This window comes from Podarcis tiliguerta (genome assembly GCF_965153285.1).
Source record: "Podarcis tiliguerta genome assembly, chromosome: 7".
NCBI lineage: Eukaryota > Metazoa > Chordata > Lepidosauria > Squamata > Lacertidae > Podarcis > Podarcis tiliguerta.
The window spans coordinates 24,359,948-24,430,960 of record NC_139540.1 but is presented as its reverse complement, the minus strand read 5'-3'; the positions used below and the strand labels follow the sequence as shown (position 1 = coordinate 24,430,960).

General features: G+C 42.6%; 3 protein-coding genes and 1 long non-coding RNA gene across 7 annotated transcripts; 1 reads left to right on the top strand and 3 right to left on the bottom strand.

Moving 5' to 3' along the window:
* Positions 1–6,148: 6,148 nt before the first annotated feature.
* On the bottom strand, positions 6,149–13,987 carry UQCRB (ubiquinol-cytochrome c reductase binding protein). The gene is made up of 4 exons (XM_083451473.1): positions 13,901–13,987; positions 11,729–11,800; positions 10,215–10,381; positions 6,149–6,808 (listed from the first exon to the last, which is right to left on the bottom strand). Exons 1-4 carry the CDS (start codon positions 13,917–13,919, stop codon positions 6,731–6,733), a joined length of 336 nt encoding a protein of 111 aa, XP_083307599.1. The 5' UTR covers positions 13,920–13,987; the 3' UTR covers positions 6,149–6,730.
* A 3,186-nt stretch (positions 13,988–17,173) lies between these two features.
* MTERF3 (mitochondrial transcription termination factor 3) lies at positions 17,174–32,917 on the bottom strand. 4 transcript variants are annotated; one of them, XM_083451230.1, is made up of 8 exons: positions 32,813–32,917; positions 27,856–28,196; positions 26,110–26,262; positions 24,960–25,149; positions 20,736–20,883; positions 18,779–18,850; positions 17,731–17,892; positions 17,174–17,421 (listed from the first exon to the last, which is right to left on the bottom strand). In XM_083451230.1, the coding sequence occupies exons 1-8, from the start codon at positions 32,872–32,874 to the stop codon at positions 17,227–17,229; spliced, it is 1,323 nt and encodes a 440-aa protein (XP_083307356.1). In that variant the 5' UTR covers positions 32,875–32,917; the 3' UTR covers positions 17,174–17,226. The 4 variants fall into 4 exon arrangements, with proteins under 4 accessions (XP_083307356.1, XP_083307358.1, XP_083307355.1 ...); XM_083451232.1 differs by lacking the exon at positions 32,813–32,917 and adding an exon at positions 30,759–30,924; XM_083451229.1 differs by lacking the exon at positions 32,813–32,917 and adding an exon at positions 30,360–30,692.
* Positions 31,092–69,280, top strand: PTDSS1 (phosphatidylserine synthase 1). The gene is made up of 13 exons (XM_083451137.1): positions 31,092–31,351; positions 38,877–38,968; positions 44,053–44,097; positions 45,648–45,772; positions 47,277–47,435; positions 48,108–48,259; positions 51,391–51,532; positions 53,085–53,197; positions 55,792–55,857; positions 60,153–60,252; positions 61,203–61,271; positions 62,251–62,320; positions 65,876–69,280. The coding sequence occupies exons 1-13, from the start codon at positions 31,173–31,175 to the stop codon at positions 65,983–65,985; spliced, it is 1,422 nt and encodes a 473-aa protein (XP_083307263.1). The 5' UTR covers positions 31,092–31,172; the 3' UTR covers positions 65,986–69,280.
* LOC310682566 lies at positions 45,647–51,001 on the bottom strand. The gene is made up of 2 exons (XR_014514002.1): positions 48,778–51,001; positions 45,647–48,425 (listed from the first exon to the last, which is right to left on the bottom strand). It is a non-coding gene; the product is annotated as an uncharacterized lncRNA (long non-coding RNA).
* Positions 69,281–71,013: the final 1,733 nt, after the last annotated feature.

The following is a 71,013-nucleotide window of genomic DNA, read 5'->3' as shown; positions in this document are numbered from 1 at the left end:
CCAGAAGCAAAGCACACTTTAAAAGCAAAAATAGGTATTTGGCAGTTGGGGTTATACACATGCTGGTATTGTTCAACATTGTGCTTGTCTGCAGCATACTCTGGCAGATTACAAAGTCATTATTGATAGAATTTCACTCATATAGTGCTAGATCATCATCTCAAGACTTCAGGATGGAGCAAGATGAAATCAAAATTAGAGTTACCATTCATTTAAGAGGCATAAATCACTATGAATAAAGAGGAGCACAACAAGTAATGAGAAATGCCATTAAACCATAACAGAGATGCTAATGTGATATCCCAAAGTTTCCCTTCCCTGTAAGTATGAGAAATTAACTCTAGCCAACAATGACTAGAACAAGCGCCAAGCAGCAACACTTGAATTTGCGGCATTGCCCTGATCTCTGCAAGCTCTGTTTGCTTTCAGGGTGGGCAAACCATTTCCATTGTAATGATAATCGAGAGGGCCAAATTCTGTTCTGAGAGAGGAACCTAATCCAGTATCTATAAAACAACATGAGCAAAGAATACGTTCCAAGAAAGCGAATATCAGATTAAATTCCACTTTACCTCTGTAGGTCTTGGCTCTAGAAAAAGTGTTTCAAGTTACTGCTTCCTTTAGGCAGGTCCATTGGCAAAATTCAGTGATAAAAATACAACACCCTGCAGTCATTATTCCCTGTGTCGGATTCTAACTGATGAGAAAGCTCAGTAGTGTTTGGCTGGGACACTGTCCAAAACCCAATCACCTACTCTACTGCAGCAAAAGTTTGGAAAGGGCCAGCCTTTGAAACACAATACCATCATTTTGCTTGTATTGATGTTAAACAGATAAAATTGACTGAGAAATAACACACAAGGAAATACAGCTACAAGCGAGCAAAGTAATAAAACCCAGGTCTGTGCAAGGATAAAGCTGCCCAATAGTTAATTTAATTATTTTTTTTACCCTCACTGTTTTTCAGAAAAACAGAAAAATGCTCCCAGAGCAGCTCAAAAATACCAGTTCCTAGTAGCTCCAGCTACCATGGGCCAATGGTTTGGGATGGAGTTATAATTTCGCTCCAGGAAGACCACAGGTTCCCCATCCTAGTTTCTTTATGACATTGGTTCTCCACCATCTCAGGAAAGTTATCCCTAGCCCCAATACCTGATATCTAGTTTGGCTGGCAGTTCCAGGTCCTCTAAATCGGTATGCAGAGCATATAGAGTAACATGGAGCCGTTGGTCCTTCCCCTAAAAATTCTATTACTAGTACAGTGGTACCTCGGGTTACATACGCTTCAGGTTACAGACTCTGCTAGCCCAGAAATAGTGCTTCAGGTTAAGAACTTTGCTTCAGGATAAGAACAGAAATTGTGCTTCGGCAGTGTGGTGGCAGCAGGAGGCCCCATTAGCTAAAGTGGTGCTTCAGGTTGAGAACAGTTTCAGGTTAAGAACGGACCTCCAGAACGAATTAAGTACTTAACCCGAGGTACCACTGTACCATCAGGCACAGTGCAAACCAATTCTCACAAGCCCAAACCACTTCTTGTTAGCCTGGCAGCAAAGGAGCACTTCAGGAACATAGAAAGCTGCCTTACTATACTGAGTAATATCACTAGTCCATCTAGCCCAATATTGTCTACACTGACTGGCAGCAACCCATGATTTCTATCTACATAGAGCTTTTTCCCTTATATTTCCCAAATATTCAACACTGTGATGGGAAAACTAGCATTTAAAAAAAAAAAAATACAGCAAGCATGTTAGAACATTTAACATTTGTGTTTTAACATCTCCAGATTTTATTAGGTGTTCTTTATACAGTCATCTGGTCTGTTTAAAGATTGAGCAATAATATAAAAGGAAATACAGCTACAAATGATTGAAGTAATAAAATCCTGAAACTAAATAGTATCTCATAATTCATTTTACACAGCATATATTAGGTTTCATTACATCAGTACATGACTTAGTAGTAAATTCTCCTGGGGGCTATAAACCTTTAAGAAGCTGTCATCTTGAAATTATATATATTTTAAAAAGAATAATTGAAGAAGTGCTTTATTGATCTATGGCACAACTCCATCTAGTGCCAGGGTGAAGAATTCTTCTAAGCTATTTTATTGTTTCCATTCCAAAACATGGCATTTCTTGTTCTTACTAAACCTTAGAATGGTGGATTAGTCACAAGGCTAGTAAGCCAACACAGTCAGTATTTTGTCTTTCTGCTTATCTGAACTGATGCACATTTTGGTGCCTGCTCAAAACAACTAGAAAAAACAGCAAAATTCTCACACTTACTTTCCTGACATGGGAATCTAACTGAACATACAGATCTGTGGCTACATATTGAGTATTCAGCTAAACAGCTTCGATGCCGTTTTAGATGTGTTTTAGTTAACAGTATTTCTGGAAACCTGGGAAGCTGCTTCAGTGTCAAACCATTAATCCATCTAGCTTAGCATTTTTTACATTGGCAGGTAGAGGCTGTCCAGGGTTTCAGGCAGAGAATTCCCCAGCCCTAACTGGACATGCCAGGGATTGAGCCTGGACCTTGCTATATTCAAAGAACTGGCTCTACTGCTGGTCTACAGCCCATCCCCTATTATTAATCGTTGCTAGGACACTTTTGTTATTATTCATTTCTGTACTGCAAACTCATGAAATCTATCTCAAAAAGACACAATGCTTGAGCTCTGCACAGATTTAGGTGCTTGAATTCAGATCTACTCTCATTAGTCAGTTTTAGGGAAAGAGGCACCAACTCAAGTCTCCTTTCTCCCACAACTTCCCGTACTTCCTAGCAATTTGTCAAAAAGGAGTTTGGGTAGGAGGGCAAGGGAGAGAACATTCCTTACCTTTACAGACCCTGTTTTTATGCAGTTGGCACTGATATGGGTTCAAGCACACAGATGTACTGACGTCAAATCTACTTTGCCATCAAAGATCAATCACCACCAGTCAAGAGTTCAATATTTCAATTAGACAAGGGATATGGGTGGCGCTGTGGTCTAAACCACTGAGCCTCTTGGGCTTGCCGATCAGAAGGTTGGCAGTTCAAATCTGCACAATGGAGTGAGCTCCTGTTGCTCTGTCCCAGCTCCTGCCTACCTAGCAGTTCGAAAGCACACCTGTGCAAGTAGATAAATGGGTACCGCTGTGGCGGGAAGGTAAACAGCATTCCCGCGCGCTCTGGCATTCGTCACGGTCCTCCCTGCGCCAGTAGCGTTTTATTCATGCTGGACACATGACTGGAAAGCTGTCTGTGGACAAACGCCAGCTCCCTCAGCCTGAAAGTGAGACAAGCACCGCAACTCCATAGTCGCCTTTGACTGGACTTAACTGTCCAGGGGTCCTTTACCTTTACCATTTCAATTAGGTATGTATGTATTTATGTATGTATGTAGTTATGCATGAGCAGTGGTTCTGGGGAACACTTAAAAAGGAGAGGCAAATTACAGACAACCAAGGCAAACTCTTTCCATTCAGTCTATGGAAAGAGTTTCTTAGTTTTATTAGGGTAGAAAGGACTAGCATTTGGTAGGACTAAAACTGCAAGTGATAATGGCGTATCAGGGTGTAAAAACTATGCCATCAACGAGTTTTAGAGAACACTACATGTGCACACAGGATTATAAGACATTTATTTGGTGGGAGGGGGGAAGGAAACTAATCCTTTTAATTTCTTGACCACACCTATTTTTCTCCTCCAGTTGTTGTTGGGATTCCTATCAGCCCAAGTCAGTATAGTCACTAGTCAGGGATTATGGGAATTTGATTTAAACAATATCTGGATGGCACCAGGCTGGCTACACCTGTGCTAAAATAACCCCTGCCAAGAGAGAAAACTGGTGGCAAAGCAGAGGGAAGGGAGCTCAGGTCCTGCTTTCAGACTTCCCATAGGAATCTGGTCGGGCATTGAGAGACTAAGATGCTGGACTAGATGAGTCATTGAGCTAACCCAGGAGACTCTTCTTACATTCTGAAAGGGTTGAGACCCCTTTTTCTTCCCAACCATTCTTTGCTCTAGATCTCTTTATACACTTTGTCTGAATTTGCCTCACCCAAAGTAAAGTGCTGCTACCTTTGAATTCAGTTTCGGCCACAGTCTTTCAAGAAAGAATTAAATAAACCCACAAATTATCTTCTGCAAGTTTTATTCAATTGCTCCCATTATGCCTCACCAGATTAAGACAATGGGGTATATGGTGCTGCACTTAGTAAGATTTCCCTTAAGGGGCCTTTCTGGGGGGTAAATCTTCCACTTTACAGCAATTTTGTAATTCAACAGAATTCTGTCCTCTTCATTTAGAAGTTTTTTCTTTCTGTGCTGAGGACAGAAAAGCAGTTCACTACAGAAAGGAATTGGAATTGGGGAAGCCCTTGAACTGCCCGCTGCTGGTAGGGGACAAACTTTACCTAGGAATTGCAAATGCAGCATCTTCAGATGCTCCTGTTTTTAAGGCATAAAATTGGACCATTAGGTGAATTAGAATTAGTTTCTTCTAACTCTTGAAACATTTTGCTACAGTTACTCTGTAACTGCTATGTTGATGAGTTACTCTGTATTCTTAAATACTTTCAAAACATAGCCAGATTATGTGTACTTCTAGTCTTGGAAAACGGTATGCCTTTTAAAAGAGAATCTGGGTAGATTAATTTTGTATTCAGCACACGGAGGCATGTAGATCTTATGAAAGTAATCAACAGATGGGGAACTGGAGACGTCGACAACAGCCAGCTTGCACCACAGAGCACATTTGTGCATAATCAAGAAGCAAGGAGAGCCTCATTAGTCGCTTGTACCTCTGCTTTGCCAGCTTTTGCTGTAGCATCTGAAGGGAGGACTCAGTTCACTTGCTCTTTGACAGATCTATGAGCCCCAGGGGCCACCTGCAGCTCAGCGATCACAAACCTCATACTTCTTTATTTCACACTAGCAATCTGATTCTCCAAAGGATAAAAGTGCTTTCCTGTAGTTTATAGAAAAAGCAGTTATATAATACAAAATAGTTTATGAACTATTGCACGTGTGTGTGCGTGTGTACAGTGCTTTTTTTTCTTTAAAAAAATGTTTAGGGGTACTCTCATTTTCCTACTCATATTGAAATACTGCTCCTCAATGAGGCCAAACTTAAATTCACAAAATGTTTAGGGGTATGCATACCCCTGCGTCCCCCCAGAAAAAAAGCACTGTGTGTGCATATATATAATATGAGAGAACAAATAAATATTATTTATTTTCTGCCCATCACCGGAAGGTCCACGGGCAGGTTACAGCAATATAAAACACAGCATTAAAACAGTTTAAAACACATTACAATCACAACTAAAGTTTGATATACATATCAAGTATCAAAGGCCGTGGTAAAGAAGCCACAACACAAGGGCTACATCCAGTGCCGGATTTACGTATAAGCTAAATAAGCTATAGCTTAGGGCCCCACTCTTTTGGGGGCCCCCAAAAAAATTTAAAGGAAAAAACACTGGATGTACATTTCCAAAATATAAGATAAAAAATAAAATAAAATAAAGCCTACATACAGCAACAGTGTTTTGTGTTGGCTCCTATGATGCAAGTAATGGGCCCCACCTGCTAGTTTGCACCCTAAAATATCACTGGTTTGTTCATATAAATTAGGTAAAGGTAAAGGTACCCCCCGACCATTAGGTCCAGTCATGGACGACTCTGGGGTTGCGGCACTCATCTCATTCTACAGGCCGACGGAGCCGGTGTTTGTCTGCAGACAGCTTCTGGGTCATGTGGCCAGCATGACTAAGCCGCTTCTGGCGAACCAGAGCAGCGCACGGAAACACCGTTTACCTTCCCACCGGAGCGGTACCTATTTATCTACTTGCAATTACCATATAGCATATATTCAACACAAAAAACAGCGACAATTTGTTGTTGACAAAGAACAGCTGGACATATAAAGGGCCCCATTACCTTCGGTAGCCTAGGGCCTCATCAAACGTAAATCCGGCCCTGGCTACATTTAGCAGGTGGTAAGGTGGTATACGTGTCTCCATATGTAGAGTATTGAAGGAACTTTTACTCCAGAAGTGTGCTCAGGACTGTATACTTTAGTAATTCAGCGTGGCTAAAGTATACTAGGTATGCCTTAGTAATTCAGCAAATAAATCCAAGTGACTAATTCAGGTTAAATGAGGCAATTGCTTTTATTTAAAGATTGGCAAGAAACACAAATTCCAAAAGCATCTATTAATGCAGCGTTTCATTTGTTTGGGTAGACACGATAGGGATTACGTAATCCCTATCTAGTGTTGCTGCTGCTGAATACTTAAGTGTGTCTGCATTCCCACCTCCAGAGACAAGAGGCGATGATGGCTATATAGTCATTCTGCAGATGGGCATCCCTTTTAAGAAATGAATCAGAAGAACAGAAACAAACAGCAAAGGTTGTTGCTTATCTACCCATCCAGCTGCAGGAAACATCTGTATTATGACAAAAAGAATTACTCAAACAGCTGGAATGAAGATCACAGATCACCATGTTCGTATGCAATGAAGCTGAAAAGACTTGAACCAATTCCTTGCAATTTAGGAGAAAGGATTCCAAGTAGATTTGGTAATGTTTATTTTAGGTGGATGAATATTAAGTGAGGAAAGATTTACATGAGATTTCTCCACACCCAGATTTTCTCAGTAGACCCCTACCTGAACAAAATAATTTAAAACTTAAAAGAAAACATTTTTCTGAAGTGCATTGCAGCAGCAGCAGCTATTTCTTTTCCCACTCTTCTCTTTCAAGTCTTTCACGGATGACTTCTTTCAGATATGGCTCAAGATAATGTTTGTCCTAAAAAAAAAGAAAAGAGAGATAGTTAAGGATACTGGACATTTCATACTGGCATCTTTTTGTAAGAGCAGCATCAACAGTAACATGGATTATCTGATACTTCACCACCATTTTAGGAACAGAGCAGGCAGACCTAAATTTAAAATGCTTAATCCATAATTCATCAACTGGCCTTTCCTGCTACAATTATTACTTGTAGAGTTATTTCCCTAAATTTGTGTGATTAGTATATGCATCTGCCCTATGAAACATCTTATTGGTTACTGAAACTGTCATACAGAATCAGTCTAACTTTTGAGTCTTGCATTTAAACATGTTTACAGTTAAGCCCTGAAATAAGTCAAGCGCCTGTTAAGAAATTTTTCACCACCAAAAATCAAGAGCTTTGAGGGTGCTACTGACTCTAACAAATTTATCATAGCACAAATTTCCATTGACTAGAAGACTAGTTCATGAAGGCTTATGCCATAATACTTATTAGTTTTTAAGTTGCTACTGGATTTGTGTTTGCTGCAGCTAAATTTGCAAGTAACACTGATACACCTCTAGACATCTTTCACTCAGTACAGTGGTACCTCTGGTTACGTACTTAATTCGTTCCAGAGGTCCATTCTTAACCTGAAACTGTTCTTAACCTGAAGCACCACTTTAGCTAATGGGGGCTCCCGCTGCTGTGCGATTTCTGTTCTCATCCTGAAGCAAAGTTCTTAACCCGAGGTATTATTTCTGGGTTAGCGGAGTGTGTAACCTGAAGCGTATGTAACCTGAAGCGTATGTAACCTGAGGTATTGTATTGTACAGCGGTACCTCGGGTTACAGACGCTTCAGGTTACACACTCCGCTAACCCAGAAATAATACCTCGGGTTAAGAACTTTGCTTCAGGATGAGAACAGAAAATGGCAGCGGCGTGGCAGGGACGCGGGTGGCGCTGTGGGTAAAACCTCAGCGCCTAGGACTTGCCGATCACATGTTCGGCGGTTCGAATCCCCACGGTGGGGTGCGCTCCCGTCGTTCGGTCCCAGCGCCTGCCAACCTAGCAGTTCGAAAGCACCCCCGGGTGCAAGTAGATAAATAGGGACCGCTTACCAGCGGGAAGGTAAACGGCGTTCCGTGTGCTGCGCTGGCTAGCCAGATGCAGCTTGTCACGCTGGCCACGTGAGCCGGAAGTGTCTGCGGACAGTGCTGGCTCCGGGCCTATAGAGTGAGATGAGCGCACAACCCTAGAGCCAGGCAAGACTGGCCCGTACGGGCAGGGGTACCTTTACCTTTACCACTGTACTAGTTGTTAGCCAGCAATGATCTCCATTTCACTGTCTTCTCCTCTGTAAAAGCATGCCCAAGCTGCAGGTCAAGCTGTTGGTGGATAGGCTATGTGACATTAAAGGTTTTGGTTACACTGCAACTTTGCCCCATATGTGATTTTTTTTAAAAAACTTTTTCTTATATAAATAATGGGTGGCATCACTGGTATGGGATGAAAGACTGTCTGAGGCAAGCATTGCCCTTTAACCCTGGTGATCCCAGTGCCTGGTGTGAAAAGATTTTGTCCGTTAACAACTCTGATCTATATTACAACTATCTTACTTTGTTTTACATATTCTTATGGAGCAGATTATGACAAAGCTTGACCTTCTCTACACAACACTGCCCTTGGATTCTATATTTTGATCATGCTCAACTATGGCAGAACAGAGAACCATTTTTAAAAAAATATATGGAGATAGAATTATAACCCCTCCTACAAGACTCAAGGTAGATAATACTACAAGTCATGTATAAAGTACCTGAAGGTTTATGCACTATTAAGTTTCATAAAATTAGGTTTTACTGCACCAAACCTGACAAACAGCAGATTAATAATGAGGCAAATATATCCTCCCAAAGCAAGACGTGATCAGGAGGGAAGACTTGATTTCTATAGATAAGTTGCCCCAACCACATTATGTTCGAAGATGCATTCAGTTATCACGATCACATGCAAGTTTCTGGCTGTGATCTAGATCTGTTGGGTCTTTTGGCAAACTGCTCACAGAGCCCATTTCCACTCATGTGCTGTGAGTGAAATAAGGGACATGGGTGGCACTGTGGGTTAAACCACAGAGCCTAGGACTTGCCGATCAGAAGGTTGGCGGTTCGAATCCCCGCGATGGGGTGAGCTCCCGTTGTTCGGTCTCAGCTTCTGCCAACCTAGCAGTTCGAAAGGACGTCAAAGTGCAAGCAGATAAATAGGTACCGCTCCGGCAGGAAGGTAAACAGTGTTTCCGTGTGCTGCTCTGGTTCACCAGAAGTGGCTTAGTCATGCTGGCCACATGACCCAGAAGCTGTCTGCAGACAAACGCCAGCTCCCTTGGCCAATAAAGCGAGATGAGCGCCGCAACCCCAGAGTCGGTCATGACTGGACCTAATGGTCAGGGGTCCCTTCACCTTTACTGTGAGTGAAAAGTGTGAGTGTTCCCTTATCTCCTCCTCCCAGCCATGTTTTTGCTGAAGAATCACAGAGTAGGTTTTCTGCAAGTTCTATTCCCCTCAAGTTTTGAATTGAGCCATGAACATTCCAGACACCTTTCAGTGGTTTAAAGTCATACTTAAGTCAGTCATGTTTTAATACAACGGAAATCAATGGGACGTAATTCATGATAAATAACTTATTTGATTTCAATGGGACTAAATCATGACTTAGTTTGGATAAATCCAGTATCTTATGTTGTCTGACAAGGAAACAATGATGCGGGATGGAAAATTTCCTACTACTACACTTTTTCTGTGGAAAGGTTTCCATTTCTAAAAAATGCATCATTTCATAGTTAGTTACAATGAATGGCTATACCAGCAAAATTGGGCAGTTTCAAATTATAATTAACTCTTTTCATGTATTTATTCTCAGGAAGTATGCATGTATAATTCTCTCTCTCACACACACCTACTTATAAACCAAAGTGTTAATTACGTTGCTTGGTCCCTGCTCCTGCCAACCTAGCAGTTCAAAAGCACGTCAAAGTGCAAGTAGATAAATAGATGCTGCTCCTGCGGGAAGGTAAACGGCGTTTCCGTGTGCTGCTCTGGTTCGCCAGAAGCGGCTTAGTCATGCTGGCCACATGACCCGGAAACTGTACGCCGGCTCCCTCCACCAATAAAGCAAGATGAGCACCACAACCCCAGAGTCGGTCACGACTGGACCTAGAGGTCAGGGATCCCTTTACCTTTACCTTATACTTAATTGAATATGCTAAGCTACATCCTAATTGAGTCTTTAGGGCACTGGAAGATTTGATACAAAGATTTCCAGGAAACTCCTATTAATGTGAGAACATAATATTTATGCTGAACATAATATTTATGTTGGCTTACAACCAGCCTTCCCTAGAAAACTGGGTTGACTCTTATTATATGGGTATGCAACCATACCTCTTCATATTTTATCCACTGTTCTTTCGGAAGTATTTGTTGCCTCATGGACAAGTCCAACGCTCTCTTGATGCGAAATAATCTCTCATTACGTACATCTTCAGGAAGTCTCTTTATCGCTTCTTTCACATCTTCATTTTCATACACTGTATCATCTCGCATAAGTCCTGTAGCAGAAAGATGTTTCTCATGTTAACACAAATGACAGCTGAACATCAGTAGAGTTTTTTTTAAAAAAAAACCCGAACAAAACTTTTTTTTGGGTAGGAGTACCAAGACCAATGGCATCTCTCTTCACTAGCTCTAGAAATTATTTTTTAGCAGCTTATTATCTCCAGGTGCCTGGAAACATGTATTTTAGATGAATGTCCATAACTCACAGAACATCCCACTGATAAAGCTGCAGACTCCAAAGCAGTAAATATACACCCAAGTCAGGCCGCTAACCAAGAAATGATAGCTCGACCTGCTCCAGACCATTCTGAAGCCATACATAGGCTATTGCAGGCAAGAATATAGCTGGCAGCAGCATGTGCCCTTGCTGCACTTTCAGCAGCACCCCCACCCCCTAACACCTGTCAGAAGTGCTTTGCCAGTCATCAGTAGTTTTTATTACTCATGCTAGTTACAAATTAGGTAGCTGATACTTGAAACCCAATGAAATTAACTTTCATAGATTTTTAGGCAACCATGTATCGGGTATAAATAATATTTTTTTTTATCATCATCATGTGTTGTAAGTTGCCCAGAGTGGCTGGGGAAACCCAGCCAGATGGGCAGGGTATAAATAATAAAATTATTATTATTATTATTATTATTATTATTATTATTATTATTATTTCAAAATCCAGTTTACAGAGAAGGCAATCAGTTCACAGGGAGGGGATAACCAAAGATGCTAAGGTCTTGGGTAGTACTAAGCAATGACTTTTGCTACTGTTTACTTGTGTTCCTCTTCTTCTTTGGGGATACTGACAATTATAGTAGGTAGCAAGCAGGACAAACTTTGCTACCAAGTTAGGTTTAGGCCAGGCTATTGTAGGGCTTGGAAGCAAGCAGCCTTGTTCCTGTAACAGCTAACAAATTTTACCATAAGGAAATAAGAAGCTAAAGTTCCACCAACATAAACTGGAATATTTGGCACTTTTTATCATGATTATACGACAACATCTGGTTGGTCAACTGACAAACCTAAACCACCCACACCTGTGTTAGATTTTGATATATATTTTACTATTGTTTGTGATCGAAAACAGGGACAGCCAACTTTTGTATTCTCAAAGGCCACTGGTTTACCCAGATTTATTTAAAACTGTCCCATTTCTTTTCTGCAAAAAACCAGATGTGGATAATAAAAATTAACACACTCAGTCACAACACCAAGAAGAAGAATCCAAAGAAAGATACTAGCAGAAAGTGGACAAAATGCAAGATAATTCTCCCCCCACAACAAACAGACTCTTCTTAGGTTCCAAACCAAACAACTTCAACAGTAAAGGGCTTCCAACACCTACCAATTTTGTTGAATCCAGCTGCACTGTAATACCATTTGCGAATACTATCAAGGAGACGACCGCTGGCTGCAGCTGGAAGTATTAATGACCACTGTTATTTCAAGAGTATAACTGGTAGAGGCATTTATTCAGACACAAAGAATCTACAGTATTTCAGTTTGCTTTTATAAACATGCAACATTTGTAATAAACAGAAAGTAGGAACAACAGTTTGGATGCTGTGCACTTGTCAACAGGATGTAAAAACACAATGCTACTCAAAATATCCATGAAACAGCTATGTAACAGAAGATGAGATGAACGTTTGCTTAGTTATCAGCCCCACCACCTGCACCCACCATCTATTGTGCATTAGCAGCTATGCAACAATAAACAAACCATGAAGTAAAACCTGCCCTCAACTGCAAGCAGTGTCACTTCATAGCTTTTCTCAAAACAATAAGCATTTTAACATGTTTAGTGCCTTCAAGAATTACTACCCCTATGATCAGGGGTCAGCAACCTTTTTCAGCCATGGGCTGGTCCACCGTCCCTCAGACCATGTGGTGGGCCAGACAATATTTTGAAAAAAAATAAAAATGAATGAATTCCTATGCCCCACAAATAACCAAGAGATGCATTTTAAATAAAGGACACATTCTACTCATGCAAAAACATACTGATTCCCAGACCGTCCGCAGGCCGGATTGAGAAGATGATTGGGCCGCATCCGGCCCACGGGCCTTAGGTTGCCTAACCCTGCCTTTGATAGTTGACAGTATATGGCTAGATTCATAATTAACATTGTACTACGTGCACTGGAAGCAGTGTTAGAAACTCCCATTGTTCTAGGTGCATTTTGCGACATGGAATTTCATTAGTGCGAGCAGTTTCTGAGCTCTGGGCAAAGTACTGCACCTAAGATTTCAGATTAAAACTGCAGAGTGGAAGGAAAGGAGAACCTTTTTCTGCCTCCCCACTTCCATCTACTCTCTGAAGACTGGAGAAGAGATGCTATTAAGAATATTAGGGGGGTGGGCAGGGGAAGGACTAGACTATGTGAAAAATGAACATAATATTTTAGCTGCAGTTCATTCATTTTCAGTTTTGTATTATAGTTATTTTAAAAAGTGTGCCTAGACACTTCATTGTGGCGCCCATAACCTAGGTTTATGGTGCTATTTAGCTCCTAGCTTTCTAACACTGACTGCAAGCTGGGGAGGAGACACATTCAGAAGGATGCATTGTGTTGCAACTCACAAGCTAAAGGAGTGACAGGTTTGCTACTTGCTGCTGTTCTAGAGGGCCGTTTGCCACCTGTTTGTTTCAAGAGATAAGGGTGGCCAAAATGAAACTCCCAAATGAGCTTTTCATTCATCTATTCTTTGCTTCCCGCATACCCTTAGATTACTTAGAATGAGAGTCCTCGTGGGATAATTACAAATTGCTACTGGTGCACAGCATGAAGCGTGACTATCAACAACTAAATCAAGCTTTTCGGGCAGCGAGAAGATTCGCCTACTAACCTTTTGCTGGTTATGTGGATAGAAAGAAGGGGGGAGGGCGATGAGGCGGACCTCAAAGCAGTACGTGAATAAGGGTCCCACAAGAGTAACACCCTTCGCTACGGAAACTCTTAACATGCAACCCTATTGCCTGCGTTGAACGCGACGTGCTTACTTCTGAGTATGCCCTTAAAGGATTACACCATGGGTAGGCAAACTAAGGCCCGGGGGGCCGGATCCGGCCCAATCACCTTCTAAATCCGGCCCATGGACGGTCTGGGAATCAGTGTGTTTTTACATGAGTAGAATGTGTCCTTTTATTTAAAATGTATCCCTGGCTTATTTGTGGGGCATAGGAATTCGTTCATTCCCCCCCCCTCAAAATATAGTCCGGCCCCCACAAGGTCTGAGGGACATTAGACCGGCCCCCTGCTGAAAAAGTTTGCTGACCCAGGATTACACTGTGGAAAAACCCACAACCGCTTGGCACGCCAAGAGTTAACAGCAAGCCGCCCCGTGTCCTCTCCGTCCCCACCAGGCAATCATAACGTCTCGCACACGCCCCGTGTATTGCCACACAAGCGCTGGCGGGCCCCCTTGACCATTTTCTTTCACCGGGAAGCTTCCCGCCCCCCTCCCTCCCCGCTGCAGCCCCTTCACCACCGACTCTTCCCCTCTCCTCACTCACCCGGTGCCCTCGCCGCCATCTTGACGACCTCTGAGGAAACGCGCACGCGCACCGGCGTTCCGAAAAAGCCCACATTCCCCCTTTCAGATCACGTGCTCGCAACCAGCCTACCCACCCACCGCGCTCCCTGCGCTGTCACGTGGGTTGCGCGCGCCTGTGCGTCCCTACGCGGCGGCTGGACCATAGAGAAAAAAAGTGGGCGATGTGATTTTCTGTTGCGTGGAGCGGGCGCTTCCTGGTTCGTTCTGATGTGGTTTCCCAGCTTGCGATTTCAGAAAACGTGAGAGGTGCCGTGGACCCCATGGAAACAAGCGCGGCAACTGGAGAAAATCAGCCGTGGGGGCGGCAAGCTTTATTAGGCCCCGGTCCACGCCAGTCTGGCCCCCTGCCCCATAAACCGTGGGCACCTGCCTCACACCTGGCAAGGGCAGGGCAGATGTAGCTGGAAAGGATCAAGGGGAGCTTGAAAGTGATGGCGGAGGTAGGAAGGAAACTTAGGTGTCGATTTGATTCTGACCATAGTTCTCCCGCCTGCACAGCTTCTTTGGAAACAGCGTATTTGGCCAACTCGGCATTTCACCTTCCAAATATTGCGCCGCAAACGACTGGTTGGAGCCCTGCCTGCAAAGAGAACCACCGAGTTCCCCATAAACAGTTTCCGATAGGGCTTTGTTTTCTTAGCTGTTAGTTACTATGCAGCTATGTTTTTACCAAAGAAAAAAACCCAAATAAGAATCAAGCTACACTGAGAAAAATGATAATAAAGTGTAGCATTTTAAAAATCAAGAAACCCAATAGCTTACTATTTCCCTGTGCTGTTAAATAAAATTGGAGGAACTCCAGTAAATGATGAGGGTGGGGTGAGATTGCAGTGCCATTAATGCACTCCTAACACCAGGGGTTGAATTTTTGAAATAGGAGTGGTGTGCTACATACCCAAAAATGTTCCTAGAATAATCACCCAGTAAGAAGACCCATAACAAAAGCTGATGCCGGTAAAAATTTAATAAAGGAAATGAGCACACTGAAAAAGGCATTCATCTGTGGGTCTTATCCATTGCCTTTCTTCATTCCTAATATAAAAGTGGGACATGGGTGGCGCTGTGGGTAAAACCTCAGCGCCTAGGACTTGCCGATCGCATGGTCAGCGGTTCGAATCCCCACAGCGGCGTCCGTTGTTCGGTCCCAGCGCCTGCCAACCTAGCAGTTCGAAAGCACCTCCGGGTGCAAGTAGATAAATAGGGACCGCTTACCAGCGGGAAGGTAAACAGTGTTCCGTGTGCTGCGCTGGCTCGCCAGATGCAGCTTGTCACACTGGCCATGTGACCCGGAAGTGTCTGCGGACAGCGCTGGCTCCCGGCCTCTAGAGTGAGATGAGCGCACAACCCTAGAGTCTGGCAAGACTGGCCCGTACGGGCAGGGGTACCTTTACCTTTAATATAAAAGTAAGGCGTTTGATTGGGAAATTCTCCTGTTGCATTCCAGAAGACTATTAATTCCATACCTGAATATTAACTCCCTTCCTTTTTTGGAGCTAACTTTCACAACCATATTAATAGTTATTAACTGGAACTGCTGAACCTTGTTAGGTTCAACTTACATTTCCCAACCCACTTGTAAAATGCAATGTCTCTCACCACCTTACAGTTCTCAAAAAATATAAACATGGGAAATAGCTCAATGTGTTTCATGTGTACCCTTGGCATCATCGAGAAAAGTGTGGAAACAAGACTTATTTTCTGAGTTGGACCTCCACTCCTTTAAATGAATATTGCCAAGTACAGAACTGACTAGAATGGCAAGGAACAGAAATTATGTACTGGTCCTTAGAATGTGCTATGCAACCAATTTTGTGGTTATACAGCAGTACTACTGGCACACAAAAGACACAAAGCCCTGAAATAAGATTTGTAAAATAGCTGATAAATAGAAAGCTTGGCCAATTGCTATGGCATGACCTATAATTAAGATGGCCATAGTTACTGATGTTAACTACAGATTTGGGACCATAGTAATACTAATACTGACCCATTAGCATTAGTCTGCCAAAAATCTAAAAGCCTCTAACAAAATGTAGTGAGGGTTCCAGTTACTCCTTGATTTCTATGGGCAGCTCTCACTTCTATTACTGGGAACATTTAAAAGTATATATTCAGTGTGAACTGGGACATGGCCTATCCAGACAATGAGGTGGCTCTTTCTACTTTTTAAATTAAGTTTTTATTTCTCTGGCCCCCTTTTGCAGCCACTCCTTTCCATTCCCCACTGATCATGTGGGTTTTTTTGGCTGTCACATTTTGTGAGCAGCTCATATTGGACTGGATAGCTCAGTTGGTTGGTGTGATGCCGATACTGCCAAAGTTGCAGGTTTGATTCCCCATATGGGACAGCTGCATATTCCTGCATCACTAGATGGCCCTCAGGTCCCTTCCAACTCTACAACTCTAAGATTCTAAGACCAAGCAGCACTATTACTATGGCCAAGTAGAATGAACATTGGCCTTCAAGTCAAGAATTATATATTTTTTAATGAGCCAATGTATTTTTTTAAAAAATGATGTGTTTTTAACACTGCACACTGCCCTGTTATTTCACAATATGGCAGAATCATTATCATTATCCTTCTGATTTGTGGCAATGTCTACCTTTTGTGGCAATATCTACCTTTGGTTTGTGGCAATATCTACCTTTTACAAATAGTGTCATACCTCGGGTTACAGATGCTTCAGGTTGTGCGGTTTTGGGTTGCGCACCGTGCCGAACCTGGAAGTACCGGAACGGGTTACTTCCGGGTTTCAGCGCTCACGCATGTGCAGAAACACTAAATTGCACTTTGCGCATGTGCAGAAGTGCTGAATCGTGACCCGTGCGTGCGCGCAGACGCGGCGCTGCGGGTTGCGAATGTGCCTCCCGCATGGATCATGTTCACAACCCGAGCGTCCACTGTACTGTATCTGTGCTGGGCTGAACTCAGTGCACCTATATATTAGTTGTGCCCTCTTCTAAGTAAGTTTGTATTTTTTAAAGGATTCTTTATTGGTTTTCATAACCATATACCAAAACTTTACAGAAAAAAAGCTCCAACAAATTCCCTCCCCCTCTTTCTCACCAGCAAGTCGGTAAGTATTATTGTCTTTATTTTGGGTCTTCTTTTGGTATTTTGTCAGCAGTACAAAATATGCCTGTTTGTATATTTTTAAGATGTAGGATTAGATGTAGGTTTTCTCAACAAAGTAGCTTCACAAGTTGTCATTTTTGCCACAAAACATGCAATTAAGAAAAACACCTTCAGATTTATTTTATTAACAAAGTTTTTTTCTTTTCTTTCACAGTGTTTTCAAGAAAATGCAGAAGTCTTGTTTTTCTGCTTTGGCAACTTCTGTGCAGAACACATCATCTGGCAGGGATACCAGTTTTTCTAAGGAGATATAATTGGGCTGTTTTGGATCATATTGTGCTCTTCCAATGAATTTAAGAAACATGTGTCTTTCTTTGATTCGCAGCAGCTTTGAATTAAAAACCTGAAATGAAAACAAGATCAATGCTAATAACGGGACCTGCCAAGACTGCCCTCCTATGTACACTTACTTGCTAGTAAGACATACTGAAAACAGTAGGACTAACCTGTTAGCTCAAACCTGCTCACATTTACTATGTGGCATTTAAGGCTAACAATCATATCTGCAAATTGATGCCATTCTACAGTATATTAACCTAGGCCTTTCCATCACACAGTTTGTAGACTACAGAACTTTCCCCTCAATACAGTTCCCAGTTTTCAAACTTCTTCCTACGACTGCAGTTAACTAGATAGCATCCAAGAGTCTCACCTGGGGAAAATGAACCATCATGCTGTGGGGAATGCCCATGACGTTGTGCACGTAGTCAAAGATCTCCGTTAGCTTCCTTTTGCTTATACCTAGATTCTTGGGGATTCTGTGTGCAATATGCCGAATTTCATTCTTACTAAAACCAAGTTCCAGCTCATACACCTGAAAAAGAGTGATTGCGATGAAGTCAGCTGATGTAGCTTAAAACACATCAAGAAAGAGGGAAATATGTTGACAAGTGATGAGACACAGGAGAGACACTTCTTTTTATTGTATTGTAGGTTGAAAACTTGCAATAAAATTTCAGGTAAAAAAAGGAGAGGCACTTCTATAGAAACCTAGAAGCTGCCCTGGCAACTTATAAAAAAAGAAAGAAAGAAAGCATGAAGCCTCCATCACATTTGTGCAAACTGTCAGGCATGAAGTATTGTCCATAGTCTCATACTTATGAGGCCACCACAATTCTTTTCCATAAAGCCTGAAGTCCTCTTTTGTACTAGAGGAACACACACAACTACTAAATTATATTGGAAGTCTAAAATTGCCATTTTTACTCACGAAAAAGTTCTAATGATCCCTGCTTCTGCCTAAGTCTTTAAAATGCCATTTTGTCATTTGTCCCTTCAAAAACCCGAATAAAATGGCACAAGGAGTTTGGGGGGATACTTTGATGACCCTTAGGATCTCATGTCACATAAGGTGAAGGAGTATCGCTGAACTGACTGATGCCTCCTCATTCCACTGATTAATGCTTTCTGTCATCAAGAGACACACTAACTGAATCAGAGTTCCAGTGCTTGAACAAAGGAACCAGTGGCAACCCTTCTGTAGGATTCCAGCATCCACTTTGACAACATTTTTAAGCAGCAGGTTATAAGACCAAGTTATTATTCACGCTACATTTTGCTACCTGACAAGTGTTAAGTAGTCCTGCTGCCTGTGCAACCCTATTTAGGCTGCTGTACTTCTTATATTTCCTGTTACATCTCTTAAAGCTTTTCTAAGAGCTGAAATGGCTAACTACTCTTAAGATACTATCCTAACTTACCTTCAGATTTTCTTTAATAGGTTCAAGACTGCCAGTCAGTAACCTTGGAAGACGAGTTACTACATCTCTGGTCTGTATTTTAAATACAAGGAAGGAAAAAATAATAATAAGTAAAGTAATGTGTATTAGATAATATCTGCTTAAGGTAGAATAAATCTGTATTTGCATTTCTTTACCGGACATTTTTTAAACAGCACTGATTTATTCTACTTGAAAAGGTGTACATTTTCCACTGGGTGAGCAAAAGGCCCTCAATATGTGGCATTTTTCCTGCACATGTGGCATTTTTCCTGCACAATAATGTGTGAAGAGACTTATTTATTCTAATATGATTGCAGTCAAACCTCTACTTAAGTCCACCTCCGCTTGCGTTCCTTTCGCCCAACATCCGCAGCAAACCTAGAAGTATCTTGCAGGGTTGCCGCCATTCGCACATGTGCAGGAACGGCGATCGCCATTTGCCAATGTGCAGAGGGGGTGATTGCTGTTCACACTTTTGCAGAAGTGGGCAATTGCCACCCACACCTGCGCACAACGGTGCCTCTCCCAGCGACCCGTTTCGACCTCTGGACGGACCTCCGGAATGGATTATGGTTGCAGGTAGAGCTTCCACTATACATGCAATCTTGGGCAGGTCACTACTGGAGCAATGCTATCCACCTCTCCGCTGAAGTAAGCCCCACTCTTCAGTAGGACATGTGTACAGTATTTCAGCCTGTGTCTCAGGATCAATGAATATAAGACTATCTTTCCTTCATGTATATACTGTAGGGTTGCTTCAGGGGTCGCAAAGTGCCCACTTCACAGCCAGAGGGAGCAGAAGGTAAGCCCTGCTGTGCTTGGTAGAAGTCTTTCTTTTCTTTTCTTTTCTTTTCTTTTCTTTTGTTTCATGGTCTCTGACCAAGGATAAACTGATAGATCACCTAAGCCAGTGACGCCACTAATTAATGGAAGCCCAAATTAAAGAAGAGATCCAGCCTGGGTGACTCTTTACACAGAGTTTCACCCTTCATGCTGCCTGGAAAAATGTATCCCGAGCATCCAGCCACCACAGGGCAAGGCTTGAGTGGGGTGGGAGGAGTGCTAGTGTGTTCAGACAGCTTCCCTAAGGCTGGGTCCACTCGCCTAAAAGCCTCAGCTCTGTAAGCAGAAACTCCAAAGCTACTTTATGGCGTTCTGTTTGGGATTGTATGGTTTTTGGCTCTGCCCAGTCTTGTTTGGGTTGCTGCTGACCGCCTTGTTGACTGTTTGCGTTGTGGGTGGGGTATGGCAGCTTTAGGGAACATCAGGTTTCTCCTCTTTAACTAGCCACAGAAGATCCCAGCACCCTCTCAATATTCTGGGGTCCTGGGGCTACTTTTAAGATACGTTCTACCGCAGGCCAGCCACCTATGCTGCACCCATGATAAGTGTGTGTATTTGACAAAACAATTTCAAAAAGGCTTTCGTAGGACAAGTTCTCAACATATTGTGTAGCTCAGGCATGGCCAAACTTGGCCCTCCAGATGTTTTGGGACTACAACTCCCATCATTCCTAGCTAACAGGACCAGTGGTCAGGGATGATGGGAATTGTAGTCCCAAAACACCTGGAGGGCCAAGTTTGGCCATGCCTGGTGTAGCTGAACCTCCATTCTGTGACCTTGTTGACTGAAATTCCAAGTCAATTATTTATCTGTTAGCATAGGCATTATTCCATGTAAAATTAGTATTTCAGGATAACTAGCAATGAACTTGTAATGGGTGTTCCTCAGACATCTGGATGAACTAGTTTGAGCTGTCCGCACAAGGTTGTATACTTTATATATGGTTCTAAGAAGATATTAGTATTTTAGAAGCAGTATTTTAGGTCCCAGTAATGCGAGAGATATTAGCTACCTGCTTGTAGAGTTTGTTTAGTTATTTTAACAATAGGCCCTCTGGCCCAATCACCATGACCCAAGTGAAAACAGAAGGCACCTTTTGTGAATTGAGTCCAAGTTCTTTTTGGAAGAAACCCAGCCTATTATCCAGTCTTTCCACAGAAAAGAGGAGTAAATATGGAGCCCCTGAGACCATCTGTGCAATTGCTTCCTTGCTGAATTTTTTTGATGTTAGATAAGCTACCCTGGAAGAGAGAAAGATCCAAATTAAAATGAAGGAAATAAGAAAGGCCATCATTTATCCAGCTCTGCCAGTTCCTCAGCAGTATGTTTCAAAATGACGGATGTTTTAATAATATTAACAAGCAAAGCTGCCAAGAAGAAGGGTGGAAAAGTCTGCAGGTATGACAAAAGCAAAATACCATGATTTCCAATTAACGGCAAAGAAAATAAACACTCTTGGTGCAAAATATTTTACGCCTGGATTAATTTAATGATTTCCAGCTGTATTTAAACAAAAATCATGTCAAGACCAGCCCATGATCTTACTATCCAAAATGGCTTGCACTGAAAGAAATGTCCACTTTCACAATCAAAACTGGCAATTTAATGAAGGTGATCTGATGAACTAAAGGGCATCTTTAGAAGAAGAAAAAAGTAATCACAGGAACAATCCTAAACATCTACATCCTACACCGACATACAGGTGAAGGAGAGAAGCAAATCAGGTTAGCTGCCACTACTGCCAATGCTGCCTGCTAAAGACTAGGCCCTTAAAGGCTATGATATGCCTATTTAATCGGAAGGATATAATCCTAGGTTCCCTACCACAGTATACTCCTCTTAGCCATGTCTTTTTGTTTCCACTGAGAAGGTGAAGGGAGCTGAATGGAACTAGTTGTACGCTGTGAAATTCTCCCTGTAACCGGGGAGAAGGGGAGCCACAGAGGCAAGATAATCTGAGCTGAGTGGCAGAACATCTGCCTTGAACACAGAAGGTCCCAATTTCAACCCCTAGTACATCCAGGTCGAGCTGGGAGAGACTGCCTATCTGAAACCCTGGAGACCTGCTGCCAGTCGGTACTGACAATACTGAGACCAAGATGGATAAATGGTCTGACTCAGTTATAAGGCAGCTTCCTATGTTCCTATGACTTGTTCCCTCTGACCAGCAGGAGGCAACCTTTTGCAGATGAAGGGCCACATTGCCTTATGGGAAACCTTCTGCAGGCTGTGCATCAGTGGTGGGAAAGGCCAGAGGCAAAAAGTGGGTGCAGCAATCCATGCAACTCTTACTTGTGTATAGTAGGGTACGTGATAGCTCAGTTGGTAGAGCATGAAACGCTTCATCTCAGGGCCGTGGGTTCAAGCCCCATGTTGGGCAAATGATTCCTGCATTGCAGGGGGTTGGACTAGACGACCCTTGTGGTCTTTACAATTCTAGCATTCTACGGTTATATAGTAGGCTACTTTCCAGCGATCTAAAAATCAGTGGTTTGCATTTACAACTGCTGCCTCTTCATTCAGGCAAGCAAGAAATATTCCACAGTTCAAAGACACATTCCAAGCAGGGCAAAATCACTCCGTGAAGAAACAGCGAGGAATGTGTCCTATGGAGAATCCTGAGGGCCAGATATAGAGAGCTCTGGAGGGCACAACCAGCCCCTAGGCCTGAGGGCCTCCCCCCCGCCTCAGACCATCTTAACATTATGCTCAGATTGTGAGCCCATTTATGGACAGACACAGAAATATTGGCAAAATGTATATTAGGTACCCTTACCCCATGGAATAGCGGGATACAAACCAAATCAAATAAAGTAACACCTATTGATTTAAGGGGTTTATTTCAGATAGGACAGAGCTACATATTTAAGAAATTTATACCCTGCTTTTCTCCGAATGTCTCAAAGCAGCTTACAAAAGATGCAGAATAAAGCATACAATATCTCATTGGTGGCTCAGTCACAACACTAGGAAGCCTGTGCACATCTAACTAGGAGCACAGGGTCTAGAGACATACACTGAGTTAGGCAATGCTAAACAAATTATTTTCAGTGTAGTCTACCAGCTGTTGCTTCAGCCCAGGTTTACAAAATACCACATCCTGCTTCTAGTGCATCAGCTTATGCTGCCACTACAGGAAGATACAAAGCATTTGCATACTACTGCATTTACTTATCTAAAAAGCTATCTGAGTTTAGGCAAACATCATTTAGGGTCTGTTATCACAGGAGCAAGAAAGGTGCCTTTTGAAACCCTGGCACGATGGCTGTTGCCAGTCCATGAAGATAATACTGAGGTAGATGGACCAATGGTATGAGCTGGTATAAGGCAAATTCCTCTGATCCTAATTTTAACTATTAATTTGGTAGGTAACAGATATGAACACATTTTGCAGCAGCACCAGTACAACTGCACACTAGATTTTAAACCTGCTGAGATGCCCCAAATGCCTAAACCCAGCCAATTTTGAATCCTTTTTTTCCTGTTAATTGCATTCTATGTTCTGGAGAGGTATGTAAACAGAGCATTGTGGAGTGCTCCTCTTCAGGGTTCTACCCACCATTGTCTTCTTTAGATATACTCCATTATATTCCCCTGACTCCTCTCCCTTCAACAGTCACCTAACATTTCATGGCCACTAAGCAGAGTAGACTCATTCCTTAGTAGGGCCTTTTCAAGGTTTCCCACCCCCGTTTTTCCTCATCCTTGAATAATTTTTCTTCTTCTGCAGATCTTGGGGTTCACCCAAGCCTGTAAACACTTGTGTCATGCACAGGTATGGTACTCTTTTGGCTACATAAAGATGCACACTTGAAAAATGTTTCATGATTAGTGTACATATTTATGAAGAGATCGTATTGATGCCTCATTCTTGAGAGCCATCATATCACTGCTCCAGACTGTCTGAGTAAGTTATTGTGTGAGGCTTATGCTGGGTCAATACAATTACTCAACCTGTCTGGTACATAAAGCTTTTTATTGCTCAGCTTTGCATTCTTTCTCTGAAGCAGATACTGGCAATTGCAAAAATGACACTTTCACTTTAGACAAATAAGTCTATGCTCCTGTTCATTCTGTTTTAAATGCATTATGTTTAGGATGAAAGGACGCAGGTGGCACTGTGGTCTAAACCACAGAGCCTAGGGCTTGCTGAACAGAAGGTTGGTGGTTCGAATCCCCGCGATGGGGTGAGCTCCTGTTGCTCGGTTCCAGCTCCTGCCAACCTAGCAGTTCAAAAGCACATCAAAGTGCAAGTAGATAAATAGGTACCAATCCGGTGGGAAGGTAAACGGCGTTTCCGTGCGCTGCTCTAGTTTGCCAGAAGTGGCTTAGTCATGCTGGCCACACGACCCGGAAGCTGTCTGCGGACAAACACCGGCTCTATCGGCCTGTAAAGCGAGATGAGCGCCGCAACTCCAGAGTTGTCCGCGACTGGACTTAACAGTCAGGGGTCCCTTTACCTTTACCTATGTTTAGGATGTGCTGCCTTAATAGGCTGAAATCTTCTGTTCATCAGAGTGAACCGTGTGGGTGTCTTTCAACCAGAACTGTCAATTAATAACAAGCCTTCAAGAGGAAGGGTGAGACAGGAGAAATGCATTTCTAACCAACTTCCTACTTTCCCCATTTATTTTATACAACTCCACCCTGCCCAACAGCCTCTAGGAATAATTCCAGTGACAAAGAATGTTTGAATTTTAATTCCACTCCCACAACACTATTTTTTGTGTAGCTGCCCCTACACCTAGGTTCATGTTTACGACACAGGAGTAATTCTAACCCTCCTTACTTGAGAAAGCTGTCCTTTAGCTTAGCTGGTGTCTACATAAAGCTAAACTGTTCTGACAACTGCCATGTTCAGAAGAATGTCTGGAACAAAATTCTGCAGTTATGATTCTAAATACTTTGCTATTTCTGTTGAAAACAGACCAAGTATCTCCCACGCCCAGCTTCAGAAAATGTCCCAATGAAAGCAAAACCTATGTATGAAAAAGGTTTGCTCATTTTGGGACTCCATTTGGAAATAATCATTTTCAATAACAGAGTCTGACCACCTTCTGGATAGCATAATCAGAATCTGCTGATGCTGAACACTTGAAATTGTGGAATAGGATCACCAGCTATCCTTCCCCTACTACAACATTTGAGTGAGAAGGACAGCTTAAGCAGACTGTACAAAATCCCTAAAGCAAAGTAACATATTTCAGGCATACACACATTAAATATATGAATATTTCAGGCATGTGGATAGATGAGCGATGATAGATAGATGAGAGAGAACAAGATAACAGATTGATGAATACAGAAGTCATTTTACCTTGTCTTTAGATCTTCCACTTCTTCTCTGAAAATATAGGGATTTCTTGTGATAAATGGCCCAAGCTGCTTATCTTCCAAGCCAACATCCTTGAGAAACAGGATGATGTTTTTTATATCTTTTTCAAAGTCCAACTTGAGAAGTAGCTGGCCTGCAGCTGAACGTTTTTCCACTTTGGACAAATCAACTCCTGTAGCACATTCAAACATAAATTTAGTGGGATGCTTAATGAAAAATTCTGGATTTCTAATAGTGTAAGAATGTATAAGTTCACGCAAAGCGTATTTAATGCTTTTTTATGGTATGTAGCAATGTTATCTAGTGCTGCCAAAAGGAGCTATGATACAGCAGCTATGTACTACTGAGGATAATGGCAGAATGGACTCAAAGGCTGCCCTCAGGTTTTTACTTACTGGGGTTTTAAAATCTGCAACAAACAATCATATAATTGTGGACTGATTGAATGGGTTGGTTTCACTCTCTAGAACAATTCTCTGTGGCTCTCCATATGTTGTTGGACTATAATTTCCATCATTCTCGACTACTGGCCATGCTGGCTGGAGCTGATGGGATTTGGAGTCCCCGCCTGGAGAGCCATGCATTTCTCAACCCTGTTCCAGATGAAGCCATTCAGAAAAATGCTGCCATAGGCATCTTGCAATTCAACATAGTACTTTTGCAAACCTGAAGCTGCAAATCTTACGGTCCACGTAGCTAAAATGAAGCCGTTCTAAGCAAGTTCTCATTTTTCACCGATTCCTCACAGTTCACACCGACCTGCTTCCTGCCCTTGAAAAACGTGAAAGATGCTTTTGCAGTGCTTTGCATTTTCCTGCCCTCGCTATGCCCTTCTTGCTTTGTGGTCTATATTTTTGAATACAGGGATAGCCAACATGGTGCTTGGACCACAACTGCCCAAGCACTACGGTCAGGGATGATGGGAGCTGCAGGTTCAACATCTGAAGGGCACGGCTACCTCTGCTCTATACATTCTGCTGCTATCATGCTGTGCATGCAAAACCATTTTTTGCCATTTTACTGTATCAAAAGCAAATAATGACTTTGTATGCACAGCATCATGATACAGGAAGAGAAGGCTGAAGAGTCTTTAGCATATCTTGATGAACCTGCCCGGTGCAGCTATGCTTACCTAAAAGTACCAGCTTCCGCAGTGTTTCTGAATGATCGACATAATCTTGAAGCGTGAACGATTCAAAAGGAAGTGGTGGCTCAGCCCTGATCTGAAGAGCCTCATCTTGCGAAACTTCCTCCAAAGGGGATGAAGGCAAAGTGTCTTCTAATCCTGAAGGTCATTAAGGAAAAAGAACCATTGAGAAAACAACATATATAACATTTTCTCTCTCCCTGTGTGCGGCGTTTACCTTCACAGAGGCCAGGGGGAATATAATTCCACTAATTCAGGGAAGGAAAATGGCACAATTTAAATTTAGAAGCAGAATGATCATCAGCTTTGTGACAGTGAGATCTTCTGCTATGCAGAAAAAATGAGCATAAGGACAGAAAATAGACACTGAACTGGGAATGGGATAAGTTACTGTCACATTACAGTGGTGCCCCGCAAGACGAATGCCTCGCAAGACGGAAAACCCGCCAGACGAAAGGGTTTTCCGTTTTCTGAGGTGTTTCGCAGGACGAATTTCCCTATGGGCTTGCTTCGCAAGACGAAAATGTCTTGCGAGTATTGAGATTTTTTTTCGCTCCCCACCCCCTTTTTCTAAGCCGCTAAGACGCTAATAGCCTTTTAGCAGCTAATCCGCTAATCCCTTAAGCCTTTAATAGCCGCTAATAGCCACTAAACCGCTAATAGTGCTAATCCGCTAATAGGGTTGCTTCGCAAGACGAAAAAACTGCTAGACGAAGAGACTCGCGGAACGGATTAATTTCGTCTTGCGAGGCACCACTGTATTTCATTATTGTGGACAATTCACAAGTGTTCACTGATCCCATTGTTCCTGTTTGTCTGACTTTCAACAGCAACTGGGATATTACTGTTCAAAGCAACAGAAGAATAACAACAGCAGGTGGAGCCCTGGAGGCAGACAATGCATAGTTATTGAGGAGTCCTATCCTATGTATTCCAAACAGGGATGGCTGTATCTGCCATTCTTAATTTCTCTCAGTTTCTCATTTTCCAATCTTAAATTAAGTCCCCTGTATTTCTATATCAGTTTACTTTTTTTAAAAAAAAAGTCCTCATGATAATACACATTGTTATGTACAATTATGCCTAATTATACATGTTTCTGCAAAGGAATTCTGCCTAATATAACATTATTTTCTCCTATATAAGCATTTATACACACTTTGCCCTAGAATATGCACTTCTGTACACATTATTTGACAGGAGAACTGCATTTCAAAATTTAGAGGTGTTTGGGTTCATGTATTGTCTCAGAAAGTACAAATTAATTATGTTCACCTAAATGTGAATTGAATCAAATTCCACCCCCTCCCATCCCTGATTCTAGAAGGATAGCAGACTATAATTTAAAGCTGAACATTTAGAATGCTGGTGGGCAAGGGACAAAAATCACAGGGACTTCACTGTTCTCTTGTTGTGCTGGCATGACCTAAGCCATGGTTGGCTTAGCATTACATTTCAAACCTGGGCTCATGGTTTGTCTCTCTCCAAACAGGCCATAAGCCATAAACCAGGATTTGGATGCAAATCCAAGCCAAACCATGGCTTAACTCCCAGTAGTGCACAAAAAACTGAGCCATTAAAGAGTTCACTGACAAACAATTTGGAAACGCAATCCAATAATTCCAAGCCTCTTTACAAGCAAGCAAGCGATGCTCAAGAAATGAAAATCTAAATTTTAGATATGGTGTTAGGAGGGTCACAACTTTCATTCTTATTTTATTCGTTACATACCTTCTTCAAGCAATGCTTCGGTATATGAACTGGATATTATTTCAGTTTCTGGTCTGTTAACTAAGGATGAATTATTATCTGGACTCTGATTCAGTTCAGTGCTTGAACTACAGAATCGTACATGGTTATCAAAAAGTACAGTCTTAGAGTTCTTTAACACTAGTTGGCATGAGTATCTGTAAGGACAAAACAATGGCAATCCGGATTGTTGAAGAGGAAGTGTCCATGTTTTGACAGTTTGTTTTCTTTGCTGTTTTGCACTATTCACAACACTGTTTTTCTTTAGCAAGAGGCAACATCTGGATATCTGTCGAGTCAATGAAGCCATCTTAGTCAATATTCTGCCAAAATTGAGAAAGAAAATGGTCAAGGGAACATTCAAACCAATTTTGTATGCACAAAAGTTTACACAGGAACAATTAATGAATTTGGTTAAAATTTAAGCAGAACTGAAGTGCATTCAGTACCATTTTGCAAAAGTATTATTTCACTATGTCTACCATATAGCAAAGGTCTAAAGCATCCATCCCCAAACTACTGCCCTCCAGATGTTGGACTACGAGTTCCATCATCCCTAAGCATTAGTCATACTGCCTGTGACTGATGGGAGATGTAGTCTAAAACATCTGCAACATATCAAGCTAGAGAAAGCTGATATAAAACAATATAATATTACTGTCATGCTGCATAAGTGTAGAGTAGCAATACTTTCTTGAAGATGTTTTTGGAATACTCCAACAATCTCTGAGTCCTACACAGCAGCAGGGGTCCCAATGCCAATTCTGGAGCCTCCTGGCTGTGCTACTCTATCCAGCTACTTGCTGTCACTACCCATTTCCCTGTCCTTTCTCAGCAACAATAGGAAGGAAAAGGAATAGCAATAGCAGCCTCCACTCACTCGACCTCCATTCCTCTGGGTAGTGATACAGATCAGCTCCAAAGTGGGTGGGAGGCAGTGGCAAGCAAACGGATACTGGCAGGAGGACATGGATCCATTCAAGAAAAAGTGCCCACTGAGGACATGAGTGCCTTTAGAACTTGCCCAAACCTCCCCGCACAGAACCCCTGGAACACTGCTATACCACAGAACATAAAACAGAAGAAAATGTTAGCTTAAAATACCACCATTTAGCATTATTTCAGGTTTGTATATCTCCCCGTGGGGAGTAAGAATTGATTTCAGTAGTCAAGCAAGGACACAGACACACACTCTCTCTGGCTTGTTTATGTGCCACAAATAAATTATGAACTCTGGTGCATTTAGGCTGGCTGGCTAAGATGACTTTCTGCCTGGGGACTGCCAAAAAGAGAAGACTGCTTCCATCATACCGGTAAGTCCTATCTGCACAGCCCCACTCCACAACCTTGGATTTGCAAGTATTGTGGGGGTATAACTCCCATCACCCCCCCCCCCATGGTTAAACTGGCTGGAGATGACTGGAAAAGTTGCACCAGGATTTTGCCAAGAGCTGCTCCCTGGTATGGTATCAGGGAAGAACATGGAAAATGCTGTCTGAAAAAAATCCCTAGATTTGGTTGTGATATTAATTTGAGTATCTTTTCTTAAACTGCTGTAAGTGACTCTTGGGGTCCCAAAGAGGGGCACAACTAATCTACGTAGCTAACTGCTTGCGTCAGAATTGCAGCTCTAACTTCTATGTAAATATGGACAGAATTGGGCTACACATATCCTGTTGTGTTCAATGGCCCTTGCTCTCAAGGCAGTGTGCACAGGATCCTACCTTCATTCTCCCAGCACACGGCTACATAGCCTTATGCAGTTTATCTGGAGAAGGGCCTTAGCTCAATGGTAGAACCTTGCATGCAAAAGGCCCTAAATTCAATCCCCTGCATTCTCCAGGGGGAGCTGGGAGAGTGTAGACCAGCTGCTCTCAACACTGAGTCCCCAGATATTGTTGGGACTATTATCTCATGCAGATGACCACAGTGCCTAGAAACAGATAGGTGGACTACATGTCCACAGCAGTGACCAAAGGAGAAATGACTGCTGGGAGGAGTGCAGAGAGAAGAAACCCCATGGTGTATTTGAAACCGGAAGCCTTCATCTGCCCAAGCTGCAATAAAATATGTCTCTCCCATACTGGTCTGGCACTGTAACTCTCAAACTGTTTGACTTTACCCTGATGGCACACTCTTCCATTGTCTCTCAAGACAGCTGGATGCCAACTAAATTGCAACAACAAAAACAACTACAATTTTATTATTTATACCCTGTCCATCTGGCTGGGTTTCCCCAGCCACTCTGGGAGGCTTACAGAATATATAAACCATAATAAAGCATCAAACATAAAAAAAACCTTCTCAAAAAGCTGTATCATATGATAGCTCAATTGGTAGAGCATGAGACTCAGTCTCAGGGTGGTGGGTTCGAGTTTCGGGCTAGGAGAAACATTCCTGCATTGCAGGTGTGTGGATGGACAAGATGACCCTCAAGGTCCCTTCCAGCTCTGCAATTCCTTGATACCATTCCCATCATCCCTGACCCTAGGTCCTGCTGGCTAGGGGATGATAGGAGTTGCAGTCCAACCACCTCTGGGAACCCAAAGTTGAGAAAGGCTGGTGTAGACAATACTGAGCTAAATGGACCCAGCAGCCTGACTCTGTACAGGGCAGCTCCCCACGTTTCTGGTTGCAAACCCCACTGAACCGGGTCTTCCGAGCAAAGCATGCAAACTGATTGGGGCAGAGAACCGAATCGAGATGAACCGAATCAAGAGGCCCTTCGGGGACGCAACAATAGAAGCCGCCGTTCCAAAGGGGATTCCTCGAGGGGAAGATGAACTCGCACCGGTGCCGAGTCCGCAGGGTCCAGCCCCTCGCCCTCCCCGAGGCCCGGCTCTGACAAAGCCTTCTCCGTATCGAGACCTAAGCGAGGCGTTTACCTGGCGTCCCGCCCCTGTTAGGAAAGTCCCCGGCTCGCCTCAGCCATGCAGGCCCTCGCCTGCCCCAGACTCGCTGCGGCGGTCGCGCTTCCCGCTCGGGCGAAGGCCTCTGACGCGCGGGAAGGAGGCGAGGCTCCCCAGCCGGCTCCTCCCCGCGGCCTGCGGCGGCCCAGCAAGGCCCGTCCCTCCGTCGCGCCTCCTCTCCCCCCGCGTCCCCTCCTGGGGCCGCCGCGGCGCCGCTGCAGCAGCCTGGCCAGCCGCCCAGCGCGCTCCCTGCCGTCTTTCCACCCCGCGCCGGCTCCTTCGGCCGCGGTCGGGCTGAGGCGGCGGGAGCGGGGCGCCCCCGCGGTGGCCGCCGGCGAGGCGAGGAGGAGGCGGAGGAAGAGGCGGAGGCGGCCGCCGGTCGGCGAGGCGATGGCGTCGTACATGGGCAGCCGGACCCTCAGCAAGGACGACGTGAACTACCGGCTTCACTTCCGCATGATCAACGAGCAGCAAGTGGAGGACATCACGCTGGAGTTCTTCTACCGGCCGCACACCATCACCCTGCTCAGCTTCACCATCCTCAGCCTCATGGCCTTCGCCTTCACCAGGTGGGAGAAAAGGGTTGGCGGGCGGGCAGCGCTGTGGGGAGCCGTGTTGCCCCGAGAGGATAAGCTCGCTTGGGGGAGAAGAAGAAGAAGAAGAGGAACCCCCCTGGGGCAAAGTAGGGGCTGCGGTGGGTGGGGATGGCGACGGTCAGCCCTGCTGAGGCGGAGAAGGGCTTGGTCCGGTTCACCACCCGAATGAGGAAATCTCTCACGAGTCCTTATCTTCCTCCAGGGAAGAAAGATGGGCTGCGGGCGCCATCGGTTCTTCCTATGCACGTTTACCGAGATGTAAGTTACACGAAAAACCCTCAAAAAAATAGGCAAGCCCCCCCCCCTTTATCTGAGAAAACACAGAATTGCAAAAAAGTACCCTTTTTCTGATGAATTTGCAAACGTGTCAAAATCAATGGAAGCAGCAGAAATTCGTTTTCCTTATTCCCCTGGTGTTTATTTGCTTACTTATTCCCCCCATCGATCAACAGTTCAAGTAATGGATTCCGAAAGGTATTTAAATAGGTAGCATATTCATTCATAAATGTAAATTCGTTCATTTCCCCCAGATGCATCAACCCAATTGATGGATTCAAAAAGGTATGGAAGATGAATTTGTTTATAATAAAGAATTCATTCATTGGTTTCCCCAGTATACCCAATGATCAACAACCCAGCCAATCAAATTGAACTAAATACAAATTGATTCCCACCCCCAAGTAAACTCAGATGATGTATTCCCTAACAGAATTAAAATGAAAACTTTAATTCCTACTAGTGTAATATATTCTTATGTATAGAAATCAGCGTTACCAGTTGCAGACTTCAATGAAATCCCTAATCCCTAAAAGTAAAGCTTTTTATGTATACAGTTAACTTGTTTGCAGTTTTTATTTATATTTATTTGTATTTATTTATCTTTATAAGCCAGCAAGCGTGAGCAACAAATGCTGTTCAGAACAACAGCCAGCTCCAAAAGTTCTGCACACCAAATGACAAGAACACACACAACATAATTGGGCAACCCCAATCCACAGAATTTATCTCAACAAAGCACTATAAACCACCTCCAATAATGCTAAACCTAAGGAATCTGAATGCAATTATGAATTAGGATGCAGAAATCCTGCTAATGGTCCACTGCATGGAGCCTGTTAAAATCAAATTAAGGGCCCATCAATAAGTCCTATATGTAGAAGACCAAGAAACTCTGGCACAATGAGTCTCTGCAGACAAAGCTGGGAAGGCAAATAAAGAAAACTAATGTGTCCCTATGCCTTGCTGTTGGGCTCTTCTAAATACACCAAGCACTAAGGAAGGAAAGCAAGGAAGCTTACAGGCCAAAGCAGCTGATTCACGTTCCTTCACTTTCCATGGGGTGCGAGCTCTTCAGCGACAATGTATCACATGTGGAGATGCCACTGCAAAGAGGAGGGAGGCTGAGGAAATCAACGCTGGTTAGAGGAACATTACTTGTGGACCCATTGGGGTAACCGTGGTCCCTGGGGGTCTGCGGCCCACAGGTTGGGAACCATGGCTCCAGTAGACTAGGCGAGAAAGGCCTGAGAGTGAAATATGTGGAGCAGAATCAGAATACCAAGCTAGGCATAAGAAAAATCCTTCTAGCTGGCCAGCTATCTAGAAGTTCATTTAGATTCATACGTTGTTGGACATGGCAATTTAATGTATGCTCCCTTTATGTAACTTTGCAAATATGCTGGGATAGGTTTAGTAAACAGAGAACCTTTTGAAGTTTTCATTCCCCACCCTGTTCTTGTCAAAGCATGCTTCTAGCAATTACTTCGCTCTCAAATTCATAAAGCTACTCATGGGAAAGAGGTTTGTTTGTTTTTTAAGTATCTTACAGCACTTAGCTGGCAGGTGTTTTGAATTGTTTCCCTAGGGCAAAGTACAACTGATACACTTCGTACAAAAGTATTGGTCACTTACTGAGCTGTCGGGCTTTCTGGATAAATTATAACTCTTCATTTATTAAATTGGAGGTGGTTTTAGGGCCCTTTCAATTTCACAAGTAGCTACATGGAGTTGCCTTTCATATTAGAATTAGTGTCAAACTGCAGCATGTAGACCATAGCACATAAGAGTTTTCCATCTCTTTATGTAGCTTTGTGTGCCAGTAGATCGCTGTGACCAATCACAGTTTCATACTATACATAATGCAGTGAAAAAGCCATGAATGCATGTGATCTGTGCATACACCTTTTGTACTAGTTTCAGGGCTGCTATACTATACTAAAATGTGATGAAGTGACTATAAATAGTAGGCATCAGTTTGCAGGAGAGATGGGAGATGCTAATTAAGAACCCTAATGGATGTTCATTGCTCATATAGCACCTTTCTGAAAATAGTTGAGCTGAACTCCTTCCCCCCCCCAAAAATACAGGAGGATATATAGACACAACTTTCAGTTCATGGTTGCGTTATGTTGGTGTAGTTTGTTTCAATTAAGCATAATCTTAAGAAATTGAGTACATCATCAGGGTACATTATAGGTACAGGTGATATACAGAGACTCTTTCCATGAGTCTGGGTAAGACCAGCAGCTAATTGGCTCCTCTAGTCCTGGGTTGTAAACACACATTTAAAGCACATTATCCGGCCCCTCCAAATCCTGGGGACTGTAGGGTCATGGGAATTTGAGGAATGAACTAGAGTTCCCAGGATTCTTGAGAAGAAAACAATGTGTAATGTATGGTGTATATACAACTCTAGAGTGTCTCAGTCAACTCCACAACTTTTTAATGTGGCTGTATCATATAAAGAGATGATACTGTGAGCCCCTCTTCACTGGCCCGGCTGGGACCAGCTGCATTTATTTAATTATAAAAACTATTTATATAATGCTATATCAAAAAAAATAGCAAAGTGTTTACAACAGTATCTTTACGCAATAAAACCACGCCAAAATTTAAATTTGGAGACCGTCTATTTACTATTACAGGAATATATATTTTCTTAATTGCCTGCATAAGCTTGCTGACATAGAAAACTTCTCAGCAGGCATTTAAAGGTTAAAAGAGAAGGCACCTGCTGAAGCTCTATTGGCAGAGGATTCCACAGGAATTAGCCGGCTTGGTTTTTGTTGCTGTCAGATGAATCTTGCCAACTTGGGGGACCAGTGATGCTCCTGCAGATGATCTCAGTGATCAAGCTGGAGATGTAAGGGTTCAGGTTTCTTCCCTCACATAACTACCTCATTTATTTGCTTATTCCTTCCTCTCCCTTGCTGCCCTTTCCCTTCTGAAATTTCTTTAAATGCCTGTTGCTTTTCTCTGGGGAAAAAAAAATCAAACCTTCTTCAGAATGTTGTTGAAGGCAATTCTAGTGATATACTTTTATGCAAATGAACTTTCCAGACCATCCTCTCTTAGTGGATTTTCACCTTTCGGGTGATAATGTGTGTTTTGATTTCTTGGATTTTACTTTATTGCTGATGTTCAGATATACGGTTCCTATGTCCTTCAGAGAGACTGTCACGGCTTCATTGTCACTACTTGTTAGTGTTAATAATAGGGGTGGCCAATTTTGGTCTGTTTTTCTTTTCTGTATGAATGAAACTGGGAAAATATTTTGCTATACTTTGATTAAGTTGGGCAGGGATCTGGTGGCACAAGAAGCCTGAGTTTCCTACCTATGCCTAGAAGCATCTGGCTAAAGTGCTGGACTGGGTGGACCATTGGTAATGCCCTGTAGGACACTTCTTTAAAATTGTGCCCAGATCTGCCAGTCGGCCATCCCTAGAAGCTTAGATTTAGATTTGCAAAGGACCATGGATGCCATGTAGTCCAGCCCTCTGCTTAATGCTGGATTCATTATCTTCCCTTCCCAGATGGGCAGCTGTCCAGCATCTGTTTAAACACCTTCTGTGAAGCAGGGCCCATTACCTCTTGAGCAAGTCTGTTCTGCTGTTGAACTGCTTGTACTGTGAGGGTGTTTTTTGACATTTTGTCAAAATCTTGTTTCTCTCCAATTTCCACCCACTAGTTCTGGTCATGTGCTTTGGCGCTACAGAGGCCAGTTCTGCTCCATTGCAACAAGTTTGCCTGATGTTTATTGTTCCAACCATTTCCCAGCCCTGATGTTTATTGTTCCAAGCCTGTGCCATGCACCACAGAATCCCTGGCAGAGAGGTTGCACGATTAAGGAACAACCAGAAGCACAAAGGTATTAGCCAAAGGCAGAGCTAGGAAGCAAAGGTGTTTCCCCTCCTGTGTTTGCCTCATAAAGCAAATATGGAGCAGAGACGATGACGACAAATTGCTAACTTACCAGATGCATGGTAATTTTGACATCTAATTTGTCTCTAATTTTGGAGGCTGAGAGTGCCTAGGCTGATATTTCAAGCTAATTTACATTATGCATTGTAATAGCACAAGACTACCCCTCCAGCCACACCTGTCTTGATGTGATGGTATGACCACATATCAAGATTATGCTCTGTTTTGATTCATCATCAGTTATGGAAGGGGAGCAGGGGAGAGTTGTTTTACTGTAGATCAAGATGACAATCTAAGCTGATGATTTGGCATTGAAACAGTTTGAACTGGGTTCCTCCATGCGTTTCCTCATCCTCCTAAATCGCCTCATATCCAGGTTTTTTGGTAAGCCTGAAGTTCCTGTTTCACTGTCTCCTCTACTTCTGTGGCCCCAGAGCATATGCCGCTGAACTGCTACACCCATCATCTCTAGCTGTTGGCTTTCTTGCTTCCCGGTTAGAGTGTCCTGAGGCTGCTTTCTTTTAAAACAAAGCATTAGGGAAATTAACCTGCGTGCAATGCTAGTTTGGCCCTGTATCACCTTTTCCGCCTCAGATTACTTACATTGGGTGCTAAACAAGGACATCACAGAGTGAGTGTGTTAGCAGAAATTCAGAGAAGTGTTCTTAAGAAGAATGCTGCCATAGTCATGACCTCTTTTTTAAAAAAATACTTTAAAATCTTGCCTCTGTCTTATGCACGTTGCTTCAAAGAGCTTAAATATGTGTCATTGTTCTATCTCTTAATGTAGCTGAGAACCTGTATCCCTTGGTTACTATTAAAAGCATTTGGCCTTCATTTCTGTGAGAATTTTCATGGTGAAAATAAGTGCTAATGTTAATAACAGTAATAGTTTTGCTTTCTTTGAAACCCTCTATATTCTTCCTTTATCACAGCTTTGCAAAATCATAGAACAACTATAAAGCAAAGCCAAACCTAGTGGGGAAAATATAACGACAGAAGGAAAAAAAATCGAAATAGATTAAATCTACAGGTTGAAAGCAGTTGTCTTCTATTTTTCCTTCTTTCAAGGTGTGAAACACAGATGAGAAAAGTTTTTTATTTTTATTTAAATAGAAAGCACTGGAATTCACTGTCATAGAAGATGGCATTTGGAGCGCAGTTCTTTCTGAATAAGTGTGTGAGAGCTCATAAAGATAGTCCCCATTTTTGTTATTTATAAAAAGAAATTTTATATCTTGTATACTGATTTAATGCAAAGCTGGGGTTGCTTGGAGCCACAATACTTTTCTATAGAGAAGAGCTAGGGAAGAATGTAAATTCAAGTGCTGGATTGCCCTTGCCTAACTCAGTGGTAGACAGTCTTCTTGGCACATATGATGCAAAAAAACATTATGGGGGTTGTTTATTTTACAAATTTATGAACTGCCCCATAGCCTACAAACATTGAAGTATAGTGCAACAAGATGAAAATGATACACACAAAAAAATCTAAAAAACCAATAAAGCTATTTCTACAGATGTACTATTAATATTTCACAAATGACTGGGTCATACCCCAGGGAAAGCCTTCTTATCTGAAATAACTTTTGGTAGGCACCTGAACATTATGACACTTGGGTCTAATTTCAGCTGGTAATTGACTCCCGAGGGCTGGAGCTGTGATACTAAGAGCCCAGTTTCTAGTACAAACTGAGTGCACCTCTGGCATGTCTTAAGTCTCAGAAGTGCCCTGTATGAGGAACACAGTGACCAGGCAGGAATACTCCTGGGGCGAGGCGGTCCCTTAGGTAACCTGGTCCCAAGCTGTTTAGGACTTTAAATGCTAAAAGCAAAACCTTGAATTGAACCTAGTTGCATATTAGCAGCTAGCGCAGCTCCCTCAGCAGAGGTTTTACACAGTGTCAATGTGGGTTCAGCCCAAGACAGGCGCCAAATAGAGTGCACTGCAGTCCCATAATCCTGTCTTGAGGTTACCAGTGCCAAGACCGCAGTGTCCAAACTGTTTTAGTCCAGGAATAGCCATAGCTGTCTTATCAACCAAAGCTGGTGAAAAGCAGGCTTAGCCTAGACAAAGACGTGTCTGGGAGCACCCCCAGGCTGTGTATCTGTTCTTTCAAAGGAAGTGCAACCCTGTCCAGAACAGGTAACTAACCCTTCTGCTAGACATTGGAACCTCTTTCCAACAGGGCCTCTGTCTCGCCAAGGTTTAAATTCAGTTTGCTGGTCCTCATCCAGCCCTCCTGTGTACCCAGACACTGATCCAAAGGCTTCCCAGGCAGTCCTGATTCAGATGTTACAGAGAAATGGAGAAATGTGTTATCAGTTTACTGGTGACACTTTGATCTAAATCTCCCAATGCTCCCAGCAGCTTCATATAGCTGTTAAATAGCATTGGGGACAGAATAGGCCCCAAAGGAACCCCATAATACAAATGCAAGGGTGCTAAAGGGCATTTCTCCTATGCTACTCTTGGGAACTGATCCTTCAGGTAAGAAAGGAATAGCTGTGAAACAGTGCCCCCACACCTTAAACCTGCAACATATGTGGGGGTGAGGAACTGCACCTAGAGCCAAAATGGTATATGGTCAAAATGCATTGTGTACAATGGCGGGTGGGATAGCCAAGTCTTTTCCCTAGACGCCCACCCTCTTTAATTTTGTAAGATTCCCCCCCCCCCACCCCAAGCTCATAAAGCTGAATAAGCACAAGTTAAATGTGCAGAAGTTGCGGGCTTACTCTATTAGAAAATGTTTGTATTTTATGCTTTATTGCTGTGAACTACTTTGAGCGGGTGGCGCTGTGAGTAAAACCTCAGTGCCTAGGACTTGCTGATCCTAAGGTCGGCGGTTCGAATCCCCGCGGCGGGGTGAGCTCCCGTCGTTCAGTCCCAGCTCCTGCCCACCTAGCAATTCGAAAGCACCCCTAAGTGCAAGTAGATAAATAGGTACCACTTTATAGCGGGAAGGTAAATGGTGTTTCCGTGTGTGGCGCTGGCTCGCAAGATGCTGCTTAGTCACGCTGGCCATGTGACCCAGAAGTGTCTCCAGACAGCGCTGGCTCCCGGCCTCTTGAGCAAGATGAGCGCGCAACCCTAGAGTGGGGCACGACTGGCCCGTACGGGCAGGGGTACCTTTACCTTTTTACTTTGAGCTCAATTTAGTTGTTGGGAAAGTAGCATACAAAGATTAAATCAAGCCTTCTATGTTCAGTGGAATTTACTTGCAGATAAATGTGCATAGAATTGCAGCCTGAATCTCCTATGTTGTTGTTTTAATTACCAACTTTTTCTTTTTAGGGATGATTCAACCCCGGAAGACAATATTTGGAAAGGCATCCTTTGTGTGATCTTCTTCTTTCTAATCATCAGTGTTTTAGCCTTTCCGAATGGTAAGTAGCTCCACAAGTATTTCTGTGCCGGTTTTTTTCTACAACTCCTTTTGCAGATAGGAGAGCAAGGTAAACACAAAGGTGCTTGGGGACTTTTGGAGCAAACTGTTTTATGGGTACTCTGGTTTAATAGTCTATTGTTTTCTCTGAGAATGGTCGCAGTCTCTCTTAGACTTTCACCTCGATAAGGGATGGTCCCTGGAAGAGCATCTTGTGCGGTGCCAAGCTGCAAAACAAGGCAGTAACATATACTCCAGAGTATACTCTTAAAAAGGAATGAAAGATGAGTCTAATTTCCGTGAGATACTAGTAGAACATACGTTGTTGGGCAACCGTGTAATTGCAGTTAGTAAATAAATAAAGTCTTGCATGCTAGAGTTCTCTTGATGGACACAGCATATGCAGTTTCAGGGTAAAAAAGGGAGCTCTCCCATAGAAGAGCCTTTCCCAACCCGGTGCCTGCTATATAGCATGAGCCTCATAATTTCAGGGTTGTGGGTTCGAACCCCACATTGGGCAAAAGATTCCTGCAGTGCAGGAAGGGTTGGACTAGATGACCCTTGTGGTCTCTTCCAATTCTACAGTATGGTTTGCACGGTAACTGCCCTAATTTATTTACTGGCTGTGGCTGATGGAGTCCCATTTGGGCCACCCCAGTTTAGGGAAAGCTGAGATGGAGCCTTTTTTGTTGTCTTTTGTTGATGTGTTTTAGTTATGTTTTTATGCTTTATTTTATAAATATGCAAGTGCCTCTTGAAACCCTTCCCAAAAAGGGATGTTCTTGCTTTCTCCCTTCCTGTGCTGTGGGTGCTGCTTTCCTGAAGGAGAGGTGGTAGGAAACAGCTTTCTGGGTGGGGAAGGTGATTGACAACTTTCCCCCTACTTCCCAGCAAAAGCCAGTTTGGAACAATATTTAACAGAAATAACATGCATTTTTACTGCTATCTTAAAAAGATTTGCAATTAGGGCATTTTAAAATTGAAGCAGCTTTTTTCCAGCTATAGAAAATGAGTTTAAAATTTCTAAATCTTTTGTTCTTATGATTAGTCGTGTGAAACAATGTGAGCCCTTTCTTTGACCTCTTCAGCAAAGAAAATGAATTTTAAAAAGAAAGAGGGGGAAAAGCTTCACATAATTGCATGGTAATTGAGGAGGTGCTCTGATATGGAGTGGTTAAATGCAAATAAAATGTGTGATTGCACACATGCCTACCTGGATATGAGCCTCCTTGCAAATCCATATGCCCGGCTCAAAATAAATATGTTTAGAATCAGAGCAAAACAATTGTGTTGTTTCATTTTCTTGTATAATGTGGGGGTAACTCCTTATGTTGAATCAGGTCAATGGTCCATCTAAATTAATAGCAGCATTTCTCCCAAGATTTCCAACAGAGTTCCTTTCTGCACCTATTGGCACTTTAGCTGGAAATGCCAGGATTAAAACTGGTACAGTACCATTTTATATGCAAAGCATGTACACTACTGTTGAGCTGTGGCAACTTCTGAGTTGAAACTGAAGAGGCTCAAGGCAGCTTCCTATTAGCCTTGAGACACTAACAGCTTGATTTTTCAATGCATGCTTACTCCGAAGTGAATCCCACTATATTCCATGAGGACTGCAGCCTGAGATATTCTTATCAGTTTCCTTTTTCTACTGGACAGTGATTGATCAGCCCTTGCCCCCATGTAAATGTATCCCTCAAGATGCCACTTATTTTAGTGGCAGAAACAAAAAAGGGAGGGGAATAATAAAGTAGATACAGCACTGGGGTGGGCAGAGAGGTTTACACCTCTCTTCCCAACAAAGGACCCTAATGGGGAATGGGGTTGTAAAACACCCCTCCCTGGTTGTTGGATCAATCGTTCAGAGAGCAGAGAGGGAATGATAACCTGGATTAGCTGAGCTGGGGCAGAGAATACCTGTGCAAAAGTGTGGGGTTGGGCGCACCCCCTTTTGGCCACCTCTGTGTCTGGTATGCAGCCCCAGAAGGTTCTCCAAGTGTAATTGTGACCTTTGGGCCAAATAGAGGTCAGCCACCTCTGGACTAGGCTAACCTGCTATGCAGTTCATCCCACAAGCATTGTATTTTTAAATTTGAGACCTGGGTTCACATCAGAAGGTCCATACTGCAACTGTTATCCCTGTTTATCAACACTCGATTAAAAGAGGGTGGTTTGTACCTAGGTAAACTTCTGAGAGAGGAAAGGGAAGTGACATCCCATAAATCTTGCTTAACTGAAACCCAGTATTCAGTTTTTCAATACCTTGCGCCTGCCTCTCTTACTGGAAACATTAGAGTGATCTCATTGTGTCTGGTATGGGAATAGATAGTAGCCGTGGTCATTATCTGCAGCAGATGGTGACTGGCTTTCTTCCAGTAAAAGCAACTGTGTATAGTAACTGTTTGGTGTGAGTAAAGTTGATTGCGCTCTCTGACCGAAGCTATAGCTGAATTCAGTCCTGGGCATTTTTGGCAAGAGGCAGAATATCAGGGAATGCTTGCACAGGGAGATGGAGCTGCTGCTAAGAGGACTTGTTCCCGCTCCTCTGAGACTGGCCCAGTTCCCTTGCCCTGATTGTCAGTACTGCCTTGGTAACCAGGTTACAAGAGAAGCATTTAGCAGCAGCCAGAATACCTTCCCAGTGTGGCGCTGTTGCTGGGGGGTTTCAGAGAAGCATCCACTCCATCATCTGAACTGCTGATTTATCAAACGATGTCTGATACCCTCTAGGAATAATTGGGATTGCACTGGGCTACATTTTTACACAGAGGGCACTGAGCTATAAGTTACAAAGCCAGGCACCTGATAAATGCAGACATAAATAACTCTAATGCAAAGACTGCAAAGTTGAGCAGATGTGTGCCTTCGGACACCTCACGTTAAGCTGCTTTGAGCCATATAATCTGGATTTGTATTTGATCTCAGTAGCGTCTCTAAAAGGTATTGATTTCAGTGGTGTAGCCGAGAGGAACGATTTTCCACCCGAATTCAACCTGTGTGCATGGCACTTGATATCCTTTGTGGTATCTAATGACTGGCTTGCTGGAAGTTTTAAGTGGCCTGCCTGGCGTGCCCTTCCTCCAGTTTTGCCAGTCACCTAGTTCCTTTGCTACATGAATTCACACTATTTTCATTCAAGCTCCTGTACCCTATTTGGAACAAACCGCAGAATAGGAAAACTAGCTTTTTACAAAGTGACTTGAAAGTAAATCTCAGAAACGGCAGAGATAAAATTTGAGGGCTCAGGACTAAAGTATTGTTAGTTTTACAGCACAATCCCAAGCATATTTACTCATAAATAAGTCTCATTGTGTTAACAGGGACTTAACTCCTAAGTAATTGTGTTTAGGTTTGCAGCTTTAAAATAGTACATATATTCTGTGATTGGGCCTCCAGGCTTTCATGGGGATCCTAGATTAGTAACCTGCTTTGAACTGTCTTTATCACAATCTTCTGCTACACACATGCTTGTTCCTTCTCTCCATTTCTTAGCAGATTCCAGTGATCTTAGTTGGTTGTCTGGTTTCCATAAGTCCCTAAAATTTGATAGGTTGATTAAAGTTGTTGCGCTTAGATGTGTTCCGAGCAGTGGGGATTTTTTGGTAAAAAAGGAGGCACAGGTACTCCAGCCTTGTTACAAGTGTCATGGGTGCCAGCACAAAATGGCTGTCATGGGCAGCAAACCCCAAAAAGGTGGCAGTGCTCCATACTGATGAGTATGGTTGCAAAAGGAGAACTAGTTCCAAGGCTTGTTAAACATCTGGAGATACAAAAAGGGGTTCTCCTTGGACAAGCTTTGAGCAAGAAGTTGTAGATGGGGGACTCCTTATTGAGTAACCCATAGCTTTTGGTTGCTTTCCCTATGGGATGAATTCCTGGTTATATTCCAATTAAGTCCTTAACCACAAGTTTCAAGATGTTGGAAATAATTGCTTTGGATCCCAAGATAAGTTAACTCAAGGAAGTTCACAGAAGGAAAGTTTCCTGTCCCCCTTTCTCCTTGAACAATGAGGGATGAGGGACAGGGTCTGCTGAGAGAGGTCCGAATTATCCAGACTATGCACAGGTCTGCCCAGTTTGGGGCAATTCTCCCCTCCCCCAGCAGCTCCCTGCACCAGGAAGACCAGAATCTTTCGTTCTGCTCTGCGAACTTCATTGAATTATTGGCTTGGATCCTAAAATAATGGAGCTAAATGCCCCAGTGTTCCTTAAGCAGCCTCCATAGTATATGTAAAAACAGTTTCTTAGATACACTCACATTGGACAAAGAAATGGAGCTCCCACTGAAAATGCAGGCAGGCAGGGGCTAGCTCAGTACTTCATTCCATGGGTCAAAGTAAATGTGGGCCACAGCTGGGGGTGCGACTTGAATGGGAAGGACGCAGAATCTGAACATGGAAAGTAAATGAAAGGATGGCAACCCCTGGCCACATTCCCAACTCTGGAAATCCTGGCTTTCTTGACAAGGGCCTCTGTAGTGGTGTATATAAAGCATCTCTGCGCATAGAGTACACAAAGACATGCAGTGTGTGTATTTGGTTGTGCTTGTACGCACACAGTCCTCACAATATCTCCTTTCCTCCTCGACAGAACCATCACACTCACAAACATTTCACTTGTAAACTCATAATTTTCAGGCCTGTGCATTCACTTCTGCCTTTCCCAGTTGCTAATGTATCCCAGTTCCCTGATATGCCAGCACTAATGTTCCCACTACCTGGGAATTCCTGCTGGCAAGCACTGATCTTCCTGCAGATCCTCTTCTGCTTTTGGGTATGAAGTTGGGCGCTTACTTTTCTATTACTGTTTTCACAACATAGAGAGCCTTGTTTTTTGGATACCATGGTAATTTCCACAGTGTCGCCAACAACAAGTTCTTGAGGATCTGTGTCTTTATCCAGATATTAGTCTCAGTAGTTCCTTTAATAGCTTTAAATAGACAACTTGATTTGTTATAAAGCTTGCTCAGGATTGAATCTTGGTTGGCATGGTTGCATTTCCTTCAGATTATGTTTAGATGACCTGTTGCGATTCTTTGTGATCCATCAGTTTGCTGTTACTGAAAAACTTTTTTCTCTGCAGGGCCTTTCACTCGCCCACACCCTGCAATATGGCGTATGGTTTTTGGTAAGTTGTTTTTAAAGATGTGCTTTCACGCTATTCCAGAGCATCAAAAAATAACAATTCATTACCTGAAAATAATACTGTATTTTTCCTGCCATTCTGCTAAAAGTACCCAGGGTGACATACAGCATAATCATAGAATCATATAACTGAATCAGTGAAAAAGGAAGGAAAAGAGCTTGCAATGTTAACCAGTCCTTAACACTGAAGAAAAAGCCTAAAAGCAGCAAGAACAAAACATGATACACATTAAAACCAGCAGCAGTAGAACTAAGTGGTATGCATTAAATGCCTGTTGCAACAGAAGTGATTTCAGTTTCTGGTGAGAGAGTGAGCTCAACAAATAAATAATTAGGAAAACATTCCCGAGTCAAAGAATCACTACAGAAGAAGGCTCCCATCTCTAGTGCTTACTCACCAAATCTCCTGAGATGGCACTAAGATCAAGCCCTCTGATGTTGATCATAATTCCTGTGACTGCAAATTTAATTGGTATTGCAAAGGACACTTGGTCATGTAAATTCAATTTCGACTTAATTCTATCTGCATGCAAATACACTGGAGTTTTGAAAAGGGAAATTGAGAATGGAACAATGGTGGGAGAGCAAAATGCAAATATTCATTGGTACCCAATCACTTCTCCGCTCATGGGCGGGGTATAAATAATAAATAAATCATCATCATCATCATGGCAGTTTCTAGTGCTCTCAAGAATGGGGGCGGGGGTTGGAAGGTACAGCAAGTCTCCCTTCTTGCAGCATCTTAATGAACATTTCACAACCATGTTAATATTTAATGTATGGAAAGATTTGGAGACAGTTCTCAAGTGTTCCAGAATTGCTTTGGAAAATGGGACTCGGCCTCCTAAGGCACTGAGCAGTATTCTCAAAAATGTCACCCTGCACAACTATAATCTGTTGGCATGTGGAGCAGCTGTAGCTATTATGATTACAGCTGAATTTCCAACATGAATAGTTTGGATGCCCTTCAAAAACCTACTCAAGGTTGCATCTGCTTTATGACTGGTGGATTAATAAACCTCTTGGCTTCCACGGGATGCTTAAATTCCTCTTTGAGTGTGACCTGTTTAACCATGACGGTGGGGTTAGAATGAAGTAACAACTTATCAAGAACTGCCACATTCTGGAGGGTTGTGAATAAACTATGGTGGATAAGTTATATGAAGAATCTGGGTTGTCCAATACTCATTTGTTTCGCTCCTTTTTCTGTTACATGTGAATGCAACATTTCATGTACCTCATGGGGGCGGGGGAGATTTCCAGCGATATGGAATTGTAATTATATTTATTTATTTATTTATTTATACATACATACATACCCCGCCCATCTGGCTGGGCTTCCCCAGCCACTCTTGAATGAGAAGAATCTTCCGGAAGCTGCTTAATTATGAATACTTCATTATTATTCTTTTGTTTTGATTTTATTGATCTAAATTGTTCCATTGGCATTGATATAACATGGTTTGTTTGTGTGATTTTAGCTATTGCTCTTCAAACAAACATTTTGGACATCTGACTTTGGTTTTCCTACAGGTTTGAGTGTTCTCTATTTTCTGTTTCTGGCATTCCTGCTCTTCCTTAACTTTGAGCAGGTGAAATCGGTGATGTACTGGCTCGATCCCAATCTCCGATACGCGACAAGGGAAGCAGACATCATGGTGTGTATTGATGGTGTTGCAAGAAAATATATTCGTTCCAGAGTGGATATAGTGCTACCATATTGCTGTGTTAGAATAGCATGCATTATCCCTTTGAAAAGGGATAGGAATTCTCCAATCCTCTTTGTAAGAAAGTTCAAATATCATGCAATAGTACCCTAGTAACATAGTTGGAAGGGACCCCGAATGTCATCTAGCCCAATCCTCTGCAATGCAAGAATTTCAACACGTCCCCCATCCAGTTTGAAACCATACTGGACCCTGCTTAGCTTTGCAAATGGGCTAGCAGTTTTATTGCTGCACCACTAAAAGATACTGGATATGGTTGGGAGGTTGAAGCATCTTCTCTAACAGGAAGTTTAAAGTTTTGCGGCCTTTTTAGCAGGGATGAGAGGGTGCGTCTTACAGACATTTCTTTCTCCTTGCAAAATGCATCTCTCTTGGGGAGGAGGATTTCTCCCCGCTTTCCAAATTGTGAGAGAATCGCAAAGAAATGGCATAACCTGCCTGCCACGTTTTTGCGCAGTGGTGTGAATATTCATTTATGAGTCTCTTCACGGCCTTCTTGGCTGCAGCTTGAGTGCAGTTTTTTGTTTGAAAAACAGCCCTTCTTCCTGAGAACAGTGACATCAGTGTGCAGTCCGTTCGATTTGGCTGTTTGACTATGGGTGGTATTGAGCGAAGTCCTACTCTGACCCAATTTAGTCATGTTCATTAGTTTCAGAGGGTTTACTTTGCATAAAATGTAGTTGACTATCACTCCAAGTCACTGAGGGCAAACAAAACTTGTTCAGACCAAAGGAAGTGTTTCAGCAGTGGGGTATCTATAGATTTTCTGTATTGCTGCTTGTGTGAATAAAGCAGAGCAGGTAAATGCATGCTTATTTGTATAATTTATTTAGGTTGCAGAATTTGCCCCCTTTTTTGGTTAAAACATAGATTATTCCATATCTGGCAGTAATTATCCCTAATGATGTAGAAAACAGATTTTTTATTGTGTTTCATTCAGTCATGTACTGTGATGAGGACCAGTAGAATAATAAAAAGAATTAGGCTGCAATACTATTTAGACTTATCTGGGAGTAAGTCCAGTTGAACTCAGTGGGGATTAATTCTGAGTAAACATGTGCACATTGTTAGCCATTCTTGAAGGATCGGCATGTCCATTATTACAATCCAGCATTATAAAAGCATGCACTTACCTTTTGTTCAGTTGTGTATTTTAATTAATGGATATTTATGTTTTAATGCTTGTGCAATTTGTTTTTATACTGCAGCCTGCATAGAAACCTACTTTGTCATTAAATGGTATATAAACTAATGATAATACAAGGCTAAGCTATAGCGGACCATAAGACAAGTAAATAACATTCTCTGATATTGTAGTCTGCAGTTTTATTTTTTCCAAAAATGTTTCCAGAATAGACTTGTAACTTCTGCTTCTCTCTCTCTCTCTCTCTCACACACACACACCTACCTTCCCCTTTCTCCAAATCAACAACAGGAATATGCTGTGAACTGCCATGTTATTACTTGGGAGCGAATCCTCAGCCATTTTGACATATTTGCTTTTGGACATTTCTGGGGCTGGGCAATGAAGGCTTTGTTAATCCGTAGCTATGGGCTGTGCTGGACTATTAGCATCACCTGGGAGCTAACCGAGGTAGGTTGCGTCTTCTCAGTGAAGAGTTTTTTTATAGCAGTTTGTTCAAAAGCTTTCCTAGCAGTTTGTCCACATTGCAAACATAGCACAAGTTTATTGTCTGCTCCTTAAATTTGACACACATGCTAGATGTGAAGTTTTCCTCTTGCACACAAGTGTCTGGAATCGCCAAATCAGATTTATTTCATGTCTAAGTCAGCCTATCTAAGTAAGTTATTTACTCAATTACTTGGAGATATAATGGAGGAATATAGACTCCAGTATTACTATATAGTATGTGCAGCTTATCTCAGTTATGTTCCCTAAATTAAAACCAGTAGTGTAGTACTTCCTCCTATAATTTGTGTCTCCTGTAATATTAAACCTTCTAGTGAAAAGGCAATATTTGCAGCACTGATTTTACAGTGCAACCCTATACATGTCTCCTCAGTAAGCTTTTGGAAACACACAGAGGGAAAGTGTAATAATGCTTTCTCACCAAGAAGTGCAAACTGATCTAGAGCCCCCTGAAACTGTCGGTTGATAGACTTTGGTCAAATTCACCTGTCGTATGAAAAATATTTCCTGTATTTTCAGCACCTGTAACTTATGTAAAAGTCACATTCTTATGTTAATGAGATACCTTTGTCTGAATGAATTTCTTACCCAGAATCTTTCTGCTGTATTCTGCAGCTGTTCTTCATGCATCTGCTGCCTAATTTTGCTGAATGCTGGTGGGATCAAGTCATTTTGGACATCCTGCTGTGTAACGGGGGTGGCATCTGGTTGGGCATGGTAGTTTGTCGTTGGTTGGAGATGAGGACCTATCACTGGGCAAGCTTCAAGTAGGTCTCAAGTACAAGAAAATAACCATTATATTAACGATACTGCAGTATGAACACTCTGAAATAAAATGTGATGTTTGGTAGATTGTGAATTGTGGAGGTTGTCCCATTGCAGGCTGCTAAAATATATTCATGCTGATAATTCTGAATCCCTAAGTTGGAAATGCTAAATACAGTGGTGCCCCGCAAGACGAATGCCTCGCAAGACGGAAAACCCGCTAGATGAAAGGGTTTTCCATTTTTCAATGCGCTTCGCAGGACGAATTTCTCTATGGGCTTGCTTCTCAAGACGAAAATGTCTTGCGATTCTTGCGATTTCCCCCCGCTCCCCACCCCCTTTTTCTAAGGCACTAAGCTGCTAATAGCCTTTTAGCAGCTAATCCCTTAAGCCTTCAATAGCCGCTAATAGCCGCTAAACCGCTAATAGCGCTAATCCACTAATAGGGTTGCTTCGCAAGACGAAAAAACCGCTAGACGAAGAGACTCGCGGAACGGATTCTTTTCGTCTTGCGAGGCACCACTGTATTTCCTTCATTGTGACAATTTGTAATACAGGGCTATCCCAGATCTAAAACCTCATGTTAGATTTAATTTTGTAGCCTGGAAATGTGGCGCTACAGACCCAGGACTCAGCTATATTGGCATGTGCGTTTTACATGCATTATAACACTGTGACACCAGGTGGCGCTGTGGAGTTCTGTTTTTGCCAACCCGATTCCTCATACAAAGTTTACAATGCTTTTAACTGGAACGCTTCTTTGATGTGTCTGGATCCAGCCCCAGTGTATTAGAGGCAGCATGTGTCTGCATAGCACTTGCTGGGGAACATGAGTGTGGAGAGTGCTGTTGCATCGCATAGGCCTCTGGTTGGCCACTGTGAAAACAGGATGCTGGACTAGATGGGCCTTTGGTCTCATCCAGCAAGGCTGCTTTCATGTTCTCTGTTCACTGTCTTGGGTGATTCCTAAATTGGTATTGGTGCTGCGATTTATTTTTAAATCCATTTCCTTGGCAACGTTGGTGGATGATGACATTATGAATGTGTTACAATGTTATTTCCATTAATAAGCAAGGGGAGAGTCTGTAATTGTTCATGGTCCCTTGCACTCACATTTCCAGCAGCCTCTGATTTTACCTCTCATGGTGCAATCCTGTGTACATTTACCTGGAAATAAGCCTCACTGAACACAGTGGGCGTTACTTCTGAGTAAGCATTTGTAGGATTGCATTGTTACTCGTGTAACCAAAATAACTCTCCAAAGCGACACCCATATAAGTATGGAACATACACCTTACTTCTATTGTCTTACTATATTGATAAAATCCAAGTAAACCTCCCCCATGGTTTTTAATAATATATAGTTAATATTTCAGAATTGGAGTGTGAGGGCCAAACTTCTGAACAGTAAACCATTTCCTGATACTTCTTTTTATAATGCAGTAGATGAAAACTGTATTTTAAAGGCCTCCCATTTCACCCGCTTGTTTTCCTTATGAGACTTTTGCCAAGAGCATATTCCTAAAACAATTTTCTTTCTGTAGACCTCTCTGAGAAAAGAGCCTCCATTCTAAACTTTGATCCTGTACTCCTTAGGAGTGGGGATTAGGAATGTTGTAGCTTTGCACTTAGCCATGTGATTTGGCCCTTAAATAAGCTGACCTTTCTGCATGCCTTACATACTTAGCGCTGCTGTTTTTGCTGAAGATAAAGGAAATAAAACCCACTATCATTGCTGACAGTACCGTATTGGCCTGACTATAAGCCGCACCTTTGAAATTCAAGACTTATTTGCAGGTGCAGCCTGCCTCCAGGCACTACCGGTGCTGGCGCTCGGCTCTGAATATAAGCCGCACTTTAACTTTTCAGAGTCGGAATTTGGAAAAAAAAAGTGTGGCTTATATTCGGGCCAATACGGTAATTAAATCCACTGTGTTTGTTGCTAGAAGCCAGCATTCAAAGAGCCCTATGAATGAAAGGAAAGTACCTCTATTCATGCACAGTTAAGTTTCCTGTTCCCCATTAGCTGCACCTCTTACTGTTTGCCACACACCATGGCCAGTAATGACCAAAATGTTAAATAAAAGCATAAAGTGAAAGAAAAGTAGGACTGTTTTTTTAGATTCACCTCACTACCTGTGACCCGGATATTGTTGGACTTGGCTGGCTGAGTCTGATGGAAGCTGGAGTCCTACAATAGACAGAGGGCCACAGGTTCCTTATCCCTAATACAGACTCATGGATTCATTTATCCAGCTAACAGTAGATTACACAAAAATCTAAATTAATTTGATGATGTTTTGCTTTTACCAGAACATTGGAAGTCACTGTCTGTGTTACTTCCAGGTTATTATTTTGAAATGAGTACAACATTACGATTACCTTTTTGTTCTTAATTTGATTTGTGTTCAGCTTTAGCTGTGAGGGAGAGATTTACTCTGAACATCATGGGACATGGGGCAACTCAGGAAGGTGTGAGGGGTGTTTCTAAGCTTCTTAATCTGGTGCTTCTGAGAGCCTTATGCTTTCTTTCACCTCATGGGCTGCTGCCCCAGGGGGTCTCCCAACCTTCAGGAGCACTGTAAATACAATTTTTTTATTAAAAAAAATTGTTTGGCTGGTTCTGGTTAGTAAAATTTGTGGTTTTATGCTAATTTGCCCTTAATTAGAAGCATGGTAATTAAATTATTAACATTAAATAGGGCGGCCTTGACTCTCAGATCTTTCAAACACTTTTCCTCAAAGAAGTGTTTTTTTGAAAGCTTGGTGTTTTGATAGTTGGAAACATCCCTTAATTTCCAATGCTAAGTTATTCTCCAAGCAGACTCTTAAGTTATCCATGTCCATTAATTTAAATGGGTCTACTCTATGACTAACATTGGCTGTAACCCCCAATTTTCAGCTTTGTTGCATTTGTGGAGCAAATCACGCGTGTGGAAAAGTTTGCTTTGGGGCAGGTTTCTTCTGATCGCAAACGTTTGTTTGCTTAATTACAATAGGTCTGCTTCTTAAATGCACCTTTTTTGTTACAAACCCCAGTATGATAGAGCTGTGTTATTTTACATCACTTGTTACATTGCAATGCAATGTTGATTTCCTTTTTTTTTTAACTGTTGTCCTTATCTGCTTTCAGGGACATTCACACCACCACAGGTAAAATCAAGAGAGCTGTGTTACAGTTCACTCCAGCAAGCTGGACCTACGTTCGCTGGTTTGATCCCAAGTCTTCATTTCAAAGAGTGGCTGGAGTATACCTTTTCATGATTATCTGGCAGGTAAAAACAACAACAGCAAACCTATTGAAAAGAAAGCCCAGGAAATCTCAGCTAGGGTTGACTGGATCAGGTTGTTTCCTTTTTGCATTAGTTTCACACGTGTTCATTCACAAATCCACCCCTTCTCCTTTCTGCAGCAATGCGTTGTTGTTGTTTTTTAAAAATACATCCATATGAAAATACAGTGGTGCCTCGCAAGACGAAAAGAATCCGTTCCGCGAGTCTCTTCGTCTTGCGGTTTTTTTCGTCTTGCGAAGCAAGCCCATTAGCGGATTAGCGCTATTAGCGGTTTAGCGGCTATTAAAGGCTTAAGGGATTAGCGGATTAGCTGCTAAAAGGCTATTAGCGACTTAGATCAGCTGATAAGCGGCTTAGATCAGCTGTTAAGCGCCTTAGCGATCAGCTGTTAAGCGGCTTAGGGGCTTGGGAAAAAGGGGGGGGGGGGAAACCCCAGGAATCGCAAGACATTTTCGTCTTCCGAAGCAAGCCCATAGCAAATTCGTTTTGCGAAGCACCTCTTGCGAGGCATTCGTCTTGCGGGGCACCACTGTAGGTATTAGAATTTTTATTTCACCACTATTCATTATTATCATTAATTGCACTTATTAATTGCTTACTTATGAAAAGTAACTCAAAACGGCTTACAAAAAAAGTAGCACATAAAGTAAAACCAGCGTGAAACCTAAACAGTAAAAGCTAAAAAAAACCAACATCCATATTTATAAAAAGGCACTGAATGAAGCTAGAAATATTTTTTAAAACTTTCCAAATTTTAGCTGTTGGCCTGCTGGCTTAAGCTTATGGAACTTGGAATCTAACAATATTTGGAGGGTCACAAGTTCCCCATACCTGTGTTAAGAGTGTAAGATCAAGACTGGGGAGAACCAGGTAACAAACCCCCACTCAGCTATAACGCTCACTGGGTGACTCTGGATCAGTCACTGTCTCCCAGCCCAATCCATTCCACAGAACTGTTATGGGGATAACATGGGTGGGAAGAACTGTTTGTGCTGCCCTTAGCTTCCTTGAGGGAGTGTAGCATAAAAAAAGTTGTAATAAAATTATGTGATATGACAAAACTGCCTGGTACCTGACACAGAAAATCCAGATGTAGTCCTCATGGTGGTAAAAATAAGACAAATCACTTTAATCATTGACAAGTGTGAAACTTTTTATTGGTACCACAAAATCTGCTTTCTCATGCTATATAAAGGTAAGCCGGATGCAATAAAAGGTTACTTTTGCAAAGAAAAGTAAATTGACACTATAGTTGTACACATAGAGAGAAAAACGAAGCAGTGTGTTTATCTAGTTCCCCGACACAGGCATTTAAATGTATTGCTTACCTTCCCAAAGAATTTAATTCTTTTTGTGGAGTTCATAATTTACTGTTCCTAATGGGAACAACAATCCGCAGGCCACCTGGAGTGCCATATGTTTATTGTCCTGGAGCAGACCATAAGCAGTTGCTAAGGAGTTGTATCTGTCTTATTTGTCTAGGATATCAAATGTTCCCAGCTTATATTCTTCTTTCTGTTTCTTCTTCTTTTAGTTGACTGAGCTGAACACATTTTTCTTGAAACATATCTTTGTTTTCCATGCAAGTCACCCCTTAAGCTGGGGTAGGATCCTCTTCATTGGAATTATCACAGCGCCCACTGTGAGGTACTTTTTGTTCGTTTAATCTTCCTCACTGTAAAATTGCTGGCCAGTAGCTGGGGACCTCGAAAAGCCCAGCTCAGAGATGGGGAGCCAGTGTGGCCCTACAGATGTTGCTCACCAAGCCAGCTGTGGCTGGTCGGAGTTGGAATCCAACAACATCTGGGTGGCCACAGGTTCCTTGCCTTTGCTCCAGCCCACTTATTTTTGGAGATTAAAAAAACCTGGTTTGGATGTAAAGCTAAACCATAATTTAGTGTTACACACATGAGCAGCAACAAGCCTTGTGTTCATGTCTTCCCTCCCAAATGAGAGAGAGATTGGAAACATCTGCCTCTGCTTTTAAACTAACCAGGGTGTTCCATTATGTCTAAACCAGGGAACTCTGCTTAGCTTAAAACAAACCACTGTTTGATCTTGACTTGTTTGAAAAAGGCTCTCCTCCTTACAGAGGGGAGTTGTGAGCGAGGGGCCGTTTCCCGCATTGGCAGAGGGCGTTGCAGCCCCCTGCCCAGCTGGCCTGGCCTGGCTGCCGCGCCACGCCCCCAGGTAGCCATCCAACCAGGTGGAGGCTTGGGGGCGGGGTTTTGCCGCTCAAACATGGCCACGACAGCACTTCCCTTTCATTCCGCTGCTGGTTTTCATCGGATCACCTACCCACCCTCCTTTAGTTCACTGCTTGGTTCTTGACCTTGCTATGGACCTGTGGTTTGTCGCCTTGGTTGCCCAAGGGGCCTGGTAGGAATTTTTATCCAACTGGCAAATTGATACCAGTCACTTGGTTTTTCGCCTACCTCGTAGCAAATCGTCACAACTTTTAGGTATTGGCGGTTAGGCATTGGAATATGTTTGTGTATTGGAGGGCAGGGTGTGACCATTGCCTACCCCTCCCCTTTTGGGTATTCCGGTAAAGGAATCCGGCAGTCGTGGATCCTGTCTGACACCCTTGCTGGTGGCTAGGGCCATGGCACGACCCCCGGTGACATCAGGGGAACTTACAGTTGTATTTGCATCAACAGGCTTCTCCTACTGGTGGTTAACCCTTGATAGACTCACCCCTCCCTGAGGGGGTGGAGTCACGCTCTGTTGTTTTATCCAATGCCTAACCCAATACCTCTCACATGCTGTAATCAATAAAGTTGTGGCCTTTTTTAGCCCATTAACCTAATATACTGTGTCCATGTGTCTTTCCTATCCCCAAGCGGGTGGCGGGTCCTTGAATCACAAACTTGATCTTGACTTGTTTGAAAAAAGCCATAGCTCAAACTAACCAGAGTCTGGAAACAAGAAGCAGCACTTCTGATCTCCTTCTCACAGCTTTGCCAAAGGAGAAGTGGAGAGCACACAAGCCCCAGACTCACTGCTGCTAAGCTTTAGAGCAACCTTCCTCAACCTGGTGCTCTCTTGGGGATTGGACCATGAGTTCCATCAGTCTGTCAGAATGGGCAGTGGTCAGAAGTGGTGGCACTTGTAGTCCAAAATCCCTAGAGAGCATCAGGTTGGGGAAACCTGGCTTGGTATGTCCAAAAAGGACCATAGGGCATTCCACCCAATTGCTCACTTAGACACTAATACAATTAAATAACAACAAGCATGTCAGGGAATGTAAAATCACTTGTAAAACAGCAGGTGAAATGACAGCAAGTGTGTTAGGCAAATGTATATTCCAGATGTTCAATAATTCCTCGCCCCCCTGGCTACAAGCCTGAAAAGCTTTAACACAATTCTGTTTCCCATTCAACAGATTTCCATGCAGTGCAGTTTTTTGTTGGAAGTAAAACACATTTTTATTCAGTGGGGCTTACTCTGGGTAAAGGTGCAAAGGATCACAAATCTTAGTTCCCATTGTTCAAAAGATCTCTGTCCTGAATCGCTTCTTAATTTCTAAACTCTGATTCCCGGTCAAATCTCACAGGAGCTCAATTTAAAAAGAAAAAAATAGGAGAAACAACTTAAAATATTAAAATTGAGACAGTTGGCAGAAAATGCAGACGTGTTGATCTAAGTTTAGGGCTGTGGCTGCTTTGTGCTCCTCTGCATTCAGGCAAACAGACATTCCACTGACATGCTATAGCTGGCTTTTCTGGCACCTTTCTCATCCTCAGTTGTACATCCCTCTTTATCGCTGACCAAGTTTCAGTCTTTGGTTTACAATTGTCACATTTACTTGATCTCCAAGATAGCAGTAAAGAAGTTTGAGGTACAGTGGTACCTCGGGTTATATACGCTTCAGGTTACATACGCTTCAGGTTACAGACTCCGCTAACACAGAAATATTACCTCAGGTTAAGAACTTTGCTTCAGGATGAGAACAGAAATTGTGCTTCAGCAGCAGCGGGAGGCTCCATTAGCTAAAGCGGTGCTTAAGGTTAAGAACAGCTTCAGGTTAAGTACAGACCTCCGGAACGAATTAAGTACTTAATCTGAGGTACCACTATAGTTCTCGAATATGGCTGAGTCTTTACCATGTTCCAAGTAATTGAGCTGCTTTTTCCAAAAATTGAATATCAGCCCCCACCCCCCGTTTGTTTTTGCTAACTATAACCTACATGTGCAACTATCTGTTTCATTGAAATTTTCTCCTCTGTTTTTACTTCCAGGCAATACTATGCTTATCTCACAGACACACAGTGCAAAAGGGTAGGAACTCAGTGCTGGGTGTTTGGGTAAGTTTTTGTTGCAGTTGAAAACATTGAGACTGTTGTAGTGTTGACTCAGTGACAAGAACAACTTTGCATCCCAAAAGCTTTTAATTGCACGCTCCGTGGGGGTTCAGTTTCTATTTATTTGTTGTTCTTATTTGCTCTCTGTGTAACTCAAGGTGGCAGATATAGGGATGCAAGGCAGATTCCTATCCTTGCACCAACGAGGCCTGCTTGACTTCATCCAAGTTGCTGTCCCACATTTAGCAGCTCATTTAGCAGCTCTGCCAGCACATCATCCACATGTTGGGGGACACGAATGCAGAGAGGAAGGCTGCTAAACATGTAGAGGCTGTCCCGGGGACCAGGAACCCTGGCCATTCATGCTAGCATTTTAGTAATATTTCAATAAGTATTTAATAGAAAAACATAACGTAACACGGGGGGGGGGGGGGAGGCAGTCTCTCTCAAAGCTCTATAGATATTAAAATTCCCAAAGCCCTAACAGAGCTGACCATTCCCAGCACCCTTAAGAAACTACAGTTCCCAGAATTCTTTGGGGGAAGTCCTGTGCTTTAAATGTGTCTTAAATGGACAGTGTGCACACAGATTCGGTTGGTTCTGTTTGTGGCACTCTGTAACATGAATTCTTGGGGGGGGGGAATGGGGCAGAGCATATTGGCGTGTGAAGAAATCTGGTTTGGTATGAACTAGACAACCCCCAGGCTATTTCCAGCTTTCTGTGATCCTCTGGAACCGATTGTTTTCTCTCCTGCACACAACATAAGAGAAAAGGAAACAAATTGGTGTAGAACATCCAAGCCTTTCAAAGGAAGGTTTTCAGCTCATGAGGTTACAAAAATAGCAGCGTTCAGATCAGCATAGTCTGCCCTTGTTAAGAAGGTCACGCTGAGCTAATAGGCCCTGAGGGACTTCTAAACTGCTGCTTTGTGCCCTTGGCAAATTTAAACGGGCTAATTTAATCAGTTGACTTGGCCATGCCTAGGAACATTCCCATGTCATCACTTACTTCATGCCAGATCCATCCTCCAAGTCTCATTCGTAATTTTGCTCCACTTTTGGCAAAGAAGATGATGAAGCCTGCTTTCCTAAGTACTGTTTGTGGAACAACACCGCCGGCATTAAAATTAAACAGAAAAGGGGAGGCAGGGGTTGCCTTTTACAAAGTTTAGTGGGCTCTCAGAGTGGAGACATCAAATTCTCTTCTGTTTATTTATTTATTTTATTTCAATAGCTATTTAAACCACCTTTTTAGGGTCATTACCTTTCCAACGCAGTCCAACATAATAACGGAAACCATATTACTAAAATCCCATGAAAGAAACAAAGCCAAAATCAGAGCAGCAGATAAAACAGTTATTAAAACACGGCACCAAAATAAAAAATCATCCAAACGCTGACCGGAACAGAAAAGTCTTTATTGGCCCCAGACTCTAGGGTATTAAGAGCTATTACCAGCCCCTTTCATTGGACCTGGAAATACATAGGCAGCCAAAGTTACTAGTGCAACATAGGTGCAAAGAAGTCCAGCCCCTCAAATTGTTTTTGCTGCTGCACGTTGCACCTTTTGAAACCTCCAGACCGGGTAAAGCAGAAACCGCACATACAGTGGACACTCGGGTTGCGAACATGATCTGTGCGGGATGCACGTTCGCAACCCACAGCGGCGCATCTGCGCACACGCAGGTTGCAATTCAGTGCTTCTGCGCATGTGCGAAGCGTGATTTAGCGCTTCTGTGCATGTGTGACCCCCAAAACCCGGAAATAACCCATTCCTGAACTTCCAGGTTTCGGTGGGTCCATAACCTGAAAAAAAGCAACCTGAAGTGTCTCTAACCCAAGGTATGACTGTAGAGTGTGTTGCAGGAATCCAGGCTGCATACAGCTAACGCGCAGGGGACTGAAGCAAGGTGCGGCTAAGTCAAATGCAGGAAACATCCATTCTGCTGCAAGTGCCTTAGACAAAATCAGAGCTAAGGGCTGAGAACCACCTGTGCTACATAACTTGCTTTTACTTGGCAGTATTCCGTGCTTATTTTGGGCCAGCTCACTCATTTCTAAGTTGAAAGATAGACTGTAGTATATCTAGACTAAGGTTTGCTTTGTTGTCATTTTAGAATGCTTTGAATGGAGCCTTATAGTATATTGTTGTAGTTGTACTCTCAGAGTTCTGTTGAATTCAGTGGGACCTTCAGGTAGTATATAAGGATTACAGCCATAACTTTTAGAGAAGAAGTGGAAGAAATAACTTGGCATTTGGGGGCAAGTCTTCCACCCATTTCTTTTTTACTTTTAACACCTTCACTGTATGAGCCCCTTGATATGTTAACAGAAGGTTGGTGGGAATGGGACAGATCCCTACCCCAAAGGTCTAAATTTTGGCATTGGTGTGAGGAAGACAACAAGGGGAGGGGAGGGAATGAAAGCAATTGGTAAAAGTTTTTTTTTAAAAAAAAACAGACAAGAGGAAAGTGAATGTAAGAAAGGTCTGAATTAAGAGGTCTGGCTTATTTCTAAATAATGGCTGTTGAATTTCTGAAAACATAAAGATGCACAAGTAAGATGCACCCATAAATACCTGCACAATACTTAGTAGAAGTAAATGGGAGTAGAGTTCCCATTTTTACTCTTTGCCATAGCTCTTTGATTGCCTGATGCTCTACGAAGCAGGGGCAGGGAGTTGGATTTCAATCCTGCATCAGTTCAGATCGTCTCTTGGTTCCGGGAGCTCAAGACACAAATAAATATAACCAGAGACAGCTAATGTAACAGACAACTTACTGGTATCTCACTGGGTTGTTTTTTTTAATGTGGTAAACTGAATTTTCATCTATCTGGCGAAAGCTGCTTAGTGTCTTGCCAGAAGGATTAGGCTCCCCCTTCCTTAAGCATAATCTTAAACCGTAAGTTAAATGAACTGGATTTCATGCAGTGAAATCCTTGTAAAATACACTTAAGGAAGAAAACGAAAGCTCTAAGAGAAACAATGGCCAGTATGCATGTGTGCACACAGTATGCTTAAAAAGGAAAGAGAGAGAAAGAAAGAAATGAAATTCCATAATTTAAATTCTTCATTAAGAAAACCTGGATTTTGAAACCCATATAATCATGCAAATTTCTCCTGTTTTGCATAATTTTATTCTGCCACTTGTACTAGATCATCACAGAGAGAATCAAGGATCTGTACAAGACCTCCATCGCTAGAAACTTTATTCAGATACCCCTCTGGCTTTTGAAATCATCATAAACATGAGAATTAGAAACTTGTCCATTCTTTTAAAAAATTGAAACAGGGGTAGGGAATCTGTGGCCCTCCAGAAGTTGTTGAAGTGTTTATTTGTTTATTTATTGAATTTATATACTGCCCTGTACCCGGAGTTCTCCCGTCACCCCTGCCTTTGGTCGTGCTAACTGGAGCCACAGGTTCTCCATCCCTATTATAATTAAAGGGACCCATGCCGTTAGGTCCAGTCGTGGACGACTCTGGGGTTGCGGCACTCATCTCACTCTATAAGCAAGGGAGCAGACAGCTTCCGGGTCATGTGGCCAGCATGACTAAGCTGCTTCTGGTGAAACCAGAGCAGCGCACAGAAACGCCGTTTACCATCCCGCCGGAGCGGTACCTATTTATCTACTTGCACTTTGACGTGCTTTCGAATTGCTGGGTGGGCAGGAGCAGGGACCAAGCAACGGGAGCTCACCCCATCGCGGGGATTCAAACCGCTGACCTTCTGATCAGCAAGCCCTAGGCTCTGTGGTTTAGACCTCATATAATGGGGGATACTAGGAATTAAAACCAGGACTCCCTGCATTCATAGCATGTGCTCTACCATGGAACTGTGATGCCACCAGATACCACTTTTATTGACTGACAGAAGCTAGTCTCTTCCTCTCATGGCATGCTCACACATTCATAGTATTTATGTTGCCACCCGCCTGCTGGTAATACAGAAATGGAGGCATATATAATGCAAATTACCATTCTAGCCCATGTACATTTTTTTACATTTGCATTACAAAGCAGCTCTGACTAAGATATAAAAATGCTCTAAGGGGTTGTTTATTAAGGGGAGCAAAGTTGTAACAAAAAACCGAAAGGGGTTTTTGTTAAAGGGGGACGGAGCCTGACCCAAGGTAGAGGATTTATTTTAAAGGCTTTCAAAAGTGAGCTGTTTTATGGATGGCCCTCAAAGCTTATGAGAGCAATTTATAAACTATCTCCCCCGCCCCCTCAGTGAAGATATTAAAGCATGCTCTTAAATTAAAAACAGCCAGTACTTCTTTTGTCATTCCCTCAGAGTTATTGGTTTCCTGGAAGCTATTGTGTGCATCAAATTTGGTCAAGACCTCTTCTCCAAAACACAGATATTATATGTTGTGTTTTGGCTCCTTTGTGTGGTAAGTGGCTCTTTATTTTGCACAATGCTTTGCTCCTTAGGTCCTCCTCTTTGGTATGGCAACCATGTTAGTTGCCATGTCTCTTTGGTCATTGGCTAAATCTACCCATTAACACAACTTTGTGACCGGCGCTGCAATGTTTAACCTGGATGAATTGCTTAAAAATAATAATTGAAGTGGCGGATTCTTCCACCAAGAAATCTATCCCCGGCTGGTGCTCTGCTGGCGTAGTGAAGCTTCTGCCAAATTCTATAGCCAGGGATGGATTTTTTCCCCATCCCAAGTGTCTCACGCTCTTCTGGGCAGCCTTTCGGGGGACCACACGGCAATGGTGTGTGGGGCCAGAGGAAAAATGGACAGAGCATTCGATGTGAATTTTACCATTACCCAGTAAGCTCTATCCTCTCTATCCTCCATCCAAACAAGAAAAAAAGCATTCACAGATTGGAGTACATATCCCAGCCAGGCCAGAACACTGAAGGGTGGTGTACAAAGCAGGACTGGGAAGGGGTGTGTCGCTTGAGGAGAGTCTCAAAGGCCAGCCAGGGAGGCCTGGAGAAGTTCCTCCTTTACCTCACAGGCCAGAGATTCCTAATATTTGCTATAGCCTCTGAAGCAGCAGGCCTCTTGTGTAGAATTCAACCCTAATATTCATATACATAGTTGTGTTTTGGTTTGTTTGTTTTTTAATTGGGTGATAGCCCTCCCTGTTCATAGTGGTAGTGTAAAATAAAAACATTTGTAGTATAAATAGGTACTTATGTATACACTAGGAAGAGAGGCTCCGTGTTCATCAACATTGTTCACCTCCAGCGATGCATTGTAAGTCATCCTGAGGCAACTTGTTGAAAGATGGGGTGCGATGCCCTGAAATAATAAAGGAATGAATGTAGAAGCTGGCAGGTTTTGACTCTTCTCCCTCCTTTTCATTCCTTTTCCCAATGTTGTAGGCCGTTACTACTTTCCTTTGTTTATATGGAATGGTTTGGTATGCGGACCACTACGGACAGCGAGAAAAGGTAATGCTTAACTGGGCACAAGGCACATTTTGAAAGATGCTTGTGTGGAAGCCATGTTAAAAGTCTATTTTGCTGAAGCTTGGTGAGGGTAAGGTGTCTGTTCTTGGACATAGAGAAGAAATTACCCCCAAGAAAGCATTTTATTATAAGAGCATTGATTTTGGTTATTTCTAACAGGTTGGGTCTGGATTTTGCCTTCTGCAGACTGAAAGAGTCCTTCAGTCTTTAGAAGGCTTTTGGTCCAGTGGACTCAGGATGCTGAACTCAGTGGTCCTTTTGGCGTGATGCAGCGGAGTTCCTGAGCTCTGAATTGTAGACCTAGCCAGTCTTATTACTCTCCCAAAGAATAGTAACTTGATCTTGCAACACCTTCCCTCCTCACTAAACGGGTGCTCTTGCCTCATGATTTTGTGCACCTCAATAAATCCTACGCCACATAGATGTGGGTGCTCTGTTACCAAAAAGGAAGGAAATGATCCCTTCTATCATATGGCTGGTGACATGGTATTGAGCACCATGTAAATGGGGGAAAACATAGCATTTGTTCATGCATAAATTTAAGAAGCCCACTCTTTGCAGGAAGGACCTGCATTGCTTAAGCAGAAGTCAGACCCAACAAACTCCCTACTGTGTAGTCATCCCTATCATTCCAGTCTTAAAGCTGGAAAAGCAATTTTTAAAATTGTCATTGCACCTGGGCGGAAGGGCAGATGGGAATGCCAAGCAGCAGGAGGAGGTTTGGGTTACATAACAAAGCGCAGGGGACATGATTAAGCTTTTTTCTCTCCCCTCCTAGCTGTTAGACCTGTATAGCCCAGTGTATACGTTAGGAAGAAGGCGTGAGAAAAATGCACTCTGCATAGTGTTTGACCAGTCATCTCTGCAGTTTTCAGAAAGCACGTTTAATAGAGTTTGGAGGCAATAAGTGTAGATGATTGCAAAGGTGGAAACCCCACGATGATCCTCTTTGTCTCCACAGACGCTGTCAGAAAGTGAAGACAGCTCATACATCCCAGATGCTTCCTGGCTTAACTCTAAGTTTACTAGAGGTACTGGTGGTTTGTATGGTACATTCTGTCCCAGCCAAATAGTCCTTGGAGATATATGGGTGTGGGTGTCCACTCTCTCTCACACACACAGACATACAAACGTCCCCCTCCCCACCCACCCTAATCGTTTCCTTTTCAGCAGCTTTCTTGGCTGAATTCCCAAGTTGGTTTTTTAATGGCCCTCAGATAGATAGATAGATAGATAGATAGATAGATAGATTTAATTTAATAGATCACCTTCAGCAGCATGCCAGTACACAATAAAGACGATGCCTAGAAAAATGGGCACCCCAAGTGGCGTGAAGCAGCAACTGGGCTTTGTAGGTTTAGCGTTAGCCTCAAGATTCCAGGGCACTTAGTTCTAGGGCACTGAAGATTCTGGGGCACTCAGTGCTTTTTGTAGCCTTCTCCCTGGTTCTAGGGTAAGTGGATGGCATTTCCAGCCTACAAGGGCCAAGGAGCTGTGACGGGAGGCTTCACCACAGCAAGGACAGGCCTCATCACCATGGCGCCACTGATGACTGTGGCAGCGAGGGAGGGGTCACGCGCCAGAGATGCTCTGAGGGCGTGCGCCCTTATACTAACGCCAGCACTTATAAGGCACCTCAAAGACACCCAGGCAAAGGATCGTGAACGATGGCCTTGCGTTTAACACTAGAAATAATTCACGCTGGAAACGGTGGCTCGAAAGAGAATAGATGAACAAAGGGAACATCACACTTGCCTTGGGTCTGCATTGCTCTCTTAGTGCCTGCTTATGCATTGAGGCTTGCTCTCTCTTCTGAATCAGAGGGACGGAGTACCTGTGGTGCTCCACTTGTTGGACGGTTCTAACCATCATGTTCCACAGTGAGGGACAACGAAAGTTGTAGTCCTCTGAGGGCTCACACGACCCCCATCCCAGCTGTATAGTTAAATTGGCTGGGATCGAAGGAGCTACTTGAGATGCTCTCCAACGTTCATGCCCAATGGAAGTTTGTCTTCTTTGAAGAAATGCGTCCTCATCCCATTTTGTGAGTTGGGATGCTACAGGGTAGGGCTGCCATTTGAGAAACCCAAGTTCAAGCCCTCTTTGGCGTGCAGATCCATTTGTCTGGTTCCTTGGATCTAGGCCCCTCCGTCCTTATGTCAATATGGAGTGGGGGATGAAACAAAATTACTGTTAAGCATTTTAATAGCCCAGACTTTATATAGCAGTTGTTCTTTGTCATGAATTGAAATTTTATTGTAAATGAAACACTTGTTTCTAAATACATACAAAGAGAGAACATTTATTAACACAGATTTTTCCTTCTGATTTTCAACAAACTTTTTAAAGCTCTTTGTAATCTTTTTTATATACACGTGTTTCTTCTACGTTATATGAAAACACATTTTTCTGTAATATGATCTCTTAATACAATTTCCTAGCAATTCCTTTCCCCATCTTAAAAAAACTTTCTTGAAATCTATAAAAATTCAAAAAAAAATTAAACTTTTTTTTACAAAATATTACAGTGCTGAAAACATTTTTTTTCTTTATATTTTTCAGCTTTAGTGGCATATTCCATTTTGGCAAGTGGTTATATAAATTAATAAATGATGATAATTTGTATATTTTATTTAGGTTTTTGAAACATACCAGCATGTTTCTTTCTTGTGCTTAGTTAAGGGGATCAAATTAAAATGGTCTAAAACTGAATCGTATAAGCTAACGGGCATCTCAGTTCTCTGAATTGCAGCTGAAGTAGCACCACCCACACAAAAGGGACAGATTTGGGGGAACCACAAAGTTTGCAAAAGTTCAAGAAATATTTTTGAGGTGTGAGGGGAACCTAAAGAGGAGAAGCTTTCCAAAAAGCAGCCCAGTGAGGCTGAAGATGCTTAGTGGCCACAGAATCCTTTTCCTTTTTCCTCTTTCCTTTTTCCTTTTTCCTTTTCTTTCTCTCTCTCTCTCTCTCTCTCTCTCTCTCTCCCATTTTAAAAAAATGTATTCGTGCCCCAAATACTGTTCTGACACCCCATCCAAGGTATATTAAACATGTTGCCTGGATGTTGGGGATAAGTTTCTTTGTTGGGGAATTTATTTCCTTTTCCACTTTTGGCTCCAGTATTCCTTTTCCTTGTTCCCTAATTTTTCCCGCATCATCTGTGTTAAGTTGTGTTGTTTTATCTTTTACACTTTTCTGTCTGATAATGCCACCATCTACTTCTTTGTTTTCCTTTGCCATTCTTTGTGGTTTATTTAATTTTAATAAAGGGTTGGATTAAACTAACAGACCCCCACTTGCAGAAGCATGCTCAAGGAATTCTGCTGGTGCAGCAGGGCTCCCCTTCCTCTCCTTCACCCCCCCCCCAAAAAAAAAACAGCTTTGGGGCTGTCAGAAGAATCTCCAGAACAGTGTGCAGAGAGGAGTGGGGAAATTGCTCTTGCCGCTGGAGCAATTTTAGCTCTGCGTTGAATTCCTCCCAAAGCTTCTAAATGTTAAAGCTTCTAAATTTGGAACCTGGGGTTTGATCGGCTGCTTTGGCAGCCCAAGGCGAAAGTCTCGCCTTCAAAACTGGCCGCCTCCTTATGCTACACACTGCAGGGTGACAAAAACGCTGTCATGTGTTGAGAAAGAGGTCCCAGCTGATTGTCATCCCTGTCCTGATCTGACATCCGTGCAGCCGCTTCTCACCCAGGAGAAGTGGCCAAAAAAACTGTGGCCTCATGGCGACCAGACTTCTCCATTCAGGGGTCCAGGTAGGCACGGTCAACTGCATGACAAATGTGTCCTGTTAGTGTGGTTCCCTTTGCAGCTGTGGATAAATGTGGAATCACACAGATAGAATTCTACTGTTTGATGCCCCTGCAAAGAAGCTCACTGCAGTTCCTGGGGGTTGGCTGAGTAAAGAGTTTGCTCTGCTTGCTTTCTTCTCGACCTTTCTCTTTATCTCTTCCCCATCCCACCAACAGCAGTGTCCCATCTGCTTACAGTTGTGCACTGCTCTCATCTCCTACCCCTCACTCTTGAGGATCCTCAGAGTTCACATGCACACCCACTAGATTTTCATAGGGTTTGGGAAGCAGAGTATGGAGACCAGGATCTCACCCACAGCTTCTGCCTTGCAAACCTATGGATCGTTGCTTCCCAAACTTGGGTCTCCACTGGTTTTTGGACTACAACTCCCACCATCCCTAGCTAGCAAGACAGGGGAAATGGGAATTGAAGTCCCAAAAAATCGGGATACCAAAGTTTGTGAAACACTGGTCTATAGAGTTCTTCTGCCCCTGAGTCCTGCTCCAGCGCCTAGTGTTTCCACGTGCTAGCTAGCTTAATATCAAGACTGAAGAAAGAGTTGAGACAATTATGTTACATTGTAGGTAAACAGTTTTCTTAACAGGTGATATAATTTGGGGAATATAATTTGGGAGTTAAGCCACTAGATGGCATACCGGTTTCAACTAAAATGTCTCAGTATGCGTTAATAAATCCAGAGATTTACATTTGCCAGTAAGAAAAGATGCTCTTTAAAATAACCACATCTCACTTGTATAAATGTGTGTGTGTGTGTATGTGACTTGCTTGTTAGGAACGGAAGATAGTCCGCCCAAACACTCCAGCAACAGCGAGAGCCATTCATCTAGGAGGAGGAATCGCCATTCGAAAACAAAAGTAACCAATGGAATTGGCAAGAGATAGAGAGACAGACAAGAGAGAAGGAGAAAGAGAGAGAATCAGTTTCTAGATTTGTTCCAGAAGTGTGCCTCTGAGAGCAAAGAAGCAAAACTGGGCCTGGTTCTGAACTCCCTGCTTGAAGGTCGACAAGAGAAGAGGCGGAGGAGACAGGGGGACAACATCTTCAGCAACCAGAGTCCTTGGACCTTATTAACATGGAGCTCATCCATGTATCGCAAATCATTCGCTGCCGTCACTTGCCATCCATTGGCTCAGATCTTCTGCACATGACACTCAAAACCGTAGTAATATGTTTAAAGGCAAAATAGTTGCTTGTTCCTGAAGGGTTCCTGTGATAGTCTTTGTTCAAGTAGTGTGTGGATGCCTTCTGAAGGCCTTTCTTTAATTGAGGACGATAACTCTAAGTTAACTGGCAACCAGTTGTTGTTTTTTGTTCATTTTTCAGTTGTGGGCTTTTTACATTCTTGTTCATTTTCAAGAGAACCCTTTTGACTGAAAGATGCTCTGCCTTTGTTCTCAATCTGACACCTAAGCTTTTCTGTGCTGTTAGATTTTTTTCCAGGAAATCAACAGCTCCATATTTCAGTCAGCAGGGTGCTAAGTATTAGAAAGTACGTTCATGATTTTTGTTCAGGTCATTTTTATAATTTTGTAACCCTGCTAAATGTTCATTGTGTTCATGACATTCTGTTACACAATCAGGGCTGTGTCGGCCCTTGGCAAGAAGACAGGCCCAGAACCATTGGCACATACATATATATATATTGTTTATTTTCTAACATCTCCAGTTTCCTGTATGTTTATCATCGCTTCAGCTACACCGTTCTTTTCTCTTTAAAGGCCTAAGCTCCCAACAGCAGCAAAATAATCCAAATTATAAACCAAAATTCATGCCTAAAGCTTTGCAAATCTCTGCCTGGCCTAACACAACAGTTTACCCATGGGTGATACAATGTTCTTTGTATTATTGTGGTGTAACATTTAAAAAACCCCACATTTATACAAACTAACTCCACTTCTTCCAGGGGTCAGTTTTACAGAATGCTTTATCAGTTTTTGTTCCCTGGTGTGTTTTTTTAATCCCCCCACCCATTGGTCTCACGGCATCATTCCCAAGAAATGAAATAATCACAATAATGGAGTATTGAACCCCCAAATCTTAAGATGTTGGGATTAGGCCAGTTTTGCATAGATTCTGCTTTCTGTGTTTAGTTGGTCTTTATATTTGTGTGTGCCAATCAAGTTGTGGGGCTACTTACTCCAAAAGACATGGCTAAGGTGACCGGCAAAGTGAGAACCCACATCCTTTCCATCACGCTTCAGCTGGGAAGAGCTGCTTGCTGTGATAATGTCATGGGATATGCACTGCAAGATATGAAGCATTGTAAAGAACTTCAGCGTACAAGCAAAGTGACTGTAAATAGAAAAAAGACCACCATAATCCATGACTTCTTATGTGCCACAAAGGATCAGCTTTTTGAATGCACTCACTATGCAGCTGCTAATCCATGGAAAGCTCTGTTTTTCTTTTCAATCATGAATGTGCAAACTCTTGCATCAAAAGCTGCTATATCCTATTTGCTGCAACTGTGCTAAATGTTACCGGCCTGGGGAAAATGTACATGTCTGGAACTTTCCCCGTTGACAAATGTTGGGTTACTTGATCATATTTTGAAATATGTGTACTTTTACATCTGTGTATTCTTAGCATGCTGCATAATTTCCAAATGGGTTGGTTTTTTGGTTTTGTTTTGGTTGATGCTCAAGGTCACTTAGTTTTCTGTCTTAATCCCTTTAGAGTCAGTTACTCAAGAGAGACCAATGTGTATGTGTGTGTTTTTTCTATTTATTCAAGACCAAAGTCAGAAAATGTTAAGGCTCTTCTGAATGAACATTTCACACTGTTCAGGTTAGTGTTAATAATGCCCATTCTCCCAAAGAGCCCGTCCTGTTTTGCAGAGCCTGCAGCACATAGAAACATGACTGCTGGAGTCAGTAATAAAATTCCCACTCACACTGGTAGAGATGTGGCCCTAGTTATAATACAGTGCTGCCAAATGCCATGTTTGTCAGCTGAAACTAGTGCTCACATGCACAGTTAATTATATCCATAGATAGAGCACACATGCAGATCTTGGGCAAAATCAGTGTTAATATTTTACTGTGGCTGGAAAACAATGCACCTTGTGTTCACTGGGGCTTTTCAGCCTCTTTCTTCCAGCAGTAACTCCCTGACACACGCTTAGCACCCCACCCCTTCCCAAAATGCTGGTCCGAAAGGTCCGGGGACCATGTGAAGTAGCATCCCGTGGAGGCTGGACTGCTGCTGGAAGGGGAAGCCAACATCATAAACATAATCTGTGTGCACACAGATGTACTTTAGATACACACTTTGAATCCTGGGCTGTGTACTTTTTTCCATTGAGCAATTAAAAAAATACCTTGCATGAGTGAACTCAGAAGGTGGACAGTCTTTCCGTAGAAAGGAAAGCATCCTATACGAATGTGGTTTCCATATTGCTAAATATCAGTTATGTAAAAGTCTTCAAGTATTGTGGGAAATGCGGCATTTTCTGTAGAGCCATCGCTTACCCTATCTCAAAGTGGCACGTACACGCTCAGTTCAGAGCGACGTGTGTGCTCCATGCTTTCAGTGGAAATGGAACCTGGACCACTAGAAGAACGCGGGTTTTGATCAGGTCCCAATATGCGATGTGGTCAGACTCGAATGTTTTGTCCCATAACCACTGAGCTCCACACCGGGGCTGTAGCACTCTCACCCTTGAGTTGGGAATTCTGGAAGGAATGTATTTGCTCCCATTTATATGCTTTTAAACTTGCTTTCTGCCTTCTTCATGTCCCCCTCATCCCACTGATCTCACTCTTCCAGTTGTGTACACTCCAGTTTGTGGTGGCTGTTTTTAAATTAATCATTTCCTGTGTGCTTATTGAAAAAAAAGAGAGAGGTTGACTTGGTTCTGCTGGAGACTGTGCTGTATTATCAGTCAATGATGGGGGAGCCCTAACCTTCTGTGGCACAGCCCAAACAGTGGCAACCGGTTTATAGCATTTGCAAAAAAGCTCTGATGCGAAGAAGCTTATACATACACACACAATCGAGGCCAAGAGTACAGAAAAGTTACCCACCCAAAGTAAATCTATTGCTAGCTGCCAGTATTAAACCTGGGTGGAGCACTGTTATGTATAAAAAGACAGTATCTAATGAACACATGGAATCTGGTTTCCACTCTGCTTTTGGTTACTCGCCTGTGAAAAATAAAGCCCTGAATACCTGGGATTAATTTGGTGGTGGTGTTTTTTTTAAAATTAAAGCTGTGAATGTGTGTTTTTCTTCTGACTACAATCTTCAAGCAGATAATAAGGCTATGTTGTGTGAATTATCATTGTCCCTACTGGACGTAGACATGGTTCACCCCTTTGTGCCCCTAGCAGTAAAAAGGAAATCTGAATCTCTAGTACTGCAGGCTTGATAATGATGAAAATGAAAATTTAACCCCCAAAAAAGACTTCTTGCTTCTAATGTACTCCCACAGTTGGCTAGTTCAAATTTCTTCTTGAAGTTTGGGGTGCCGTTGACTGCTTTGCTCACACAAGGGGGAGCTCTTTAGCTCATTCTGTATCCAAGAATCAGATTGATGTTCTGGTATAAGGCTGTAATCCTTAGCTTTTCACTTTGGAAAAACAAATGCATGGGAAGGAATGAAAATTATAAACACTGGATTCCTTTTATCAACTAGTATCGAAGTGCCAAGTACTGCAATGTTCATATGGAATTAATGCATTATGAAAAGTAATTTTTTTTTGCATAAGATTGCAGATGAAAGCAGGATACTCTGTACCTTCAAGTGTGTGTTTATGGGACATAGAAAACCCTTAATGTGGTGTTATTTGGGAAATGATGTTAAATGAGATAACAGAAATTTTAAGAAAATAAGAATTGGAGCTGAGGAGTAGAACAGCTAAAAAGACTAAATTTTCACCAAAACAGGTTTATGCAGAACAAAATAGTTGAACAGAAAAAATAAAAGTAGCAGACCTGTAATTGTTGTTTCAGAGGTCTCCCTGAAATTTGGATATGGGAAGGAAAGTTGAGGAACAAACTCCCGAGTTCCCATCAGTCCCAGCATGCATTGCCAGTGATCAAGGATGATGGGAGTTGTAGTTCACCAAGATCTGGAGGGCCACAGGCTCCCTATCTCTGTGTGACAGACTGCTTGCAATCTGTAATTGGTGGTTGTTTTTAGTATAAAATCCATGTGTTCTAATCCATGCAATTCTGTGAAAATAGATTCTGCTTGTCAACAGAATTCTGCCACTTCCTGTTTTGTCTCTTGATAGAAGGTCTGGTCCGTTTGACCGAACAGGATCGGTTCTAACCCTTTGCCTGCAGACCGGACAATACAATTCAGAAAAAAACTCCTGGGTGTAGTGTTTTAAAACTGATTTTGTTTCTCCTTGTTTTAAATACAAAATCAGTGTTGGAGCAATAATGGGTTCCTACCATAAAATATAAGGAGTGCAGTTTTCTGCACATTTTCTGTGGTGCACTGTCTTTGTGAGTTTGTATTTAATACCTGCACCTTATGGGCATTTGATTTCTATTTGCAGTTAATGGAGGCAAATTACCTGAAGCGTCTGATTTTGAATAGGAAGGGCTTTGGACTGAGCCAAGTGTCTGACAAGCTGCACTAAACAGTTCTTGAGTTGCTTGGACAAAAAACCATTGGCTTGACGTAACCACAGCAGCATTAAGTACATACAGAGAGCAGATTGGATTATTGTTTTTTGGGGGAGGGATTAATAAGAGGAAAAACAAGAAACTAAAAGCAGGAAGAGTCCTGCTGGATCATTTAGCTCAGCAGTTTCTTTCAATTGACAATATTAAATTGCATTTGGAGTCGGGAGTGGACTTAAAACTATGTTGAAACTGAAATCAATACAGGCATGAGAGTTAGTTTCAGCTTTAATGCAGTGATTCATTAGTGGCTGCTTTGAGCTGCAGAAAGCCCA

Excerpts from the sequence above, each read along its gene's own strand:
- MTERF3 (XM_083451229.1), bottom strand. The coding sequence starts at position 30,544 with ATGCTTTGCTCGGAAGACCCGGTTCAGTGGGGTTTGCAACCAGAAACG. Across the intron at positions 25,150-26,109 it reads GCGGAAGCTGGTACTTTTAG|GAGTTGATTTGTCCAAAGTG; the intron begins GTAAGCATAGCT and ends AATGTGCTACAG. Across the intron at positions 17,893-18,778 it reads CTATTAAAGAAAATCTGAAG|GTGTATGAGCTGGAACTTGG; the intron begins GTAAGTTAGGAT and ends ACTCTTTTTCAG.
- PTDSS1 (XM_083451137.1), top strand. The coding sequence starts at position 31,173 with ATGGCGTCGTACATGGGCAGCCGGACCCTCAGCAAGGACGACGTGAAC. Across the intron at positions 53,198-55,791 it reads ATCACAGCGCCCACTGTGAG|GCAATACTATGCTTATCTCA; the intron begins GTACTTTTTGTT and ends TTTTACTTCCAG. Across the intron at positions 55,858-60,152 it reads ACTCAGTGCTGGGTGTTTGG|AGTTATTGGTTTCCTGGAAG; the intron begins GTAAGTTTTTGT and ends TCATTCCCTCAG.
- UQCRB (XM_083451473.1), bottom strand. Across the intron at positions 10,382-11,728 it reads AGCTGGATTCAACAAAATTG|GACTTATGCGAGATGATACA; the intron begins GTAGGTGTTGGA and ends TTTCTGCTACAG. Across the intron at positions 6,809-10,214 it reads AGTGGATAAAATATGAAGAG|GACAAACATTATCTTGAGCC; the intron begins GTATGGTTGCAT and ends CTTTTTTTTTAG.